The sequence below is a fragment of the Microcaecilia unicolor genome, chromosome 12 (assembly GCF_901765095.1).
Source record: "Microcaecilia unicolor chromosome 12, aMicUni1.1, whole genome shotgun sequence".
In the NCBI taxonomy this organism is placed as follows: domain Eukaryota; kingdom Metazoa; phylum Chordata; class Amphibia; order Gymnophiona; family Siphonopidae; genus Microcaecilia; species Microcaecilia unicolor.
Window position 1 is genome coordinate 26,398,009 of NC_044042.1, and position 71,509 is coordinate 26,469,517.

Genomic DNA, 71,509 nt, shown 5'->3' on the forward strand with positions numbered 1-71,509 from the left:
GATTGTGGCAATCTCGCACATTTCGGGGTTTTTCCAGCCTTTATGTTTATTCAACAGTCTCCACTGCCTCGATTACTTTAAAAGGGAACTGCACACATCTCTAGAAGCTTTAGTGTAGATTTTGCTGCCGGAGTCAGAGGTACATTGTCTGCTCTACAAGTTGTAAGTTCCTCATTTTAATGGTTTTAAAAAATTTTTAATTTGGCTGAGTTACTTTTCATAACAAGAGAGACGCAGTGTCATGTGTAGTCTTCAAGGTGTGACTTGAGGTGTAATCCGATATATAAGAACAGCAGAGCTGGCAGATGATATGAAGTCACAGATATTTGATTGGTTCATTTTAGTCTGTTTTTTTTTTTTTTTAATTTACTTGAAATAATTATCAGTCATTTGGGTTGACCTACGTGCTGATCAACGATCTGCTGATGCTTTTCTGTGGATTCTCCAGCTGGGATCCTTGGCATTTTGCAAGTATGTTTGTGTAACTCCGTCCATGTGTGTTCTCATGCTGGTTTTTTATCTTTTCAATATTTGGTGTGCGTGAGGTGATATTTGGCAGATACATTGTTTACAGTGTACTAGTTTTAACATTGTTTCACTAACTGATAATCATCGTTCTATGTGCTTACATGCTCTTGTTACATATGTAAATAAGCATGTATTCACGCATGTGTACACGTGTGTATGCATTTCTTTAGATAGTTTTCAAATTCTTACATTTTTATAGGGTTCATTCCTCATTTTCAATTCCTTACATCACTGTTTTCGTGGGGATTACTTTTGTAACTTTTTTGAATTCTGGTTTCATTTGCTACAGTTCTTATTTTATTTTATGTGGGGGGGGGGGGGGGGGGGGGTTTAAGCATCACAAAGGTGTTCCTTTCTTCGTGTATTGCAAACCGTACTAGTGATTCCCATGCGACGATGCAGACGAAGCCCATTGAGAGTGGGCTTTGTCAGCATTGCTGCGCCGGGAATCGCTACCGTGGCTTTGTAAAAAGAGCCCTAAATGCACACAGGTAGCCTTTTCTATAAATGTTCGTTGTTATTTCTAGTCCTAATTCTATTTCTAGTCCAACCCGCCGTCACCTACTTTTGCTGGCGGGGGACCCCAGCCCAGGTCTTCTTCCGGCGCAAAGCTTCGTTCTGTTTCTCAGTCTGACGTCCTGCACATATGTGCAGGACATCAGACTCGGAAACAGAACGAAGCCTTGTGCCGGAAGAAGAGGACCTTGGCTGGCAAAGCTAGGCGATGACGGGTTGGCGGCGGGAGGGGTGGGTCGAGAGGGTCGTCAGCGGGGGGGGTTAAGGTTGGTGGTGGCGGCGGTGGCAGCGGGGGGGGGTCATCAGCACCGGGGGGGGCTAAAATGTGCCCCCTTACCTCGGGCTCTGGGCCCCCCTCCCGCCAAAGTCTGGCTACGCCCCTGGTGGCTACCACGCAGTAATGCCGACACACACACACACATCTAGGGTTCTAGAGGCTCATTAGCATTTTAGCTCATGCTAAACATTAGCACACGCTATCCATGTAGACGCCCATAATATTCCTATGGGCGTCTACACAGTTAGCACGCACTAATTTTTAGCACAGGCTAAAAATGCTAGCACACCTTAGTAAATAGGGCCCTTAGTATGCTGTATAGTGGAATATAATATTGTGATTTGGTTTCTCAACCTAAGAGATTGACTTGTCATTCCTTTTTACTTTCTACTATATGACATTGTAACTGTGGATTTTTGGCATTATAGAAACTTTGGACTCTTGGAGCAGGCCATTAGGCCGAAACATGTCCTGCGTCAGGTCCTCCACTGTTTTAATAAAAGATTGTTTTAATCAATTGATTACAAGCCACATTGTTTTTATTTTTATTGCTTTAGCTTTTTCTCCATTGTCCTGTTTTCCCTGGATGGTTCTGTGGAATTTCAGACTTGTTTTCCTTTGTTACTTCTCATTTCTGCATACACACTTTGATACGTTGGTTTGGTAAACCATGTTAGTCCACCTTTAAAGGTAAGATATAGAAACAGAACAAAAGAAGAGAAAAATCATACCTTTTTTTTTAATTAATTTAATACATTTTTTTTATTAGCTTTTGAAAGTGATACCTTCATCTTTGGGTGAGAAACAAACCAATATTTATTCTGCTATTTGTTATCTTGCTCATGTCTTACTTGAAGAAGGTATTGCCTTCAAAAGCTAATCAAAAATGTTATCGAGTCCAATAAAAAAAAGTATCATTTTATTTTCTTCTTTTGTTTTGGTTCATTTCTATTTCTTATCAATACACACTGCCATGGAGTTTAACTCATTCATCCCATCCTACATTTTACGATGGAATCTTACTCAGGCCTTCCATCTCTGACTCGTGTATTTTGCATTTCTTTTTCTCTTTGCACATGAACTGAAACTAAAATGTAGACCTTACTACTATAACTGCAGCTATACTGTGAAACAAGAGTCAAACATTTAAAATTTCTGCTGTGGCTCTGGGCACTGATGACACCAAACTAATAAGCAAACCTTAGATAAAGCTGGAACAGTGGTTCTCAATCCAGGATACCCACAATGAACACGCCTGAGATAAGTTTGCATGTACTGCTTCCACTGTATGCAAATTGATCTCATGCATATTCATTGTGGATATCCTGAAACCCCCTGCCTGGCTGAGTGTGTCCCGGGGACTGGGGTGAGAACTCCTGGTCTAGAATACTCACCATTGTATATGCTCTATTCATGCTCAGCTATTTATTTATTTATAAATGTTTAGATTCTGCCTATGCAATTAAAGACTGATCAAAGTGGATTACAATAAACATAAATAAATAAATAAAAACCCATACAAAAGCATTTAAAACAGATAATAGAAAACAATGTAAAACTACTACTACTTATCATTTCTATAGCGCTACTAGATGTCCACAGCGCTGTACACTGGACATAGAGACAGTCCCTGCTCGCCAGAGCTTACAATCTAATTAGGACAGACAAACAGGACAAACAAGAGATAAGGGAATATTAAAGTGAGGATGATAAAATACCAAAACATGAGAGTGCAAAACCATTACGAGAGAAACTACACTGGCTTCCACTAAAGGAATGCATCACTTTTAAAGTATGCACATTAGTCCACAAAATCATTCACGGTGAAGCCCCAGCCTACATGTCTGAGTTAATAGACCTACCACCCAGAAACGCCAAAAGATCATCCCGAACCTTCTTAAACCTCCACTTCCCCAACTGCAAAGGCGTGAAATACAAAACGCTACATGCATCAACCTTTTCTCACATGAGCACGCAATATTGGAATACACTGCCACGCAACTTAAGAACAATCAATGAGCAAGCTTCCTTCCGCAGATCATTGAAGACCCATCTTTTCGAAAAGATTTACGGAAAGAACCAAAACACATAAAGTCCACACCTACTATTCACGAATGCATCACACATTCACCTCGGAACTCTCATTCCCGTAATATCACATCATTCATACCTTCAATCACAGAAAGATATATATTATATGTCTTTATGCCTCCTTATCGCCCTCTAAGCTCCCATTGTTTCCTTCCAATGTTTCAATGTTTGTGCTCCATTGTTACACTCTCAACGACACTTCAATTGTTTCGCATAATTATGCAAAATGTAATCCATAACCAATCTGTAACAAATTGTATTTCCAACATTTAACTCATATTGTAAGCCACACTGAACCCGCAAAAAGGTGGGAAAATGTGGGATACAAATGCAATAAATAAATAAATACCTTAAAAACAAAAAAACAAAGAAGTAACAGAACTAAAACTGCAACATATTTATGTAACCTACAGTCTGAACAAAAAACCCAGGGCTATGTTTATCTAAAGTGTGCTACCTCATTAGTATGAGCTAATGCCATTAATGTGTGTCCTTAGTAACCAGTTTCCTGTGGTAAATTGCATGCACTCATGCAGGCCCCTGTGCTCTAAAGTGGTAGCGCATGTTAGTGAATTTCTTCAGCTGCTTTCAGAAAGACCAGACTGAAAGTATCTGTAAGAGATAATAGGTTCAACCTGAAAAGGAAATTGACTGAAACCACAAAGGTAACATTGTGTTAGGTTTCCATACTCTGCCCTTGCCTTTAATCGTTTTTTGTGCAAGTGTAATGGTGCTGGATAGTCCTGTTAAGAAAACAAAATTGGATATATATTATTGTTGTCAGCAGTTAAGAATTGATTGCGTTTTATGCTTATGAAATGATAATTGGAAAGCTACATCCTCCTTAGATTATCATTAGAAGCATCAGGCCATCCTAGCTGGCTGGCAAGTTTAACCAGGCGAAAAGATTTCAGGAGGAAGTCGAAAGACTATTAATAGTTAAATTTTCCCATCTGTTCCTTTGCTACAGTTAATTTTTTTATGTCTGCTGACAACCATAAGATATTTGGGTTATGCATCACTTTTTTTTTTGTTGTTGTATACTTTCCTGTGTGCATTCAAGTGGTTACATTATTATTACTCTATACTTTTCTTGAGTAGAGGAGTAGCCTAGTGGTTAGTGCAGTGGACTTTGATCCTGGGGAACTGGGCAAGTCACTTAACCCTCCATTGCTCCTGGTACAAAATAAATACCTGAATATAGGTAAACTGCTTTGAATGTAGTTGCAAAAACCTCAGAAAGGCGGTATATCAAGTCCCATTTCCCTTTTATATATTTAAAACCTAAGGGGTTGCTCTGTGCTGTCCCTCATACTGGCATACGGCAGCTCGGATGTTTTTCAGCCATAATGGAACAAAATGAAAATGTCCAGGACTAAAACTAAGATATTTTGGTCTGGACCTGTTTTAGTAATGACTAAGCCACAAAGAAGTGCCCTAAAAAGCCAGATGACCACTAAAGAACTGACCCCTCCTTACTCCTCCCATTGGTCACTAATCCCCTCCTACTCCCCAAAGATGTGAAAGAACAGTATATACCAGCCTCAGATGTCATAACATAGTAACATAGTAGATGACGGCAGAAAAAGACCTGCACGGTCCATCCAGTCTGCCCAACAAGATAAACTCATATGTGCTACTTTTTGTGTATACCCTACCTTGATTTGTACCTGTCCTCTTCAGGGCATAGACCATATAAGTCTGCCCAGCACTATCCCCGCCTCCCATCCACCAGTCCCGCCTCCCACCACCGGCTCTGGCACAGACCGTATAAGTCTGCCCAGCACTATCCCCGCCTCCCAGTCCTATTACAGCAACAAGCAGGTTCCTGGAGTAGCCTAGTGGCTGGTGCTGTGCACTGTGAAGAAGGGGAATTAGTCCAATAATCCACTCATATATAGGAGCCGACTCTGTGGGTGCTTGAGCACCCCCAATATTGATAAAATTCCTTGTATGTGTCCAGGGAGGGGTTATTTCCACTGGGGTTAGCACCCCCAATAATGTAAAAAAGGTGGCTCCTATGCACTCATACTTCTGGTGGAAAGGGTGAGCCTTCCAAAAATAAAATGTACACATTGAGGTCTATGAGTCCCCCCACATTCTTTATGATGGAGACCACTGACCATTTTAGTAGCTGCCTTTGTGGCCACCACAGTATCTTTGGCTCAGCCTCTGGTCTTCCATGGTGATTCTGCACCCACTGATCAATCTCATGGCAAGGACTGAATTTTTCTGCCCACATCACAGCCACAGAATAGTGGTAGAGTGGGGTCACTTCTTGTAGACTTGTTTTTCTTAGGGAACACAATAGGGAAAGCAGAACTACAAATCCCTGCATGCAATAGAGTAAACTGAGGACTGATTCAATCTGTTGGGCAAACCTGGAGCCAGTTGACAGATCTAGACTAGTGGTAATATAAGAAATCTAGACTCTAGTCTAGATCTGTCAACTGGCTCCAGGTTTGCCCAACAGATTGAATCAGTCCTCAGTTGACTTTATTGCATGCAGCACCATGGGCACTGACCTGTGAGGTACCCTATTCTGTTCGATATTTACCTCAAGCCGCTAGCCGAGCTGATTAGGTCAATGGACACTCAGTTCTACATCTACCCGGATGATGTGCAGCTACTCATACCCATTGAATCTGACATACCTACAGCCCTGAATAAACTGATTACTTGCCCAACATCAATTCAAGAATGGGCTAAAAACAAACTTTGCCTGAACCCAAGTAAAACCGAGCTTCTTTGGTTTCCTAACACAAGTGGACACATACCTGACATCAAAATCTCATTTGGGGAAAACAAGGAATACAGTTAGATTCAACACTTACTCTGATTCCCCAAACCCAAGCAACCTTGAGCTGCTTCTACTATTTGCGACAGCTACGCTGCCTCTCTCCTTACATCGAGAAGGTAAATCTTATCCCAGTTGTGCATGCCATAACAGTATCAAGACTGGATTACTGTAATGCATTCTACACTGGTCTGACTACAAAGGGTCTGAACCAGCTCCGATTGATTCAGAATGCTGCAGCAAGACTAATAGAAGGTTGCAAGTGATGTGACCACATCATACCATTTTTACAAAAACTTCACTGGCTACCAGTACAATACAGAGCTAAATTTAAAACTGTCTGATTTTCAAGACCCTTAAAGGAAATGGCCTCCAGTACTTGAAGACCAGGATCACCCTCTACACACCTCCAAGGACACTAAGGTCCTCCCAAGAAGTATCCCTAACCACACCCTCTCCAAAGGACATTACAGGATACCTGCAAGCAAACCTTCTCCAGAGTAGCCCCCACGCTGTGGAATGCACTCCCTGAAAGGCTCCACTTAACACAAGATTATCTCTACTTCAGGAAGCAGGTGAAAGCTAAACTGTTGGTCTCACACACTCACATACACAACTGGCGGCAAGGGCTACACATACTTTAGCAGGACATGTTTATTCACTGCTATCCTAGGTGAGCTAATATTTAATCACCTCTCTGACCTTATGTACAGCTTTCTTTAAATAAGTCCCCTTATTTCCTAACTCCTCTTACATATCTGTATATTCTATCTTTTGCTTATACCCTACGATGTCTATTAAAATGTTCTATTACATGTTGTGTTGACATTGTAAGTAGCATACTATGCCATACTTTGTATTATGTGAATATTTTTATTGCTGTAATCGTCTATTGTTTATGTTTGATTTATTCTACCTTAAGTGAATTCCTTCAAAAAGGCGGTAACTAAATCCTAATAAAGAAATAAATATAAATAAATAAAATAGTAAAATTCGGAACATGTCTTCACTATTGTCAAGGCCTGTTCAAGGGATTGGGGCACCCTGAGCCACTGTTTGCACTGGCAGCCCCCAATATTGATGACCCCCCCCCCCCAGCATGCCCACATTGCTTCCCTCCCCCCCCCCCCATACCCTGAGTCACCCCAGGGTCCTGGAGCAATGGGCACAGGAATGATCCCCATTCATTTCTGTCCAGGCAGCTGCCTTGGGACCACATTGAATTCAGCAATAAGAGGAAGGGGAGAAGAATGGGGTTGGTAGAGGGACAAAATGAGAGACTGATGGGAGATTACCACAGTATCAATGACAGGATGAGCCAGTCCTGTTTTTACTTCCATTATATTCAGTTGGGGTACAATCAGGGCAGGCTTCACAGGCAGCAGAATTAGGTGGGCCACTTGAGCCATGGTCCCAAGATAGCATCAGCAACTGAAAAGCTTGGAGGAGAGGACAGAGATTGACTTCTTTGGCTCCTCCAACCAAAAAGATGTTTCGCCGCCCTTGACTGGCTCAGTCTATTCCCGATGACCTGCCATCTAGATTAGCAGTTTAACAAGGGACATCAGCCCCCTCTACCATCCCAGTATGTATGTCCCTTTTCTACGCCCCTCTCTCCCTATGACCCAGCACCCTCCCAGTCCAGCATCCCCCCCCTTTTCATCCACCTGTTCAACACCCCTCTTCTCTGTTCCTCCTACCCACCAATAAAGCATCACCATCTCTCTTCCCCCCTCCCCCACTGGCCAGCACAGCATCACATCCTCTACCTCCCCAGCAGTCCAGGATTTCCCCTGAAAACTAAGCCTGCCCACTCCGTTCTTCTTTGGTTGCCGCCACCATTGCTGCCACTGTTCCTCCGACCTGTGGCACCAGTCAAATGACCTCCAATCATAAACACCGGAAAGCCTTGCAGCCCACGTGCTCCCTAAAGCCCTGTCCTCTCTGCAGTGGGCGGAACGCGTCAGACCTTTTGAGCACTGGGGCTGGAGGGAACCTCTCCAATGTTTATCATTACAGCTCATAGGCGCCTGGTAGAAGAGGCTTGGGGAGGCGAAGCCTCCCCAGCCGCAGGATCGGATCATCAGCTGTTTCGGACCGACGCCGACAGGCCATCAGCCCAGTTCCACCCGCCCGGGGCTCGCCGCTCGGGCTCTCACACCGGCGCGCTGCGTCGTCCCTCCTGTTTTCTTCCCAGCGCCGCGGTCCAGCGGACCTGCAGCTCCTGACCTGAGTCCTGCCTGACCACCACAGAAAGCTCACACTCGACTCATCCCTGCTTCACACCGGACACCGCCGCGCCGATCCACCTTAAACCATCAGGTCTGGCTTTACGTCGATCAGAAATTGGAATCGTGTGCTGTCACTGCTGTGCCTGTGCAATGCTTCTTTCTTCGCCTCAGGCAGCCAGTCAGCCTTCCCTACGAGCGCTTGCTCCCGTGACCCCGTCCCGTCATGATGCACTTCCTGTTCCGCATAGGTGGGAACGCACGGGAGGGGCCTCACTGAGTAGGGAAGGCTGGTTAAGAAGAGTGTCTGAGTGAGATGTTCCCTCCCACTTCCTTCCCAGACCCAGAAATTGGCACGCAGCGCACGTACGTTGGATTTCAGGAGAGGTAGGTGCTGACTGCCTGACTCTGAAGGTTTAAGACAAGTCAAAATAAAAAAATTAATATTTTGTTTCATGCAGATCTCTTTTGTTTAAACATAACTAAATGGGATATAAGCCCCTAATGCTTTTGGTTCCTATATTTTGTTTGTGATGACTTATACTGTGCCAAAATTGAAATTTGAAAACTGTTATCTCTATCTGGTCGTTAATAAAAGGAGCTCATTGTGAATTTCCACCCTAAAAGGATGTTTTGTGGCTGTACATGACATGAGAATTGTGATATGCAGTGGCGTAGGAAGGGGGGGGGCGGTGGGGCGGTCCGCCCCGGGTGCACGCCGCTGTGGGGTGTCAGCGCCTCGCTGGTTCCTTGCTCTCTCTGCCCCGGAACAGGTTACTTCCTGTTCCGGGGCAGAGAGAGCAAGGAACCAGCGAGGCGCCGACACCCCCCAGTGGCGTGCACTCGGCGGATTGGCCCTCCCGCCTGCCCCTCACGCCTTCCAGGTATGTTCTCGCGGGGGCTGCGCTACAGAGGGGGGAGGGTGCGCAGCGCCGACCCACCCCGGGTGTCAGCTGCCCTCGCGACGCCACTGGTGATATGATCCCTTGTTTCATATTGTTGACGGTCTGTGATGTTGTCCGTTTGGGTGGTATATGGTGTATTAGGGTATGCCCAGTCACAGTGTAATATTTATGGTACAGTAAGGTTCTGAGTGTGTTTTTGCACAAAGTTGTGCATAGTGTTTTGCAGTTGAGCGATTGTGCTTAGAATATGCTTTGAGCAACCACTTTATTCTTTGACATATGATACATATCTAATATCTAAATTTAATAAAAGGTATTAATTGTGACTTTTTTTTTTCTGTGTGTTAGACAATTATGGATTTAAGCTCCACCCCTGACCCCACCCCCTTTAGTCTCCCCAAACCAGTTGGGCCATCGACCGGCAGGACAGTTTATGTAGCCTTATTGATTCGTGTATTAAAGCCGGCCCTGATGATTGTGTCATTTCCCAGGTTTTGCTTCTGTGGCAGGGATTAAAAGTTACCACAGTGCTGCACAGGGCGGCCTTGAAACGGCTCTGAGGAGGAGTCTGGCTTGCAGCCCAGAGAGCTTCTGAGCATCTTGTCCGCCGCTGGCAGCCTGGGTGGGACGGGGTGCGGGAGGAGGGCCAGGCTGCCTCCCCAGAAACTGATTGCAGGAAGGTAAAGAAGAGACGCCCAGGAATAATAAAGATGATAGGAGGCCTTCTGCAGGGCCCTAGCGACGAGTTTTGTATAGGTAGGACGTCGGCCGAGGCAGAGCAAAGGTTTGATCTTTAAAACTTTTTTGTTTGTTTTTTTTTAATCTTAAATCCTCTGTTTGTTTGTTTGACTGACAGTCTGGCTGTGAGATCGCTGTGTCACTCAAGATTAACAAACAAGATGTACGCGATCCCCGTTTTTTGGGTTAAGAAGGGAGGTTGGTCCCTTGTTTTTAGTCCGATAAACTTGTTTATCACCTGCTGTTTCTCTCCTTCGGGTGTCTGTTGCAACTTTTTGCCGCGGGTATGATTTGGGCAGAATCGGACGGTTGTTGTATTTCGTGCTTGATGGCTTTCTTTCCCCACTGGATCTTGTCTGGGGAGCTCAAAGCGGCTCAAGGGGTTAAGGGTTTTGGGGGGGGGGAGAAACTCTCTCGATCAGTAAAACCCAGTCCCCAAACCCATTATCCTCTATCTCTCCAGAGCTCCCTGGCTCGGATCCCTTTCAAACTTGGGCTCTTTGCTGAAGGATTGTGCGTCACCTTTGCTATTTCCAGCCGGGCACTGGTCGGATTCGGAATCGCTTTTGCAACCCTGCACCGAGTTTCTCGTGCTATTTTTACTGCTTCTCTTCTCAGTTATGTGAACTTACAAATAGAGAGGTTTTCTTGACCTCTCTAACCTGGACCCTCCCAGGCCAGATTTCCTCTGCATGTTCTTTTCAGGCGTTCCTTCTCTGTCAGGCTGTTCCCTCTCATCGCTTTGTATGTGAATCCATAGGTAACAGAAGGTGGTTGTTCACAGGGGTCGGCCCTACATTTTTGTTTAGTCCCACAAAGCATCAGAAACTAGGGAGGAACAGGTGGGTGGGGGTGGGGGGGTAGGAGGTACAGCATAGTGGACTGGAGGAATGGCCTAGTGGTTAGAGCACCGGTCTTGCAATCCAGAGGTGGCTGGTTCAAATCCGGTTGCTGCTCCTTGTGATCTTGGGCAAGTCACTTAACCCTCCATTGCCTCAGGTACAATCTTAGAATGTGAGCCCTCCCGGGACAGAGAAATACCCAGTGTACCTGAATGTAACTCACACTGAAAAAGCAAAATCTAAATGAATAAATATATGGAATGTTGCTACTATTGAAGATTCTACATGGAATGTTGCTAGTGGAGGAGTGGCCTAGTGGTTAGACAACTGGTCTTGTAACCCAGCAGTGGCCAGTTCAAACCCCACTGCTGCTCCTTGTGATCTTGGGCAAGTCACTTAACCCTCCATTGCCTCATGTACAAACTTAGAATGTGAGCCCTCCTGGGACAGAGAAATACCCAGTGTACCTGAATGTAACTCACCTTGAGCGACTACTGAAAAAGGTGTGAGCAAAATTCAAATAAATTATTTGAGATTCTGTTGCTACTATTTGAGATTCTACATGGAATGTTAACGTTGCTATTCCACTAGCAACATTCCATGTAGGATCAGCCACGCAGGCTTCTGTTTCTGTGAGTCTGATGTCCTGCACATACGTGCAGGACGTCAGACTCACAGAAACAGAAGCCTGCGCCATTGCTGATCTGCAAGGGCAAACTTCTACATGGAATGTTGCTAGTGGAGGAGTAGCCTAGTGGTTAGTGCAGTGGAACATGGAATGTTGCTACTATTTGAGATTCTAGATGGAATGTTGCTAGTGGAGGAGTGGCCTAGTGGTTAGAGCACTGGTCTTGCAATCCAGAGGTGGCCAGTTCAAATCCCACTGCTGCTCCTTGTGATCTTGGGCAACTCACTTAACCCTCCATTGCCTCAGGTACAAACTTAGATTGTGATCCCTCCAGGGACAGAGAAATAGCCAGTGAACCTGAATGTAACTCACCTTGAGCTACTACTGAAAAAGATATGAACAAAATCCAAATAAAATAAAAATAGTAGACCACCTCAGGTGAGTTGTGATGGGGGAGGGGGGGGGGGGTAGTATTGCCAGTGTAGTAGCTATATGAAAATGAAATATTACCGTATTGTAAAACTGTCATGCCAATTGGTTAAGTACCTTTTCTTATGTTGTTGAAATAAACATTAAATCCAAAACAAGCAAACATTAAATCCACCCCCCCCCCCCCCAAAAAAAAAAAAAAAAAAGAGAGAGAGAAAACAAGGACAGTCTTAGTTTGGGTCTCCTGGGCAAGAAGATGTTCCATTCCACCTGTGTATGTGTTTTTGACTGATCACAATAGCCATCTCTTCTTGCCCCTCACAATTTGTGCCATCCCAAAATATCTAATCTTTTTCCTGTGTTTACCCTTCCCCTTCTTTCTTCTCTACTTCTCCTTAATCTCTGCTATTCATATCTTTCCTTACCTGCTGGATTTTAAAACCTTTATACAGTACATTAGTCCTCCGGTGTTGATATTTTCTGTGCCTTTTGTCATGTTGTAGATTTGAATTAGTTATTCTTTATTCCAATACTAAGCTCAGGAAATTAGCTCGAAGTTGTAATAAAAGCAGTGAAAGTCAGAGCGACTTCCACAGAGAGCGTCAGTAGGAGACGTGTCTTCCCTGGTTTGCAGACGGTTCCAGGAAGCGTCGTCTTGAGCAACCAAGAGGGTTTGTGTCTCTTCCCCTCTCTCATGTGAAGGAGGCCAAGAACACTCTGTGCCAGGGCTGTGGAGTTGGTACTGGTTGAAAGATAGGAAGCAGAGAGTAGGATTGCGTGGCCAGTATTCTCAGTGGAGGAGGGTAGTTAGTGGAGTCCCGCAGGGGTCTGTGCTGGGTCCGTTGCTTTTTAATGTATTTATAAATGACCTAGAGATGGGAATAACTAGTGAGGTAATTAAATTCGCCGATGACACAAAATTATTCAGGGTCGTCAAGTCGCAGGAGGAATGTGAACGATTACAGGAGGACCTTGCGAGACTGGGAGAATGGGCGTGCAAGTGGCAGATGAAGTTCAATGTTGACAAGTGCAAAGTGATGCATGTGGGTAAGAGGAACCCGAATTATAGCTACGTCTTGCAAGGTTCCGCGTTAGGAGTTACGGATCAAGAAAGGGATCTGGGTGTCGTCGTCGATGATACGCTGAAACCTTCTGCTCAGTGTGCTGCTGCAGCTAGGAAAGCGAATAGAATGTTGGGTGTTATTAGGAAGGGTATGGAGTCCAGGTGTGCGGATGTTATAATGCCGTTGTATCGCTCCATGGTGCGACCGCACCTGGAGTATTGTGTTCAGTACTGGTCTCCGTATCTCAAAAAAGATATAGTAGAATTGGAAAAGGTACAGCGAAGGGCGACGAAAATGATAGTGGGGATGGGACGACTTTCCTATGAAGAGAGGCTGAGAAGGCTAGGGCTTTTCAGCTTGGAGAAGAGACGGCTGAGGGGAGATATGATAGAAGTGTATAAAATAATGAGTGGAATGGATCGGGTGGATGTGAAGCGACTGTTCACGCTATCCAAAAATACTAGGACTAGAGGGCATGAGTTGAAGCTACAGTGTGGTAAATTTAAAATGAATCGGAGAAAATTTTTCTTCACCCAACGTGTAATTAGACTCTGGAATTTGTTGCCGGAGAACGTGGTACGGGCGGTTAGCTTGACGGAGTTTAAAAAGGGGTTAGATAGATTCCTAAAGGACAAGTCCATAGACCGCTATTAAATGGACTTGGAAAAATTCCGCATTTTTAGGTATAACTTGTCTGGAATGTTTTTACGTTTGGGGAGCGTGCCAGGTGCCCTTGACCTGGATTGGCCACTGTCGGTGACAGGATGCTGGGCTAGATGGACCTTTGGTCTTTCCCAGTATGGCACTACTTATGTACTTATGTACTAACTCCTGTTTTTCTAGTCTCCAACCGACTATAGCTCTGACTCCTACCAATATTAGGCTTTACATTTTTTTGATTTGGATCTTAAGTACTGGTAAATGTAATTTATTATGTACTAGTACTATCTGTGAGCTAGATTTGCATGCCCTACCTCCGTGGTATGTAGATCTATTTCATGCATATTCATTGTGGGTATCCTGAAAACCTGACTGGCTAGGTGTCCCGAGGACTGGGTTGAGAACCCCTGTTCTAGAACAATGCTCCTCAACCTGGTCCTTGGGACACATCCAACTACTCAGGTTTTCAGGATGTGCATGAGAGAGATTTGCCCTGAAGGCTGGATTGAGAATCACTGGTCTAAAGGGGAGGCATGCATAACCCATACCCACTTGTTGTATAGTAACTAAGTAATTGTAATTAGTTACTGTACTTAAGTAAAAGTTTTGTCACTTTTACTTGTAAAGACGTACAGGAAACATTTGTTACTTCTACTTTTACCAAAGTAATAATTTCACCAATTTTTACTACTTTTACTCAATTACGTCTGATGCTTGTAGTTAAAAGTAAAAGTGGAAGCGAGATGTAAATGACGGTTAGTAAACCAAATGAAACAACTGAGCCAGGAACAGGATTTTGCTATTGCAAACCTCGTCAGGAGTACATCATCGCATCTTTTTTGTTGTTCAGTGAATATAGCCTATCAGAACAGTAGAGTTGCCTGTGTGTGTTGACCTGGTTACTTGTCTCCAACCAAACAGAACAATATTGAGTTGGGTCACTTTGAAGCGGAGATGAAGCTGAAGCTGCTTACAATGCTTGGTGAACAGGCATATATCTCTACCATGAAAGACTGCTGGTCATCCCAAGGAAAAGTGTACATTGGATTGACTGCCTACTGGATTGATAGCAAGTCGGCTTAGCTGGCCCTAAGACTGAAAGGTTCCCACGCATTTGATATTGTTGCTTCGGTTTGCCATCAGATGAAAACTTGTTAGAACAGATAATGATTCCAACTTGGTGAGAGCATGATGATGATAACGAAGGTGAAGATTAAAATGATGAGTTATACAGCACTACTTCTAATGCCAATGATAATGACAATGACGCTGGTTGACAGCAGGGGTGTAGCCACAGTTCGGCGGGAGGGGGGTCCAGAGCCCAAGGTGAGGGGGCACATTTTAGCCCCCAGACCCGCCACTGCCGACACCCCCCCCCCCCCCGCCGCCACCACCACCAACAACAACTTTGACTCCCCCCCCCCCCCCCCGTCGATGACCCTCTCGACCTTGTTGGAAGGGCAGACCAAAAAGTTTGTAAATAAACAATAATGACGATGAAGCAATCCTGGCTATAAGGAAGTCGAGTGTTTCAGATAGCGATTCCCTTCATCAACGCTTGCAGACCCAGTCAGAACAAATCGGTAGTATTCCAGCCTGGTTTGATTTGAAGGAACTTTTATCAAACTGAACACTTCCTGCCAGTTGTTATTATTATTATTTATTACACTTGTACCCCGCGCTTTCCCACACACAGCAGAATTACAAAGTATTGTAAGGAGACTATTACAAACTGTAATAAACATAGTAATAGCAAGGTATAAGAATATGTGAATTGAACATGGAAAGGTAAACAAGGCAAGGTAGACAAAAGGAAAGTGTAGGGAAGACGGGGGATGAGTATAAGGAGTTGGGAAACAGGGTTTAAGGTATAATCATCTTCAGAGCAGGAGTTGTGTGGGTGGGCTGCAAGGTTAAGTTGGATCGTTAGGGTAAGCTTGCTTGACGAGATGTCTTTTTAGCTGTGCTGGATTAATGACTCAAATTCACTCTCAAGAGCGGCAGTCATTTTCGAAATTTAGTTTTACTGAAAGCAAAGTGAATTGAATTGTAGAGCAGTAAAGTTATTGGGACAGAAACGTTTTGCATTCATTGTAGTTGCTGCAATTTTTGCTCAAAAGTATTGTATTAGGCAATAACGTTTTTTTACTTTCACACATGGGATTGGTAGCATAGAATGTTGCAGCTATTTGAGGTTCTGAATGGAATGTTGTTACTCATTGGGGTTCTACATGGAATGTTGCTGCTATTTGAGATTCTAAATGGAATGTTGCTGCTATTTGAGATTCTACATGGAACGTTGCCACTATTTGGGTTTCTGCCAGGTACTTGTTGCATTTGTACCCCACATTTTCCCACCTATTTGCAGGCTCAGTGTGGCTTACATTGTGCCAGAGTGGCGATCGTGACCTGGATTGGCCACTGTTGGAAACAGGATACTGGGCTAGATGGACCATTGGTCAGGCCCAGTATGGCTATTCTTATGTTAAGCCAAGAGAAATACACATGTGGATTTCAAAACTAAATCCCAGAGTTTTTATCATTACAAATGAATATTCTGAATTAATGTGTTCTTCTCTATATTTTTACTTTAAGTATTAAAATGTACACCTATTTTTACTTAAGTACTTTGACCTACTCTGTACAACACTACCCATACCTGTAACTCATTAGCTCAGGAAAACTTGCATCATATCGTGTAACCTGTAAAGATTAACTGTAGCTGGTGGCAGCCAGGTGTGTTCTAGCTGGGAACACATTATTCTGGAGCTCACTGGGAAGGGAAGGGAAAACGGAACTTGATATACCGCCGTTCTGTGGTATTTTGCAACTACATTCAAAGCAGTTTACATATATACAGGTACTTATTTTGTACCTGGGGCAATGGAGGGAAGACTTTCAGTTACAGTTGGTAGCCATAGTAGGGTATTGATTTTCAGAGGAGAGAATTTTGGATGAAATCTTAAAAGAAAGAAAGGTTGGGCCTGGAAATCGAGGTCTTCAGCATCCCAAACTGCTGTGCCACCTTATCTACCAGCACAACGCTGGCTGTGCTGATGGTTGAGCGTGTCTGTCAAGCAAGAAAATAAACACTGAAAGCTGCCAAATTAATAACAAAGTCTAAGGCTCAGTCTCCAAGACTTCTCCTCCACCTTCCTTCACCATCTGCAGGCTCCTCCCTCCCTTTTCAGGCTTCTGACTTTCAGATTCTATCTCCCACCTATTCCGTTTTAAACCGTTTCTGTTCCTTGTCAATTTCCTTTTGGATTTCTTTACCCGCCTTTTTGAAGGAGTTCTCTCAAGCCGGTGTACAGTAAGACTAGATCAAACATGAGCAATAGGCAATTACAGCAGTAAAAATATTAAAATAACTAGTAAAACAGGCCCGTTTCTGACACAAATGAAACTGGCGCTAGCAAGGTTTTCCTTGAAGTGTGTATGTTTCAGAGAGAGAGAGAGAGAGAGAGAGAGAGTGTGTGTGAGAGCGATGGAGTGAGTGTGTGTTTGTGTCAGAGAGGAGAGAGAGTGTGTGAGAGACAGTGTATGTGTGTGTGAGAGTGTGTGTGTGTGAGAGACAGAGTGAGTGTGGGGGGGGGAGGCTCCGAGTTCCATGACCCCCTCCCTCTCCTCCCCAGCATGTTCCATGCCCCCCCTTTCCTCAGAGTGTGTATGTTTGCGAAAGAGTGTGTGGGTGAGAGATGGAGTGTGTATGTGAGAGAGAATGAGAGAGACAGACAGACAAAGTGTGTGTTTGTGTCAGAGAGAGAGACAGTGTGTGAGAGACAGAATGTGTGTGAGAGAGTATGTGAGAGACAGAGAGTGTGTGTGTGTGTGTGTGTGTGTGTGTGTGTGTGTGTGTGTGTGTGTGTGTGTGTGTGTGTGTGTGTGTGTGTGAGAAAGTGAAGCCTTCAAGCCTTGAAGCATTCGTGCGCTCTGAAAGGCTCCATCTCCATCTGACGACACGTCATTCCGGAACGTTGCAGGAATACTTCAAGGCTTCACTTTCTCGGCTTCAGAATGTTGGAGGTGTGTTTTATTATATAGGCTAATACAAAGTATGGCATGGTAGACTATTTACAATGTCAACACAATACGTAATAGTACATTATAATTGGTAGTAAAGGGTAAAGCAAAGATGTAACATATGGATAAGTAAGAAAGTAGGAAGAGTTAGAAAGTGAGCTGACTGATTTAAAGAAGGTTGCACATGAGGTCAGAGAGATGGTTAAATATTATCTCAGCTAGGGTAGGAGTGGATAAACATGTCCTGCTGCAGTATGTGCAACCCATGTCACTCCTTGTGTGTGTGAGTGAGACTAACAAGTTAGTTTCTTCTTCCATTAAAGGCCTTGTTGAAGAGCCAAGCTTTCACCTGCTTCCTGAAATAGAGATACTCTTGTATTAAGCGGAGCCTTTCAGGCAGTGCATTCCACAGTGTGGGGGCTACTCCGGAGAAGGCTCGCCTGCGGGTATCACATTGTGTAATGTCTTTTGGAGAGGGTGTGGTTAGTGAAAGTCCTTGGGAGGACCTTTGTGTCCTTGGTGATGTGTGGAGAATCAGCCTGTTCTTCAGGTACTTGGGGCCATTTCCTTTCAGGGCCTTGAAGATGAGACAAATAGAGTTTTAAATTTAGCCCTGTATTATACTTGTAGCCAATGAAGTTTTTGCAAAACTGGTGTGATGTGGTCACATCGCTTGCAACCTTCTATGAGTCTTGCTGCTGCATTCTGAATCAACTGGAGCTGGTGCAGGCCCTTTGTAGTCAGACCATTGTAAAGTGCATTGCAGTAATCCAGTCTTAATGTTATCATGGCATGCACAACTGGGATAAGATTTACCTTCTCGATGTAAGGAGAGAGGCAGCGTAGCTGTCGCAAATAGTAGAAGCAGCTCAAGGTTGCTTGGATTTGGGGAATCAGAGTAAGTGTTGACTCGAACTGTATTCCAAGGTTCCTGACTTGTGATTTGAGGAGGGGGTTCGTACTTCCCAAAAGGGATTTTGATGTTAATTTTGTTGGCAAAGTATGCAGCAAAATCATTGCAGTTCAGTTTAGACTGAGCAGGCTGGTTCTGTTGTGGGGGTTGCAGTAGGCTGTTTACTACAGCTGCTTGGTTGAATTGGCAGTCTGTGTGATGCATTGAGAGAAATACTGTTTTTTGGTTGCGGTTAAGGCTTGGCGATACTTTGTCATTTGCTTCCTACAGTTTAGCCTGTCTTCATCCAGGCGGGATTTGCACCATCTCCTTTCCAGTTTTCTTCCTTCACGTTTAAGGTTCCAAAGTTCTGGAGAAAACCAAGGTGAGCGTTTGTGAGTGGGGCATAAGACCTTTTTTTAGTGGTGCTGTTTTCTCTAAGGTCTTGGCTAAGTGTGTATTCCAGATGTCAACTTGTTCTGACACCGTTGTTGTCTTTTCATCTACATGTGGATAGTCCAAGGCCTCTAGGAAATTCTCAGCGGTCAGCTTTTTTTTGTCTCTGATCTCCTTCCAAACTCTGGGACGTGCCATTTGTTTCAGGTAGTTAATTAGAAAATGGTCTGACCGTGATAGGGGTGTTATTTCAATACTGTTATTCCAGAATTCTGGGATATCCACCCCTTTGTAGAGCACCAGGTCAAGTATGTGACCCTTTTCGTGGGTTGGAGAATTGATCACCTGTGTAAATCCTAGTGCTGTCATCATGTCCAGAAAGGCAGCTGTGGTGGTATCTGGGGTTTTGATGTGTAGATTGAAGTCTCCCATGATCACCAGCCTAGGGTCATTCAGGGCTGCCGAGAGGGGGGGGGGCAGGGGGGACAAAACTCCCCGGGCCTCCAAGGGGGGCACAGCGCCACAGTCCCACCCGCCGTCCGTCATTGACCGTCTGAAACCGGGCCGGGCCCCCTGCATTGAAATCACAGTACCTTTCACCTCCGCATGAAAGCACTGCAGGCAGCAGCAGATCGCCTCCCTTCGGGCCTCCTTCCCTCCTTGTGTCCCGCCCTCGTCTGATGTAACTTCCGTGAGGGCGGGACATAGGGAGGGAAGGAGGCCCGAAGGGAGGCGATCTGCTGCTGCCTGCAGAACTTTCACACAGGTGAGAGGCGATGTGATTTCAATGCGGGGGGCCCGGCCTGGTGGCGGACGGAGGGGGACGGCCTTGCCCTGGGCCCGGCCCATTCTCTCGGCGGCCCTGGGGTAATTCAGGGTCACTTGAGTAATCAATTCTAGCAGTTCTTGCACAGATAATGTGTTGTTACGAGGTGCTCTGTATACCATGAGCAGCCAGATTGGTTTCTCCTCTTCAAGTTGGATTAAAAGAGATTCTGATTCATGTAGCTGGGGGATGGATAGGCAAACTGGATAGTCACCTACTGTGACAGCTTCTAGGGGAGAGCAGCTGCTGCAGTCAAAGCAAAATCAATCCTATCAGCCACAGAAATGCAGAACCATCAACAAATACTTGTACCCACAGAGAGACTGGACAGTTTTCGTATAACTCATTAACCTGGATAAATGCTTTTTAGAAATTATCCTAATTATGTAATTGTACTTTGTTCTGTGCGTGTTATTTGTTGTACACAGGATTGTTCTTGGAAGGAAGATGTTGGGAGCAGTCATGCCTGTTGAGAATAATTATCACAATCTCAGGGGGGAGGGGCCGGGGATGTGCCTGTTAATGATGGAGCAAAGCGTAAAGGTCGGCTGACCCCATTGAACGCTCCCTGCACGTCAACATGCCTGGGTACTTTAAAGCGGGGGCGCCTGACCACCCTATTAGTGACACTTCGTGCTGGGTACTGCAGCCTGGGACTCGTATGCCCCCCACCCTCAGAAGTACTCGTGCAGAGCTCTGGTCTTGCTCCATTATTCCCACGGCCATGCTGTGCAAGTGACAGACTGTTAAACGCACTTCCAGTGGAAATATGGCAATTGTTGCTATGCAGCAGTTGCTGAAATAAAGTTGACAAAATGTTGATCTTGGTAAATGTAATAAATATTACAGCTCCAGTTATTCAGCATGCCTTTTTGTATCTCTGTGGCCAAACTAGGAAAGCTTCTTTCCTACTCCTCCCTCCCCAATTGTTTATAGGGCTCAGTGCCACATAGTGGGCTAGATTCAGTAAGTGGCACTCAACGTTCTTCTATAACTAGTAAAAAAAGGCCCGTTTCTTAACGCAATGAAACGGGCGCTAGCAATGTAATGAGTTCCTGCCATTAATGTTTCCGCGGTTGTATTCTGAATATAATTGTTGTTTACATGTGTAAGATTTCTTTATATACAATATTTTTTGTGTAAATTGTGTTACAATGTGGTAAAAGTTTTCCTTGTTCAGGCCCTTCAATCAGTTTAACAATCACATCAGAAGAGCTCCTCACTCGTGAGAATGTGACATACAGTTGCCCATGTGAGAGACTGAGAGTGACAGTGTGTTTTACAGACAGTGTAAGAAAGAGATACACAGAGTGATTGTGTGGTGTGTGTGTGTGTGATGTGTGTGAGTGACATAGAGGGGCATAATTGAACGAAAACGTCTATGTCCATGGGCGTTTATCTCCGAGAACGGGTCCGTGAAGGGGCGGACCAAACCGTATTTTCAAAAAAAAATAGACGTCCATGTTTTATTCGACAATTTGTGAGCTGGACGTTTTTGTTTTTCAGTGATAATGGAAAATGAAAGCGCCCAGCTCAAAAATGAATAAATCCAAGGCATTTGTTCGTGGGAGGGGCCAGGAGTCGTAGTGCACTGGTCTCCCTCACATGCCAGGACACCAACCGGGCACCCTAGGGTGCACTTTTACAAAAAAAAAAAAAAAAAAAAAAAAAGGTAAAAGAGCTCCCAGGTGCATAGCACCCTTCCCTTGTGTGTGTGAGCCCCCCAAATTGCCCTCAAATCCCACTGCCCACAAGTCTACACCATTACTATAGCCCTAAGGGGTGAAGGGGGGCACCTACATGTGGGTACAGTGGGTTTGGGGGGGTTGGACGACTAAGCATTAAGCAGCACAATTGTAACAGGTAGGGGGGGGATGGGCCTGGGTCCACCTGCCTGAAGTCCACTGCACCCCCTAACAACTGCTCCAGGGACCTGCATACTGCTGCCAGGGAGGTGGGTATGACATTTGAGGGTGAAAATAAAAAGTTGTGAAACATCATTTTTTGTGGTGGGAGGGGGTTAGTGACCACTGGGGGAGTCAGGGGAGGTCATCCCCGATTCCCTCTGGTGGTAATCTGGTCATTTAGGGCACTTTTTGGGGCCTTATTCGTGAAAAAACAGGGTCCAGGAAAAGTGCCCTAAATTCTAGCTACAAACGCATACTTTTTTTCCATTATCGGCGAAAGGCGCCCATCTCTCCTCGGCCGATAACCACGCCCCAGTTCCACCTTCGCCACGCCTCCAACACGCCCCTGTCAACTTTGTACGCTTCTGCGATGGAGTGCAGTTGAAAACGTCCAAAATCGGCTTTCCATTATACTGATTTATTCGTTTTTGTGAGATAAACGTCTATCTCCCAATTTGGGTCGAAATCTAGGCGTTTTTCTCTTTCAATTATAAGGTGGATAGTGGGCTAGATTCAGTAAGTGGCACTCAACATTATTCTATAACTAGTAAAAAAAAAGGCCCGTTTCTTAACGCAATGAAACGGGCGCTAGCAATGTAATGAGTTCCTGCCATTAATGTTTCCACGGTTGTATTCTGAATGTAATTGTTGTTTACATGTGTAAGATTTCTTTATATACGATATTTTTTGTGTAAACTGTGTTACAATGTGGTAAAAGTTTTCCTTGTTCAGGCCCTTCAATCAGTTTAACAATCACATCAGTAGAGCTCCTTACTCGTGAGAATGCGACATACAGTTGCCCATGTGAGAGACTGAGAGTGACAGTGTGTTTTACAGACAGTGTAAGAGAGAGATACACAGAGTGATTGTGTGGTGTGTGTGTGTGTGTGTGATGTGTGTGAGTGACAAAGTGATTAAATGTTTGTCTTCCCTTCCGTTCTGTGCACTTGCCTCCACTGATGTTCGTACCGCCCTGTATATGATTGTTTCTTAGAGATTCAATCCACTCCACTTCCCTCCTCCAAGTTCCGTTCTGTCTGATTGGTTAGGGCGGGGACAGTGAGAGCCAATGAAACGCTGAACTACAGACTTACGAACCCTACACTGCCACAGTGCCACGGAGTCAGCTTCAGAACGTTGGAGGTGCTTTTTATTATATAGGATGGGCAGTCAAAGATAAGCGTCCATTATAGAATAGTGTTGAGTACCTGTTTGGGCACCAGGACATATGACTGCTGAAACCAGCTGTAATTCCTAGCGCAAATTACAGGCACACCCCTGACCTGCCCATGCACCTCCCTGGGCCACACCCCCTTCTGGGTTGCGCACTACAGGATTTGGGCACCCAATGTGATAGAATATAGGGGCACTTAGGGTGTGCTTGAAATTTAATATTGTCAGGGGATATCCAATGATTGAGACACTTATCCACCCTCTAGGGTAATACCTTACATTGTGAATCTCCCTGCATGGGCGAGTTGCAACTCTGAGAATTATAAGCGTTAATATCTGGTTTCATATCTGAGTGTTAGTTTTCTCTTGTTACCACCGACAGTATCATATATAATTGAAAAATGTTTTGAATGTTACTGACGTGTGTTCTCCACCTGTTTTTTTCTGGACAACAGTACCCCGGTTATATTTTGTATTGTTAGTGGTTTGAGTACCAGTGGGTTATAGCGGGATTTTTTTTGTACTTACATAGAACAGCGCATAGCATGATGCGCAAGCAAATCCAAATTGGTACCAATTAGCACCCAATTATTGGCACTGATTGGCTCAGCCAATTAAATTGGGCACAAACCTGCCATAAATAGAATCCAAATTACTCACTAGTAACTATTTAACATTTTAAAATATATTTCTTTATTAATAGATCAATACAATTTTCCTAAAATAAAATCCATTCCCTTAACCCATAGTTATTAACCAATCTATACACCAATACATTTAAAATCAAACAATTCTCCACAATACTCTTTCAATACACATTCAAATAGCATATATCTGGCAATCTTTTACATCAATGTGTGGTCATAGCTCTTTAATCATGTGTTAATCCACTGCTCCAGAGTCTCCCACAAGATTCAGCCTTGCTTCAAATCAGACTCATTAAATCACCAACTTGTAAAATAGTTCTGTCCTTTTTTTTCCAACAAACCATTGTAACGTTAGTGATAAATCTTGAACAACCATTGATGATGTCAGTCAGCAACATCCAAAACTGTCCATTTTCACCATTAGCAGTATCATGTGTTCCAGATATATATATTTTTTTGAAAATGTGGTTCTCCGAGGACAAGCAGGCTGCTTGTTCTCACTGATGGGTGACGTCCACGGCAGCCCCTCCAATCGGAATCTTCACTAGCAAAGTCCTTTGCTAGCCCTCGCGCGCCCGCGCGCACCGCGCATGCGCGGCCGTCTTCCCGCCCGAAACCGGCTCGAGCCGGCCAGTCTTCTTTTGTCCGCACTCGGTACGGTCGTGTTTTCGCCGTGTCGAGCCCCGGAAAGTCGACCTCGCGCGTCCTTTGTCTTCGACGTGTTGTTTTTTCTTCGGAAAATCTTTCAAAATTGTTGGGAAGTGCTCCGGAAGCCCCCTCGGGTTTCGTTTTCCCCTTCCCGTATTTTCAGACTTTGCCCCGGTAAGTTTTCTTTCGTCGTCGGGGTAGGCCTCTTTTCGGCCTCGTCGAGATTTTTCTCCCTCAAAGTTTTGGTGCTCATTTTCGTCATTTCGGATTTTGATTTCACCGGCGTGATTTTTCCGCCCATGACATCGAAGCCTTCCAGCGGCTTCAAGAAGTGCACCCAGTGCGCCCGGGTTATCTCGCTCACTGACAGGCACGCGTCGTGTCTTCAGTGTCTGGGGGCCGAGCACCGCCCTCAGGCCTGTAGTCTGTGTTCCCTTTTGCAAAAGCGGACTCAGGTAGCGAGATTGGCCCAGTGGAACGTTTTGTTCTCGGGCTCTTCGTCGGCATCGGCACCGGGGGTATCGAGTGCATCGACGTCTTCAGCGTCCAGAGCTTCATCCTCGGCCGCCAGTGCATCGAGTGCATCGAGGCAAGTTGGTAAATTTTTTAGGTCAATCTCAGTTATGTCCTCGCCGTTGCGAGGCCCAATTGACCATGGTTGTTGTTTTGAGTGAGCCTGGGGGCTAGGGATACCCCATCAGTGAGAACAAGCAGCCTGCTTGTCCTCGGAGAAAGCGAATGCTACATACCTGTAGAAGGTATTCTCCGAGGACAGCAGGCTGATTGTTCTCACAAACCCGCCCGCCTCCCCTTTGGAGTTGTGTCTTCCCTTCTCTTGTTTTGCTACATATGAGACTGGCCGGCTCGAGCCGGTTTCGGGCGGGAAGACGGCCGCGCATGCGCGGTGCGCGCGAGCGCGCGAGGGCTAGCAAAGGACTTTGCTAGTGAAGATTCCGATTGGAGGGGCTGCCGTGGACGTCACCCATCAGTGAGAACAATCAGCCTGCTGTCCTCGGAGAATACCTTCTACAGGTATGTAGCATTCGCTTTACATTTGTATTAGAGTTTCAATCTCTCTTTTTCTTATAGTATTCCACCATACGACCAGGACCCTCAAATAAATAGAATCCAGGGGAGTGTTTGGAGAAAATACGTACTTTCACTATCAGTTTTGTGACCAAGGCATATTTTCAAAGCACTTAGCCTTCCAAAATTCCATAGAAACCTATGGAACTTTGGAAGGCTAAGTGCTTTGAAAATATGCCTCTTGCAAGTGATTTGCATATACCAGGATGGCCAGTTTGAGCTAAACTGCAATAACTGGAATAGCAGGAAGTAAAAACAGCCTGTGGTGTGATTGGTGGGGGAGGGGGATATCCCTTTTCTTTAGTTGCACTCGAGTTCCCTTCCTGCTTGGGTTTGGTAATGACAGGACTTGGGGGGGGGGGGGCCACTTATCTCAAAATTGAATCTACAGTGGAAAAAGGTCTGTGGTTGACAAGAACTGTCTCCCACCGTCCTATCTGATATCATACCTAAGAAATCTTTTGCTTGTTCTCAGAGTGGCTGAAATCTCATCTCTAAAAGGAACGGTGCCATGCGATGCTCCCTGAGGTCCTTTGTAATCCTGGCAACCTCCTTCCTGCTCCTCCTGTTGTTCATCCACTTTCATATGGCTAGGGAAGATGATGCCATGGTTGTAAGTACTGAAGAGCCTGGTGGGAGGGAGCCTCTCTGCTCCTGTGACCCCACTGCTTTGCTTTTGTGACAGTTTTACTCCACATTATGAACAGAAATATATTCACTGCTATACCAAAGGCATTAACGGGTCATGTTACTAAGCCACGTAAGCGTCTGTGCGCGCCCAACACGCGCCAAAATGGAGTTACCACCTGGCTACCATGTGTCTCTTGTGGTAATTTCATTTTTGGCACGTGTCCAATACGTCCGAAAATAATTTTTTATTTTCGGACATGCGTATTGGACGCGCGCAGGTCATTTCCGCCCAGTTACCACGTGAGACTTCACCGCTAGGTCAGTGGCTGGCTGTAAAGTCTCAGACCCAAAATGGACGCGTGCCAATTTTGATTTTGCCGCAAGTCCATTTTCAGTATTAAAAAAAAAATTTTGGAAAGGGCATTTTTTGCAGGTGCGCTGAAAATGGATCTGCACAAAACACACGCCTACACTACCGCAGGCCATTTTTCAGCACACCTTAGTAAAAGGACCCCTAAAGAAACCGAGCCAATATTTAAACTCTGTGATTGGCATTTAAAAATATTCCTGGATATTCAGCATCACTATCTGGACAATGTAGTAGAACAGTTTTGTTTGTTTGTTCTTTTGTCTTAACTTGTCTGAATGGTTATCTGATGGTAATGCTGAATGTCATTGCTATCTAGATCATTTCTCGCTCTTCACTGGGGCCATCTGTAATGGTTTTCAGTGGTGCTCTCTGGATAGTTCTGCTGGAAATCGATGGATGGCCCCAGTCAGCAGCCTTTATCTGGGTAGCAGCTGCAGCTATAAAAAAAAACAAAAAGCTTCTAAATGTGAGGCCGCAAATGTTTGCCCTTAAATTTTGAAAGCTAATGGGATAAGTTAAGTGTCAAAGGGACCCTTTTACTAAGCCGTATAAGAGTCTAAGCACGCCCAACATGCGCCAAAATGGAGTTACCGCACGGCTATTGCATTGCTCTTGTGGCCAAAGACCAAAGGTCCATCGAGCCCAGCATCCTGTCCCCGACAGCGGCCAATCCAGATAATTTCTCACTTAGATGGGCAGTTGAAGATAAGCAATCGTAAGGCACTAAAACTGTGTGATAAGATGGTGACAAAGGGCAGAGAGATACCACAGGTGCAAAGGGAGAGACATGCCCAGTTGAAAAAGGGAGGTTGTAATGCCTCTGTACGGGGAAACTTGATTAAAGGTGTGTGGGTACAAAGGTTCCTGTTATTTGTGCAGACAAGGAAAACATATAGAATTTTAAAATGTAATTGTTTCTAACGCAAACACTCCCTCAGGAATGCCTACATGGTTTCCCATTCTGTTCTCTCTTAGCTCTTGTAGTACCTGGTTTATGTGCTCATTTTTAAAGGATCGAAGTTTTTTATTTTATTGATTTTATTTTTTTTTTAAGCCTACCTTGGGTGACCTATGTGGTTGGGAAAGCTGGTCTATAAATGTTTTAAATAAATAAATAAAATGGCCATCTCATGAAGTTTAAGCAGCTGTGTTAAGCTACTCTGCCTAGGACAGTTTTCAAGCTCAGGCATTCTAAGTTCCTGACCGTATGGTTATCAGATATTACATTAGGCACCTTTTGCCCAAATGATAGTGCCTATTTGGGAGGACCCATCTGGGCATAGCTGTCGCTTGACAGAGACCTCTCCCTTTTAGCTGCCACCACCTGCTCCCCAAAAAACAAGATGTCACTGTAACGGTACTATCTGAATGAATTAAAAGAGCCAGGCTTCAAGTTTAGGGGGCCAATATTCAGTGGGAGATAACCAGGAAGGAGCTGACTGCATGATCCCCAGATTTTGAATGGCACTGACAGGGGTGTAGCCAGACTTCGCCAGGAGGGGGGGCCAGAGCCCGAGGTGGGGGGCACTGTTTAGCCGCCGCCCCCCCCGAGCCGCCGCCGCTGCCACCACATCGGACCCCCCCCCCCCCTGCCGGCCTGCCCACGATCCCCTTCAAACCCACTCTCGTCACCAACTCTCCCCCGCCGTCGCCGCCCGCCCCGTCGCCGCAAATGATACCTTTTTTGAAGAGAGACTTCCTTCTGCGCTCGAGTAGCGCCTTTCTTTATCGAAGTTGCGGCGATCAGCTGTTTCGACGCCAGCAGCGTTGCCGGCGTTGAAACAGCTGATCGCCGGAACTTCGTTGAAGAAAGGCGCTACTCGAGCGCGGAAGGAAGTCTCTCTTCAAAAAAGGTATCATTTGCGGGGGCGGGCGGCAACGGCGGGGGAGAGTTGGTGGCGGGAGGGGGGTTGAAGGGGATCGTGGGGCAGGGGGCCAGGGCCAAATCTACGGGGGCCTGAGCCCCCTCAGGCCCTACGTAGCTACACCACTGGCACAGACAATGCCTCTGAAAATCCAGGAAGACTGTCTGGTTAGTGCTGGGGCGGTCTGGAGGTGGAATCAGAGCAGAGCCAGGAGTTGTCTGGATCCTGTTGTACCTGGTTAGTTACCCACTATGGAGTATTGGCAGGTGCCTGGGTAATGCCTGGCAGGCTCCCGAGTGCCTGGATATTCAAGGTCAGCACCTGGATGGATGCCAGCACTGAATTTCCAAGCATAATTCAGCCAGCAGCCCCCTATGTAAACAAGAGAGAATAAACCACATGTGTGTGGAATTGGAACACTTGCCATCCTTCAAGAAACTCCTTCAATATTACGGGGTATATAAACTGACTGCTTTGAGGACCAATGCAGGTCAGTCAGGTCAATGAGAAGATGTGGATTCACTATAGGGAGTAGAAGTTGGGCTGGGGCAAGGATGCTATTTGAAACTTTTGTGGATATGTTAGGGGAGGTATGAGAGGGGCCAAATTGGGGGGAGTGGGGTGGATGAGACTTTTGGCTTTGTTTTTCTTACTGGTTACGTTATCTATATAAAACCTCCTTAAGTAAAGAATTCAAAAAAGAAAGAAAGTGAATGCATCCTGACCCTCTTCAGGTCCATTGCAATGGTAACTCATGGTCCAGCAAGTAACGCCATCATTCTAGGGTTGAAACCAATGCATGCAGTTTACCGACAGTTATTGCTGCTCCGCTTGGACAGACAGACTGAACAGCCCTCAAGTGCTTTTCTGTCAGAGACTGGGAAGTGCTAACAAAAGGCAGATTGATCTCTGTTCATTTACAACAGTGGACTTCACAAAAATAGTGGGCTGCATTTTTGCTTTAAGGATATAAGGGGCCCTTTTTACTAAGGTGTGCCGAAAAATGGGCTGCACTAGTGTAAGAACATGTTTTGGGTGCACGCAGATCCAATTTTCAGCGTACCTGTAAAAACATTTAACGTTTTTGCCGAAAATGGAAACGTGGCAAAGTAAAAAAAATTGGTGCATGTCCATTTTGGGTCCGAGACCTTACCACCAGCCATTGACTTGGCGGTAAGGTCTCGTGCGTTAACCGTGCGGTAATTGCGTACGTAGAATGATTACCGCCCAATCTCTGCCATGTGCTGGAAAATAAAAATTATTTTCTGGTGCGCGTAGCGGACACGTGTCCGAAATGAAATTACCGCAAGGGCCACGCGGTAGCCAGGCAGTAACTCCAAATTGATGCGCGTAGGCGCCTACGCGGCTTAGTAAAAGGGCCCCTTAGTGCTGTAAAGGACAATGGCGCTGTTTCCATTGTCAGAAGGGAAAAGACCGACAGACCAGGCCTTGTTCTTAGCACACGTCCCATCCATATCTCGCATGGTAAGAGATCACTATTTTTCTGCAGGGTACAAGAGGGTGTAGAAAAAAAGTGAGGATGAACCAAGGAGGAGTACCAAACAACTTTTTTTTTTTTTTTTTTTTTAATTTTTATTTATTGAATTTCAAATTTTACAAATGAATATCAATTTGTAAGGTAATACAGAGAAACAGTTACAAGGCAATTACAAAATAAAAGATATGCATATCTAATCGTAATATTTCTTACTCTTCCTTAGACCACAACAATTATTTGGGGGGAGTGGGTTTAGAAAACTAAAAGGAGAATTCAATAAGGAAAATCAAGTTTTAAACCACAATTGGCATAGTCCTATGTTTTATCCCGTCATACTCTATTCGCTGATTCAGTTGTTCCAGTCTGGCGGCTAGTTGGAATCTTAGAGTCCAGAAATACCTTCAGCTGACTTGGCTCAAAAAAGACATATTTAACACCTAATAAACGTATCACACATTTACAGGGATAAACCAATGTAAAAATTGCACCCAAAGTTTTTACATCTTCTCTCAGGATCAAAAATTGTTTTCTTCTTTGCTGGGTCACCTTTGTAACATCAGGGTATACCCATATTTTTTGACCACAAAAAAGTGCTGTGGAGTTTTTGAAATATAATTTCATAATCATATTTAAGTCCTGCTCAAATACAAAGGATACTATCAGAGTCCCCCGGTTAGTTATTTCAACCATAGAGTCTTCTAATAATGCAGTTAAATTCTGTAAGTCAATATCATTTCTCTGAGGGGCTATGTTCACCATTTTTACTGATTGAGAAGCCTCTCCCCGCTTCTGAATAGCTGGAAGGTAATACACTTTATTGCAAGGGGGAATATCTTTAGGAGAGAGCTTCAAAATCTCTTGTAGATATTTTTTGAAGAAATCATAAGATGAAAGTGCAGGTGATATTGGAAAATTCAATAGTCTGAGTGTAAGACGTCCATTAAAGTTCTCAATTTGCTCTATTTTGCGAGATGTTAGCATTTTATCTTTAACCAAGGTGTCCACAGTCAATTTCACTGTATTTACCTCATCTTTTACCTGAGATACTTGATTTGTTACTTCTGATTTTGTTTTTTCAAAAACTTCCGACATTGTAGACAGTTTACTCACTATTGTAGAAATGTCTTTAGTCGATCTAGCCACCTCAGCCGTTAGTCCCTGGACCGCTTGCCAAATAGCCGTCAGGGTAACTTCCTGTGGGGAGCCTTGCTCCTGAATGTTTCCTTCTGCTTGTCCAGGGGGGGAACCGCCGATCGGGCTCAAACTTTCGGCGTCTTGCGTCTCAGCTTGGCCTGCTAACCCCTCCCTGGAACTTGCAGGACACGGAGGTCGCGTCAGCTCAGGCGGCGATAGCGTGGTATCCGGCCCCAGAATAGACGTCGCTCCTTCGGCGTCACTCAACGCGGGACTCGCCAAACCATATTCCACCGGGAAGCTTGTCATGTAGCGGTCTAGGGTCTGCTGTATCGGAGACGAAGCAAAGGCTATCGGCGGTTGCCTTTTAATCGCCGCTTTCCGCTTAGTATGAGGCATTTCAACACAGGAAAAACAAAAATGAGGTATTTCCAGCAGATTCCCGAGACGCTCACGCAGCAAGCTAGGACGCCATCTTGCCACCGAGTACCAAACAACTTTATTAAGGATTTTCAAAAAAACGACCCGACACAGCCGTGTTTCGGCCCTAGGGCCTGCCTCAGGGGTCTTGATAAATCTCAGGTGTAGAAGTGTGAAAATATTACACTAATGAGAGTTAATGCTCGATTAAATGCAATGTCTCCTTCAATCTATATATTAATAAAAAGGGAAAATTCTCTCCTCCGTAGGAAATGGAGTATTGTCCGTTAAAAGAGGGTGCCAGGAGATATTTTAGCCAATATCTGCCGGATTCTATATATCATGCCAAGATTTCTGAGCGGATATTGAAGCGTATTCCAGTGGCGTAGCTACGTGGGGCCAGGGGGGCCTGGGCCCCCATAAATTTGGCTCTTGACCCCCCCTCCCGCCGTCGCCTGCCTTTGCTGGCAGGGGACCCCAACCTCCGCCAGCCGAGGTCCTCTTCTTCCCGCGCAAGGCTCATTGTACGTGCAGGACGTTAGAAACAGAAGGAAGCCTTGCGCGGGAAGAAGAGGACCTCGGCTGGCAGGGGTTGGGGTCCCCCACCAGCAAAGGTAGGTGATGGTGAGTTGGCAGTGGGAGGGGGGGGTCGAGAGGGTCGTCGGCGGGGGGGGGGCAAAGTTTGTGGTGGCAGCGGCGGGGTCGGCAATGGCAGGGGGGTGGGTGTCGGCAATGGCGGGGGGGGTCGGCGGCCCTGGGGGGGGGACTAAAATGTACCCCCTCACCTTGGGCTCTGGACCCCCCCTCCCGCCGAAGTCTGGCTATGCCCCTGGCGTATTCCATAACAATGCACATAACCTAATTGTTTAACAAGCCAATCGGCGTTGATAATTGCCAATGAAGCAATTATTGACACTAATTGCCATTGATTAGAATTTACATGCAGAAATATCTAGGCATATTCTACAGTGTACTGTGTGTAAATTCTAGGTTGCATAGTTGAAAAAGGGCATGATTTGGGAAAATCCACGGCTTATTTCTGGGATAAGCATCATAAAATGTATTGAGCTTTTCAGGGATCTTGCCAGGTATTTGTGACCTGGATTGGCCACTGTTGGAAACGGGATACTGGGCTTGATGGACCTTTGGTGTGTCCCAGTGTGGCAAGACTTATGTACTTATGGGCGTTTCTAAAATCTGTGCATGTCGTTATAGTATACACTCAGTCCGTGCCTAATTTTAAGTGTCTGCATTTACACCAGGTTTTTCTTGGCGTAACTGCCCGCGACTAAATTTAGTTGTGCGGCACTCGGCATATTCTATAAACCGCATGGAAATTTAGGCTTATCCTATAAAGTACACCTAAATTAAGGGGTGGTTTATAGAATGCCAGTGGCGTACCGGTGGGGGCGGTGCGCCCCGGGTGCACGGCGCTGGGTGGTGCCGCGGCGCGTGCCTGCTGCGAGAGTTCACTAACTTCTCTCGTTCGCTGCAGCTCCCTCTGCCCCGGAACAGGTTACTTCCTGTTCCGGGGCAGAGGGAGCTGCAGCGAACGAGCAAAGTTAGTAAACTTCACAGGAGGCGCGCACTGCGGCACCCCCCCCCCCCCCAGCGGCATGCAGCCAGGGGGGGGGGCTCTTTCACGGGGGGGGGTCTTTCGCCGGGGGGGTCCACGCTGCATCGGGGGGGGGGGCGCGCTGCACCCGGGGGGCGGGGCGCCGACCCAGGTGTCCACCCCCCTAGGAACGTCACTGTAGAATGCGCTTAGGTGAATTTCATTTTAGTGCCAAATTTTTAGAATCTAATCCTATATGTTAAAGAGCTATTGTTTTGTTAGATGTTCTACTACAATGGCACAATTGTTTAATCCCAGACAGGGCTTTCTGGGAATTATTTGTCCTGAAGTGAGAAAGATGACACTGAATCATGACTTAGTTGTTTGTGACTTGTTTGCAGGTAGAGAAGAGGAGGTGGGCCCAGGAGGTGGCAATGCAGGAGCTGCGATCGGAGCTGAATGCACAGAGTTTCCAGGGCTTGCAGAATGCCTTGGCCCCAATTAATATTTCTTACCAATACTTAGTTGGTGCACCCTTACTCAGGAAAAGTAAGATTCTTTATTTCAACTTGATTACACACCTTGAACCTCACCATGAGCAGTTAGATTTTTTTTATTTATTTATTTTTTTATTTTGCTTGCTGCATTTGTATCCCACATTTTTCCACCTATTTGCAGGCTCAATGTGGCTTACATTAAGTTGCAATGGCAATCGCATTAACGGAATAAGAAGTTCAGATTATATTACAAATAAGGTGCATAAGAAAATTAGGCAAAACTAGAAGTAGATAAATAGATAATTCATAACATAGATGAGAGCAGGACAAGATATAATCCTATATAATAATTCTCACCTCCAACGTTCTGTCTTGCTGCCTGTGTTCGTGGCTGAGTTGGTCTGCTAGGCTCCGAAGCCAGGCTGACGTCACACGCAGCACTGACCAACCGCACGACAGCAGCACGAGGCCCCGCCCCTGCCAACCCCCCCCCCCCCCGAGGTCGCCACCCAGGCCCAGTCAGTTTCCCTCCATGCCCGCCCACCCAAACAGACTTGCCAAGTCTCCCACGAAACATGCGGCGCCGGCTCCCATTTCCGGCCACTGCTGCTTCTCCTGTTGAGCAGCAGCGGCCGCTTCAAAAACAAAAACAGCTCATTTTAAAAAGCAAGTGCGGCACCACAGGCAGCCATCAGGCATTGGCTGTCGGCTCTGCAGCCGCTCCTCTCGCCTCTCACGTCACTGCCCCTGGAGGATGACTCCGGAGGAGCGCAGTGACGTGAGAGGCGAGAGGAGCAGCTGCAGAGCCGACAGCCAATGCCTGATGGCTGCCTGTGGTGCCGCGCTTGCTTTTTAAAATGAGCTGTTTTTGTTTTTGAAGCGGCCGTTGCTGATCAACAGGAGAAGCAGCAGGCAGCGATTGGCTGGTAGCGTCGTAGCTTCCCTCTGCAAGTCCCGCCTATGCGTAAAAACAGGAAGTTGTAGGCGGGACTCGCAGAGGGAAGCTACGACGCTGCCAGCCAATCGCTGCCTGCACCGTTCGCCTCTGAGTCCGATGCTGGCTGGCAGGCAGTGAAGGAGGATGGCTGGGGGACGAAGAATCGCTGGATATGGGAGAGGTGAGGGCAGGGGAGAGACGGAGAATCGCTGCACGTCGATGGGAGGGCAGGGGAGAGGCGGAGAATCACTGGATATCATGGGAGGGAAGGGCAGGGGAGAGAGAATTGCTGGACATGGGATGGGTGGGAAGCAGTGGCGTAGCCACAGGTGGGCTGGGGTGGGCCAGGGCCCACCCACATAGGGCTCAGGCCCACCCAACAGTAGTACACATTTAGCAGTAGCTGGTGGGGATCCCAATCTCTGCTAGCTGAAGTCTTCTCCTTGATGGTAATGAAAACGCTACTCTCCACGGTACTGGCACCTGCATATTCTCAGTTTTCAGCGGCTGCCTGCTGCAGACTGCCAAGGTGGAGAGAAGCATTTTTGCACCAGTTGAGATATTTTTTTGGTGGGGTGGAGAACACTTGGTGCCCACCCACTTCTTGCCTAGGCCCACCCAAAATCTGCTGTTTGGCCCCTGGTGGGAAGGGCAGGGGAGAGAGAATTGCTGGACATGGAATGGGAGGGAAGGGCAGGGGAGAGAATTGCTGGACATGGGATGGGAGGGAAGGGCAGGGGAGAGAGAATTGCTGGACATTGATGGGAGGGGAGGGCAGGGAAGAGAATTGCTGGACATTGATGGGAGGGAAGGGCAGGGGAGAGAGAATTGCTGAACATAGGATGGGAGGGAAGGGCAGGGGAGAGAGAATTGCTGAACATGGGATGGGAGGGAAGGGCAGGGGAGAGAGAATTGCTGGACATCAATGGGAGGGCAGGGAAGAGAGAATTGCTGGACATGGATGGGAGGGGAGGGCAGGGAAGAGAATTGCTGGACATTGATGGGAGGGAAGGGCAGGGGAGAGAGAATTGCTGAACATAGGATGGGAGGGAAGGGCAGGGGAGAGAGAATTGCTGGACATCAATGGGAGGGCAGGGAAGAGAGAATTGCTGGACATGGATGGGAGGGAAGGGCAGGGGAGAGAGAATTGTTGGACATTGATGGGAGGGCAGGGATGAGATAATTGCTGGACATGGAGGGGAGAGAGGAGAATCGCTGGACAGGGAAGAGAGAATTGCTGGACATGGATGAGAGGGAGGAGAGGGGAAATGCTAGAAATGGATGGAGAGGAGAGCAGGAGATAGAGGAGAATTGCTGGGCATGGATGGATGGAGGAGTTGGCTAGGAGAGAGGAGAAATGCTGATTTGGATGGAGGAGAGGGGAGAGAGAATTATTGCTTTATATAGATACAGAGGAGGGAAGAGAGATGAGAAATGCTGGACATGGATGGAGGGGAGGAGAGAGGAGAAGTGCTGGACATGAATGGAGGGGAGGAAAGAAAAAAGAAGATGCACATGGATGGAGATGAGGGAAAGGGAAGAGGAGAAAAACTGCACATGGATGGAGAAAATAGGCAAAAGCTGGATCCACGTTATACCTCCTCCAGTCAATTCCATGGAGGAGGACCCAGCTTTTACTTATGGATGTAGGGCAACAAAAGAAGAAGAAAGGAGGAAAGTAAAGAAATAAATGGAAAGGAAGCCCTGGAAACGGAGTTAAGAGAACAGATAGAGAGCAGCAGAATCAGAGACTGGGACCAATATGGATAGAAAAACAGTCACCAGACAACAAAGGTAGAAAAAATCATTTTATTTTCATTTTAGTGTTTGGAATTTGTCGTATTTTGCACTGGGTATACTGGAGCTGTAACAGCTTACAGATGATATTTATAATGAAACAAAATCACATTATTTTTTTCTCTTATACTAGTATAATATTTTCAATGATGTCTGTTTATATGCGCCATGGCTGGTATAAGGGGTGTGGCTACAACAGGGGCGGTGCCATATGTGGTGGCCCCGCCCATAACGAGTACCGGCACCTTTTTTTCTACAAAAAAAGCACTGCTGATCAAGCTCCTGCATCCCCACCACCCCCAACCTCCTTATAGGCCTCCCTGGTCTTACATTTGGGTCCCTGGTGGTCTAGTGAGAAATTGGGGGCAGGAGTGATCCCCACTCACTCCTGCCCATGCTGGCTCTGAGTTCAAAATGGGCTGCCTGACCTCCAGCATCAGTACCATGAGACTACCGCTAGAGGTCATGGCAGCCAGTTTGAACTCAGAGCCAGAATGGGAAGGAATGAGGGGGGATTGCTCCAGCCCCAGCTACTCACTAGACCACCAGAGACCCTGTATAGAGGCTGTTCATGGAGGGGTCAATAGGGAGGGTAAGGTCATGTGGGGAGAGGGCGTTCAAAAGGAGCTAACTGGATATTTAACCCACTAACCAGTGGGCAGCAGGGCTGAATATCACATCATGCCACTTTGTTCTCTAGGCTGCTAGTGCTAAATATTGGGGGCGGAAAGCAGCGGGGAGGTGAGGCAAAATGGCCCCACCCACACTTTGGACTCAGGTACCCCCCACAGTTGAAGTCTGGCTACGCCTCTGGTAGGACCAGAAGAGATGGGTGGCCACCTGAGTGCCACTGTGCCTCTTTGGAGCACAGGGTAGGAGTGCGATGCTGTTCCTGTATTGGTAGCCTTTTTATGCGACTGTGTCATTTGAGGGGGCTCCAGAAATCTAGGTGCGTCGTGAGAGCAGTTTCCCGCTCCCCTGTGCAGCTTTCTCTACCCTCAGACTGTCTGGGGAATTGGCTGGCTTGGCTATAGGCCTTCATTCCAGGGCTTGTTCCTCACTCACTTTCCCTTAGCACAGCATCGCATAGCTTCTCCTTAAGGGGCCCTTTTACTAAGCCACGGTAAAAAGTGGCCTGCGCTAGTTATGGTGCCATGGGGCCATAAATAGCTGTGCACTAATATTAAAATTAGCAGGCGGCTATTTACTGCCTGAGCCTTTACCGCCACGTATTTAGAAGGTGGTAAGGGCTCATGCTTTACTCGTGTGGTAATCAGGCAGCGCGCAGCAATGTGGTCGCGCTGCCGATTACCGCTGGGACCCCCCCCCCGATAGAAAATTGTTTTCTACTGCTGAAAACTGCGCGCGCCAATTTCAGAACTACCACCAGGCGCACACGCTACCCCCACGGTAGGGACAATTTGGCATGGCTTACTAAAAGGGCCTGTAAATTCTTAAAACCTTTGTAACGACTTGCTGAATTTAATTTCTTTTGTTTCCTGCACCAGGTTACCTCACAATTGGGCTATCTTCTGTGAAGAGAACAAAAAAGAATTACCTACTGTACACCCTAACATCCATCTTCTCCCAGTCCAGTGAAGAAGAACTGAAGGAGATGGTGGTGGTAGTCCACTTGGCGGATTTTGACATGGACTGGAATGCCCATATGGCAAAAGAAATCTCCAGTAAATTCGCTTTGCAAATTGCACTGGGTCGCTTGGTCTTGATTCATGCCCCACAAGATATGTACCCACCCCTTGAGGGCCTGAAAAGGAACTACAATGACCCAGAGGAACGCGTTAAGTTCCGCTCCAAGCAGAACGTGGATTACGCCTTCCTGGTGAACTTCTGTGCAAACCTGTCCACCTACTACGTGATGCTGGAGGATGACGTACAGTGTGCTAAATCTTTCTTCACTGTCATCAAGAAAGTTCTGACTGAGCGAGAGAATTCTTACTGGGTGACACTGGAGTTCTCCAAGCTGGGCTACATCGGAAAAGTCTACCATTCCAGTGATCTTCCCCGGTTGGCTCATCTCCTCCTCTTATTTTATCAGGAGATGCCTTGTGATTGGTTGCTGACCTATTTCCATAAGCTGCTTACGCAAAATGATGTGATACGCTTCCGTCCATCACTCTTCCAGCACATAGGCTTCTACTCTTCCTTCAAGGGCACTGCCAATCACCTGCAAGATGATGGCTTTGAGGAGGAGTCTAGTATGCCAGATAACCCTCCTGCAAACTTCGTTACGAGCATCGCCACCTTCGAGAACCATTACGCAAGTCATGCCTACAGCAACATGGAAGGATACTTCTGGGGCATATCTCCTGTTGCTACAGACTACTTCACCATTGTGTTCAATGTAGCAGTTCGAATCACACGAGTCAAGGTTGAGACAGGTTCAAAGGAAAGGCCGACAGATTATCTCCAGAGTGGGCAGCTATCACTGGGCCAGAACTGGAGCAAGACTGACAAAAATTGTACACGATACCTGCACATTGGATCCTTCTCCAACGGGCATTTTGACAAGAAAGAGATTGAGAAACTGGCCAATTTCCCTGTTGAGTGTGTCAAAATAACAGTTACTACGAGCCAAACTGAATGGTTAATCATTCGCTCTATAAATATCTGGACTTCATAAAGTGAATGAGAAGAGACCGAGCTCTGACACTTCTACACGGACATCACTGCTGGCAGGTGAAAACGCCCTGGTTTTTATTTTTGTTCTTCTCATTTTGTACCCCCTTTGTAAGCCACATTGAGCCTGAAAATAGGTGGGAAAATGTGGGATAGAAATGTAATAAATAAAGGCCAGTCATTGCAGGACTAAAGGGAAGAGAGCTTGCTACTCAGGGCCGTGCCAACACAGTAAGTGCGGTAAGCGCCGCAGGGGGGCGACTGCCTTCAAGGGCGCCACACCGTCAAGTTGTATTTTAAAAAAAACCTTACTCCTCCGCTCCATCCCCGATTCCCCGGCGCTTTAAATTTACCTCTCTCCGGCTCCGATGTCTGCGCAGCGTCAGTGAAAGCGCTGCCTGTCTGACGTCTCTCCACCAGCCTTCCCTTTGCTCGTTCGTTCCCTCTGTGTCCCACCCTCAAGGAAATGACATCAGAGGAAGGCGGGACACAGAGGGAATGAACGAGCGAAGGGAAGGCTGGGGGAGAGACGTCAGACAGGCAGCACTTTCACTGACGCTGCGCAGACAGCGGAGGCAGAGAGAGGTAAATTTAAAGTGCGGGGGGGCACGCACATGCATGCGTGCGCACCATCTGATGGTCTGCAGGGGGGCGCCGGAGACCCTAGGCACGGCCCTGTTGCTACTGTCTGGAACATGAAACTAAGGCTGACTCTGGCCAGTCTCTCATGTTCACACTGTGCCGGGGGGTGGGGGGGGGATCCCACTGCCTGATTACCAACACAAAAGTTCTAGAGAGTAGCAGACTGAGGTTCCTGTTATGAACTAGAAGGCCTAATGATAAGGGCAGTTTTGGGGAGGGAACAATGGGGGGGGCAGTGCTTCCCCCAATGATGCTGGTGCTAAATTAGACTCCCTGACCAGACTAAGCAAGCAAATTTATGCTGATTTCTCGCCAGGCCAATGTTGTAGGTTTTTTTTCTTTTCTGAGTGGCGGGTGACTGTCAGCGATGCAGATCAGTATTTTGTTCATTGCATTCGTGTAACAAGGAAAAAAGCTACCAGGAGGTGGGCTTGAACCTCTGCAGACATGTGTCTACTGGATCTTAAGTCCAGTACCTCAACCACTTTAGCTGTCCTGGTGGCATCTGTAGTCTTTGATCTCAAAAGATGCTTTCTGGTGCTGCTTTTCTCCTCTTTCTATTTGTATCATGTGGCCTGTGGGGAGCATTTGAGACATCACAGTTTCACCAGAGGGTTTTAAAAGCTGCATAAAAATTCCAAGAATTTAATGGAAAAAGTAAATTATTTTTAGATGTCTATTTTTAGAGCTTTTTTAATGTAACTTTTAACTTATATTCTTGGTGATGCTTTTGGGTTCTAGTTTTGTACAAAACACAGATTATAGTTCACAGTAAAGTACAGCATGTCCTGATGATACTAAAGCTGTAATAGTAGATGACGGCAGAAAAAGACCTGCACGGTCCATCCAGTCCGTATGTATGGTAGTTATGCATTACCTTTACCCACTGAAGTGGATACAAAAGAGCTACGCCAGATCTTACACAGAGCATTTTTCAACAATAAAAAAAAGATTTTGTGTCTGGATTTATTTATTTGCGATGGTTTACAAAAATAAAATCAGAAAATCAATAAAAATTCAAAATAATTGATGATATTAAGCTGGGGGTGGGTTATGTGCTCTGTGTTTTTTAAAATTCCTATCACTGCTGCAATGATGCCTGGATATTCAGGCCGAGCATTGATAAGTACCAGCAGGGGTGTAGCCAGACCGGCGGGAGGGGGGTCCAGAGCCCGAGGTGAGGGGGCATATTTTAGCCCCCCCAGCCCTGCCGACCCCCTGCCACCACCACCAACAACTTTGACCCCCCCCCCCCGCCACCAACCCTCCCCCACTGCCCACCTTTGCTGGCGGGGGACCCCAACCCCACCAGCCGAGATCCTCTTCTTCCAGCGCAAGGCTTCGTTCTGTTCCTGTGAGTCTGATGACCTGCACGTTGTACATGTAGGACGTCAGACTCACAGAAACAGAACGAAGCCTTGCGCTGGAAGAAGAGGACCTTGGCTGGCGGGGGTTGGGGTCCCCCACCAGCAAAGGTAGGCGCGGGGAGGGTTGGCTGCGGGAGGGGGGGCCGAGCGGGTCATCGGCAGGGGGCTTCAGGGCCCAATCTACGGGGGGCCATGGCCCCATGACCCCAGGTAGCTACGCCACTGAGTACTAGCATCAAAGATTTGAGTATTTGCGTTCAGCTAGAACGTTACCAGATCAATGCCACTATTCAACTCTTAACCAGTTAAGCTATACTGCCTAAAGATTGGGCTGTTATTTATTTATATGGTCCTATTTGACCAGTTACCCTCTCCCCCCCCCCCCCCCCGGATTCTATATAGCGCGCCCAGAGATCACGCTGAAATCGAAGTATATTCTACAGCAACAAGTGTAACTTAATTGGCTTCAAGCTAATCAGCGTTGATAACAGCACTTAACAAGCAATAATGAGCACTAATTGGCAATAATTAACACACACAACTCGCTAAGCAAATTCTATAATGAACTGCGCCTATATTGTAATGGGAAAGTGCGGGGTATAAAAAAAACAACAACAATGCAGTACAAAAGGGGCGTGGCTGTGGGTAGGGAAATATATACATTTCATGGGCATTCCAAAATTTACATGTGTATTTATTGAATATGTGAAGCTGTCATACAGCTGGTTTGTGCTGTCTCTGTCACATCTTTAAAGATGGTGGGGGGGGGGGGCAGTGACCACTTATGCCTTAATTCCTCCAGTGGTCATTTAGGACACCTTTTGGTCACTTAGTCGTAATTGAAGCAGGTCTAGAGAAAAATGTCTTAGTTTTGGCCGTAGATGCTTTCATTTTGTTCCATTAGTGCACAAAAATGTCTGTATTTTGAGGCCACCCAGGTCCTACCCAAACACGTGCCCTTGAAATTTGGGCAGACTGTGGAGCAAAACATCTAACATAGGGCTGTCAAAAATTGCAACTTGGACGTTTTTGAGAGAAAAGTCCTCCTGCCACCTTATGACTTTTTTGGACATTTTTTTTTTTTTGTTTTTGAAAATGAGCCCTAAAATGGTCAATGCTTTATCAAAAAAATTTATCTGAGCCTGACGGAGGCCTTTCATTTCGCGGAATAGCTCTCCCAGGGGCTGCACTTCAAAGCAGTTTCAAATATATTTTGACCATTCACCTCACTGTACTTCTGGTGTGGTATGTTATTGTGTCTGCCTCCTTCATTCATGTCAATCTGGCACAGCAAGTCATTTAACCCTCCATTACCTCAGGTCCAAAGTTAGATTGTGAGCCCTCCAGGGACAGAGAAATACCCAGTGTACCTGTATGTAACTCACCTTGAGCTACCACTGAAAAATTTGTGAGCAAAATCCAAATATATGGAATATTGCAACTATTGAAGATTCCACATGGAATGTTGCTACTATTTGAGATTCTACATGGAATGTTAATGTTGCTATTCCACTAGCAACATGCCATGTAGAAGCCTGCCCTTGCAGATCAGCAACACGTCCTGTACATCAGACTCACAGAAACAGAAGCCTGCGCGGCTGCATTGGTGATCTGCAAGGGTAGGCTTTTAGATGGAATGTTGCTAGTGGAGGAGTGGCCTAGTGGTTAGAGTACCAGTCTTGCAATACAGAGGTGGCCAGTTCAGATCCCATGGCTGCTCCTTGTGATCTTGGGCAAGTCACTTAACCCTCCATTGCCTCAGATACAAATTTAAATTGTGAGCCCTCCTGGAACAGAGAAATATCCAGAGTACCTGAATGTAACTCACCTTGAACTACTTACTGAAAAAGGTGTGAGCAAAATCTAAATAAATATTTGAGATTCTACATGGAATGTTGCCACTTTTTGAGATTCTGGAATGTTGCTACTATTTGAGATTCTACATGGAATGTTGCTAGTGGAGGAGTGACCTAGTGGTTAGAGCACTGGTCTTGCAATCCAGAGGTGGCTGGTTCAAATCCCATTGTTGCTCCCTGTGATCATGGGCAAGTCACTTAACCCTCCATTGCCTCAGGTACAAACTTAGATTGTGGGCCCTCCTGGGACAGAGAAATATCCAGAGTACCTGTATGTAACTCACCTTCAGCTACCACTGAAAAATTTGTGAGCAAAATCCAAATACATGACAGACTTTAAAAGGTAAAGCCCACACTCTTTAAAAAAAATAAGATGCACAGGGCTAGTGGTTATTTTTCATGTACTCTGCTCTCCAAAATAAATGTTACAAAATGTTCATCTTTTCTTTTTATAATTTATTTTTATTTATTTCTGAATGAGTGCCAAAGCCAAATACGAGCCATTGTTGAACAATACAATATAAAGCCCCACCACTCAGCACGAAAATGTTGCATAGCATTTCTATTGTTACTGACAGAACAACCATCAACCTTCCTAATTTATGTCCCCAACCGTACTCCCCCCCCCCCCCCCCACCCCAACCCTGGAAGCCACAGTCCCACAAGTACGTCACAAAAAGAAACTGCCAGGACCTTGGCACAGGTCACTTCAACATTGGTAAAACTACTATCTTGAGTAGAGAGATATGGTAGCCGTGTTAGTCCACTTTTAAAGGTAATCAATAGAAATAAAACATGGAAAAGAAAATAAGATGATACCTTTTTTATTGGACATAACACATTTTTTTATTAGCTTTTGAATGTAGCCCTTCGCAGGGCTGTGCCTAGGGTCTCCGGCGCCCACCTGCAGTTGGCCCCGCCCCCCCGAAAACAATCGCTACACTACCCGCCCTCTTCTCCACAGATCCTTTTCCTTTTTTTTTTGTTTAAATTTACCTCTGTCCGGCGGCAGCGTAGCGTTAGTGAGAAGGAGGCGGTGCTCCCCCGCCCTGACGTGTAATTCTTCCCTTCGCTCAGTGTCCCGCCTTCTTCTGACGTCATTTCTGATGTCAGAAGAAGGCAGAACTGAGCGAAGGGAAGACTGACACGTCGGGGCGGGGGAGCGCCGCCTCTTCACTAACGCTACACTGCTGCCGGACAGAGGTAAATTTAAACAAAAAAAAAAAAGGAAAAGGATCTGGGGAGAAGAGGGCGAGGTAAGCATGGTGCGGCGGGGCACCCCCCAGAGGATGGCGCCCTCCTGCCATGCTTACCTCGCTTACCGTGTTGGCACGGCCCTGCTTCTTCGTCAGATACTAACGAAGAAGGGCTACCTTCGAAAGCTAATCAAAAAATGTATTGTTATATCCAATAAAAAAGGTATCTTATTTTCTTTTCCATGTTTTATTTTGTTTTATTTCTATTGATTACCTTTAAAACTACCAGAGACTCTACACATCTTGCATGACCTTAAATGCTACTTTGTGGTAGAGGGCGAAAATCTGCTTTTTCAAACCAGAAGACTGTCCAGTAGCATCAAAGCTGGCTCATACCTGGATACAGTGTCATAGTGCTCGGGATGTGTGTCTTACCAGCTAGAATAGGGTTTGTAGTTTACATGAGCTATTACCTGTGCGTTTCAGTTGAGCGATCAAGCAGATCCCAGAGGGTTCTACTGTCTGCATTTTAGTAACTCTTCAAATAATAACTGGAAAGTCCTAAAAGCCGATGCATGAAACCAATTTTACAAAACTTGTACTGGCTCCTTGTTGAAAGCAGGGTCAGGGCCGGTCTTAGGCAGGGGCAACAGGGGCGGTCGCTCAGGGCCCCACATCTCTGGCACGTCTGTCCTCCTGTCTTGGAACACCTCCCTGCTCTGTACCTTATAGTGCATCTACATTTCAGTAGAGAGCATCAAGCAGGGGCAGCGATTTTCATATCCCATCAGCTGCTGAACCCAGAGCTTCCTTGCTGCTGCATCCTGCCCCTTTTTGATGTCACTTCCTGCTTCTGCAAGGGCGGGATGCAGCAGTGAGGAAGCTCTGGGTTCAGCAGCTGATGGGATATGAAAATCGCTGCTGCTTTTTACTGAAACGTGGTGGATGCACATCAAGGTGTGGGGTTCCGAGAGCTCTAACTTCCTGTTAAACACTGATAAATTATGGGGGGGGGGGGGGGGCCCTGAAATTGTTAAGACCGTCCCTGAGCAGGGTAATATTCAAAACACTACTCATTGTCTTCAAGCTTAGATTGACGGCCTCCTGAGTACCTGTCCCATCTGCTGCTCCCTTTCATTTCCAATCTTTTGTCCTCCCGGCCACTGGTATCAGCAAGGTTACTGAGCATTCAGCTGCCTTGCACCCAGAAGATGGAACAAAATATCTCTAGACCTGCACATGCAAACACGTTACCTCAGGTTCAGAAAAATAATCAAATGTGTTTGTTGAACCAGGCCTTACCCTGGTGTTGTATTAGTTCATTCCCCATTCTTAGTCTGTGGTATTTGTGACTCATTCTCCAGAGCTGCAAACAGATTGGGGTTACAGAATAACCCTACTGAATATGTATGAGAGAGATCTGCATTCATATTATCTCTGTTCTATGCAAACTTATCGCCTTTATATTCATTAAGGATGTCAGGACTGTATTAAGGCCAACTGATGCTCTTAAGCATAGGCCAGACATGGTGCCCCTTGGCCCTTCCGTTGCTTAACTAGCATTAAGGCTCAATAAGTGGTGAAAAATATCATTATGGTACGAAACAAAACATCACATATTTATAACGAGTAGAAAAACACTGAAATTCATGTTGGATAAAGGAGGAACAGGGGTGATACAATACAGACGTTCAAATATTTGAAAGGTATTAATCCGCAAACGAACCTTTTCCGGAGATGGGAAGGCGGTAGAACGAGAGGGCATGAAATGAGATTGAAGGGGGGCAGACTCAAGAAGAATGTCAGGAAGTATTTTTTCACGGAGAGGGTGGTGGATGCTTGGAATGCCCTCCCGCGGGAGGTGGTGATGAAAATGGTAACGGAATTCAAACATGCGTGGGATAAACATAAAGGAATCCTGTGCAGAAGAAAGGGATCCTCAGGAGCTTAGCCTAGAATGGGTGGCAGAGCTGGTGGTTGGGAGGCGGGGCTAGTGTGGGCAGACATATACGGTCTGTGCTGGGGCTGGTGGTTGGGAGGCGGGACTAGTGCTGGACAGACTTATACGGTCTGTGCCAGAGCCGGTGCTGGGTGGCAGGGATAGTGCTGGGCAGACTTATACAGTCTGTGCCAGAGCTGGTGGTTGGGAGGCGGGGTTGGTGGTTGGGAGGTGGGGATAGGGCTGGCCAGACTTATACGGTCTGTGCACTGAAGAGGACAGTAGAAATAAAAAAAGTAGCACATATGAATTTATCTTCTTGGGCAGACTGGATGGACCGTGCAGGTCTTTTTCTGCCGTCATCTACTATGTTACTCTAATGGGTGTGGCGGACAGCAGTGAAAGAATTAAGGGCATGATAGCTACGGGGAAAAAAACCTCTGTGTTGCCCCCTCCTCCCTCCCTTGGTGTCCTAAGCGTGTGCTTATTTTGCTTAATGGGTAATCCAGGGCTGAAGGATAACCTGAAAACCTGACACATTTGCTGCCCTCAAGTGCTGTCTCTGAATGCCACTGTTCTGGGTATTTCCCCTCTCCCCTTTTGAACTTAATGCATCTTGCATTATTCTTGTACCAATGTACTCCTCATCCTGAGCCCATAATCATTCTACCAAGAATTCTTGCTTCATTCCTGTGTGTATTTATCTCGATTATGCACGCATTATTCTTCTGCACAATGCACTTCGTATCTTTTATGTAATCTGCTTTATGCCTTGTCATAGGAAAAAGTGGTTTATCAAATGAATACAAATGTAAAACCTCTCAACCCAAAGGAAGTCCTGTGCCTGTTCAGGTATGCTGGTTGTATGATGCAATCTGAGGAGGCGGTTATGAAAGAAATGGAAGACAATCCCAATGTCCCCCGGAGGCCCAGACCCTGCAGATCCAAAAGCCAGGTGTCGTCCCAATCACCCCTTGTCAAACCTCACGGATCTTCTAATCAAAGTAGTAGTACAGGCAGAGAGCGAAAAACATGGCAAACATCTGAAAAATAGAAAAAAGGAATCATGAGAGCCTGCCAGTGGAAACCCAAGTCATGTCTGTTGGCACAGCAAGGGCAGCTTCTATCATTTGCAACAACTGTGCTGCCTCTCTCCTTACATTGAGAAGGAAAACCTTGTTTCAGTTGTGCATGCCATGATAACATCAAGACTGGATTACTGTAATACAGACTGACTACAAAGGGTCTGCACCAGCTCCAATTGATTCAGAATGCTGCAGCAAGACTAATAGAAGGTTGTAAGTGACCTGACCACACACCATTTTTGCATAAACTTCACTGGCTACCAGTACAATACAGAGCTAAATTTAAAACTCTGTGTTTGACCTTCAAGCAGGGGCGTAGCCAGACTTCGGCGGGAGGGGGGTCCAGAGCCTGAGGTGATGGGGCACATTTTAGCTCCCCCTCCCCCACCATTGCCGACCACTGCCACCACCACCACCAACATTGACCCCCCCCCTGCCGATGACCCTCTCAACCCCCCCCTGCCGCCGTCACCTACCTTTGCTGGCAGGGGACCCCAATTCCTGCCAGCAGAGGTCCCCTGCTGACTGATCTGCAAGCTTCGTTCTGTTTCTGTGAGTCTGACGTCCTGCACGTACAATGTGCAGGACGTCAGACTCGGAAACAGAGCGAAGCCTTGCGCCGGAAGAAGAGGACCTCGGCTTGCCGGGGTCCCCCGCCAGCAAAGGTAGCCCACGGCGGCGGCGGGGGAGGGTTGGCGGCGGGAGGCGGGTCGAGAGGGTCGTCAGCAGGGGGGTCCAGGGCCAAATCTATGGGGGCCCAGGCTTCCATGGCCCCACGTAGCTACGCCACTGCCTTCGAGGCCCTTAAAGGAAATGGCCCAGAGAACAGGATCTCCCTCTGCACACCTTCAAGGTCACTATGGTCCTCTCAAGGAGTTTCCCTAACCACACCCTCTCCAAAGGACATCACAGGTTTCCCCCCCAAACCCACCTCCCCGCTCCCCCCGTTTTCTATTTCTGTTGATGGCTCTCTCATTCTCCCTGTCTCCTCAGCTCGAAACCTTGGGGTCATCTTTGACTCTTCTCTCTCCTTCTCTGCTCATATCCAGCAGATTGCCAAGACCTGTCGTTTCTTTCTTTACAACATCCGTAAAATCCGCCCCTTTCTTTCCGAGCACTCTACCAAAACCCTCATCCACACCCTTGTCACCTCTCGTTTAGACTACTGCAATCTGCTTCTTGCTGGCCTCCCACTTAGTCACCTCTCCCCTCTCCAGTCGGTTCAAAACTCTGCTGCCCGTCTCATCTTCCGCCAGGGTCGCTTTACTCATACTACCCCTCTCCTCAAGACCCTTCACTGGCTCCCTATCCGTTTTCGCATCCTGTTCAAACTTCTTCTACTAACCTATAAATGTACTCACTCTGCTGCTCCCCAGTATCTCCCCACACTCGTCCTTCCCTACACCCCTTCCCGTGCACTCCGCTCCATGGATAAATCCTCCTTCTCCACTACTGCCAACTCCAGACTTTGCGCCTTCTGTCTCGCTGCACCCTACGCCTGGAATAAACTTCCTGAGCCCCTACGTCTTGCCCCATCCTTGGCCACCTTTAAATCTAGACTGAAAGCCCACCTCTTTAACATTGCTTTTGACTCGTAACCACTTGTAACCATTCGCCTCCACCTACCCTCCTCTCCTCCTTCCTATACACATTAATTGATTTGATTTGCTTAGTTTATTTTTTGTCTATTAGATTGTAAGCTCTTTGAGCAGGGACTGTCTTTCTACTATGTTTGTGCAGCGCTGCGTATGCCTTGTAGCGCTATAGAAATACTAAATAGTAGTAGTAGTAGTAGTAATGTCTCCAGAGTAGCCCCCACACTCTGAAAGGCTTCACTTAAGACTATCTCTACTTCAGGAAGCAGGTGAAAGCTTGACTTTTCAACCAGGCCTTTAATGGAAGAAGTAAACGACACCATCTGCACATACTACAGCAGGATATGCTTATCAACTCATACCCTAGCAAAGACAATGTTCAAGCCACTTTCTTTAAACTAGTCCCTTATTTTCTTATTCCTGTTACTCATCTATCTATAGATTCCATCTTTGCTTATACCCTGTGCTGTCTATTAAAATGTTTGATTACGTATTGTGTTGACATTGTAAGCAGTATACTATGCCATACTCTGTTTTGTTGTTTGAATATTTTTACTGCTGTAATTGTCTATTGCTTAGGTTTGACTTATTCTTGTTGTACACCGCCTTGACTGAATTCCTCCAAAAAGGCAGTAAATAAATCTTAGTAAATAAATAAAATAATAAATTGCGAGAGTTTGGCACCAAGAATTTGATAGAACATCCAGGATCATTTCTCACTAGCCCTGATTTTGGAAATCAGGATGCTGGCAAATTTTGGAAAGGGTGGGAGGGTGGTCATTCTGGTAGTCATTGTAAGCTCTTTTGAGCAGGGACTGCCTTTTCTCCATGTTCAATTGTGAAGCGCTGCGTACGACTGGTAGCGCTACAGAAATGATTTGTAGTAGTAGTCGTCATGGACCTGACTACTGTACCAACGGAGGGACTACAACTAAGCAGTGTGACGATTGGAAATGTCCCAGCGGACATAGTCGTAGGCACTAACATTTCAAAATCATTGGAGCTGCCGAATGCAATATAAAACGCTCCTCTCAGAACACTGTGAAGGCACTTACACAGTGTTGTGGGGGGGGGGGGGGGGTGTTCAGCACCCACAGAGCTGGCTCCAATGGACACAGTGTCACAATGCTCACGATGTGCTTTTGATTGATAATGATATGACAAATTCAACAAATAAGCTTGCTTCATTTCCAAATGAACTAAAATATCACCCCCACCCCAGCCTGCTGTGAATTTCTTTTTTATTGTTGTTTATGTTTTCGGGGAGACAAAATAAAGGGCTACTAACAGCCTTCTTCCCCCCCCCCCCCCCCCACCAGCTTTTCATATGGCCCCCCCACCCCCTGGCCTTCACTTACCCTATTCTAATCTTCGATAGAAGCCGTCACTCCCGCCCCGCTGGATCCCATTTACAAATGACTCCAGTGACATTTTGTTCCATGGCTGTATAGAGGTTTATAAAAAAATGAGCGGGATAGAGCGGACGGATGTGAAGCGTTTGTTTACGCTTTCTAACAATAATAGAACCAGGGGACACAAGATAAAATTAGAATGTGCTAGGTTTAAAACAAATCGGAGAAAGTTTTTCTTTACTCAGCGCGTAGTTAGACTCTGGAACTCATTGCCGGAGGAGGTAGTGACGGCAGCTGGCCTTGCCGAGTTTAAAGAGGGGCTGGACAGATTCCTGAAGGAAAAGTCCATTGATCGTTATTAAATTTGGGGGGTTTTGCCAGGTTCTTGGGGCCTGGATTGGCCGCTGTCGGAGACAGAGTGCTGGGCTTGATGGACCTTTGGTCTTTTCCCAGCGTGGCAGTGCTTATGTGCTTATGTAAGATGACCAAACAACAAAATGACACCAGCTTCAAGGCCAGTCGGCTCCATTTTGAAAATGGGACCCAGTGGGGGGAGGAGCAAATGGTGATCACTCCTGCCCTTTTTCAAAGATTATAGCGAGATTAGTTGGGGGAGGGGAATGGTTTTGTTTTTTATTTCCCAAACGAAACGAGGGGAATAAGGAGAAGTATTTTGATTCAAGCTTTTTTGTTGCATTCTTCTGATAGGTGTAAAATGGGATGTACTTGTGAATATTTCTGGTACATTGTGTTGGGGAAAAGAAGACCCCGGTGTTGGAGAATCAAATGATAGTTTGATCATCAAATTTGGTTTATTCAAAGAATATGTGGGGGTCTTAATTTTCCTACTTCTGCTGGCTTAAATACAGTCTCCCCGATATTCAAAACCATTTAACTGGCCTGCAATGGCACCTGGCCGGTTAAATGTTATATAGTTGGCTATCCAGTGATATTCAATCGGAGACAGCAAGCTAGCTCCTGTTGAATATCGCCAGTCAGCGGATATCCGGTTATGTCGTGCAATATAACCAGGTATCCGCTGATTTTTAGTGTGTGTTTGGCAGCTATCTGTTACTGCATAGATAGGTGGCACATTTTTGGCCAGTTTGAACTTAACCAGCCAATCCCAAATATCGGCTTGGCCGGTTAAGTTCAAACCAGCCAAAAATAAATCAGATATTCAATGCTGGTCAACGTAAACCACCCGGCATTGAATATCTGGCATTAGTGCTGACCGCGCTAACTCCCCCCTCTGAATATCGGCTCCAGTGTTTCTGTCAACTCTATATCACGATTCTCCGAGAATGGTGATCTATCAGGGTGTAACAGGGCTGCCGAGAGACTGAGCCAGGCCCAGAGCAAGGCCGCCGCCCCCCAATCGCTACCACTGTCGCCTCCCTCTCCTGCTCTCAGGCCACTGGCACCGCAGTCCCCAGTCTCCACCCGCCCACCCCCAGCCCTGTCAACAGCCCCCCTCCGTCCACCACCGTGACCGGGCCCCCTGCATTCAAATCAGCAGCGCCTCACCTCTGTGTGAAAGCAACAGATCGCCTCCCTTTGGCCCTTCCCTCACTGTGTCCCACCCTCATCTGATGTAACTTCCTGTTTCCACAAGGGCTGGGCACAGTGAGGGAGGGCCCAAAGGGAGGCGATCTGCTGCTTTCACACTGAGGTGAGGCGCTGCCGATTTGAATGCAGGGGGCCTGGTCACAGTGGCGGATGGAGAGGGGCTGTCGACGGAGCCGAAGGTAGGCAGGTGAGACCAGGGACTGCAGTGCCGGCAGCCTGGGAGCAGGAGAAGGAGATTGACCTCGGGCCTGGGGAATTTTGTCCCCCCTGCCCCCCCTCTCTTGGCGGCCATGTGGTGTAATGGAAAAGTTTGTGCTTGATATTAAGTTCTGCCTAAGTATTGATATCATATTTAATATTTCCTTGAAAGTACATGAGTTCTGCCTAAGTGTTATCATAGTTAATTTTAATTATTTATTTATTTTATTTATTTATTGCATTTCTATCCCACATTTTCCCACCTATTTGCAGGCTCAATGTGGCTTACAGAGTTTGTTATGACATAGTCATTACATAATATCAGATATACATATTATTGAATAGAGATTAAGTAAGGGAAGAGAGTAGGAAGGTATTAGGCAGGATAGTATGGAAGGTGGACTTTGATAATTGGAAGGATTGGTGAGGTAGTTTTGTGAGGTTATGGGTTCTCTTTGTAGGCCTTGTTGAAGAGATGTGTCTCTTGAAAGTACATAATGGACTCTCAGAACAGGAATTGATAGCATTATCATACTAAATGATGAAGTAATTTGTACTAAATGGAATGACAACATGCTTAGGGCTAGGGATGATGTTTCACATGAATCTCTGGAAACCTGGCCAGTTCCTGGGGATGCATTAAGAAACTGTCACATCCTTAACTACACGTCAGCCTTATTCAAATAAGGGCGGACAGACAGAGGTTAACTTTCAGAACAGGAGCAAACGTGCTACCCAGGCCCCTTGTGCCCGCTGAGATTCTCTGCCTGGCTGCAACCCCAAAACCTCCCAGTCACTGGCGGACGATGTCATCTGCAACTCAAGCGGTGATGTATGATTTATGATTTACTTATTTGAAAAAAGTTTATGTAATAACATTTGACCGCCTCTATAGTCTATGTCTGACAGAGATATACTCGAAAGAACCTAAAGCAGAACACAGGGTGGGTCACGGTAGACACTGCTACTCTCCCACACATGCAATTTCACCTAATGTATAATGTAGACACTCTGTACGATGTCATTGGTAGGAGAGTCTACAGCTCTCAGATTTTCCATCATCCCATATCTAGTGCTGCCATCCTCACCCAATGATAGAGCCGCTGCTACCAAGGCTTAGCCCACTCATTACCCAGGACTCTTACCTCGATGCCCAAGACAACCAGGCCCACAGCAGCTGTGACAGAGATATATTTCTTTAAGGTTTTGGCAATGGTTGAGAAACAGCCCTGAATAAAAAGGAAGACAAGGAAGCTGTGAGAAACCTGACAGGGTGATGCTACCACTCCTGACTGATCATTCTATCTTTATGTGTGCAGTGTATGCAGGCTAGCTACACTGCACCAGATCTAACACTGTTTCCTGGTGAAAATAAACAGGGGCAAAATGCTTGAGATTTGCTGAGCCAAAAGAGCACATTTTGGATTTGAAAGCTGGATATAATTTTAGTGACATTAAAAAAAGAAAACTATTTAACTTGACAGGCAACACACAGCATCCAAGTACACTGTAGACAATACAATTTCTCCTCAGAGAACAAATCTGATTAATTTATTTGGATGACCAGAGAGTTGTATTGAGGGACAGCTCTAGATGTGGTGTATTTAGATTTTAGCAAAGCCTTTGACATTTATATAGATGACTAATAAATAAACTGAGTGCCCTAAAGTGAAAGGGAGATAGAACTTGATATGCCCAGAATTGGCCTAGTGGTTAGAGTGGTGGACATTGGTCCTGGGGAACTGGGTTTGATTCCCACTGCAGGCACAGGCAGCTCCTTGTGACTCTGGGCAAGTCACTTAACCCTCCATTGCCCCTGGTACAAAATAAGTACCTGAATATATGTAAACTGCTTTGAATGTAATTGCAAAAACCTCAGAAAGATGGTATATCAAATCCCATTTCCCTTTCCCTATTTGAGATTCTACATGGAATGTTGCTACTATTGAGATTCTGTTGCTACTATTTGAGATTCTACATGGAATGTTAATATTGCTATTCCACTAGCAACATTCCATGTAGAAGCCTCCCCTTGCAGATCAGCAACATGGCTGCGCAGGCTTCTGTTTCTGTGAGTCTGACGTCCTGCACGTACTCACAGAAACAGAAGCCTGCGCGGCCACATTGCTGATCTGCAAGGGCAGGCCTCTATATGGAGTGTTGCTAGTGGAGGAGTAGCCTAGTGGTTAGTGCAGTGGACTTTGATCCTGGGGAACTGAGTTCAATTCCCACTGCAGCTCCTTGTGACTCTGGGCAAGTCACTTAACCCTCCATTGCCCCAGGTACAAATAAGTACCTGTATATAATATGTAAGCCGCATTGAACCTACTATGAGTGGGAAAGCGCGGGGTACAAATGTAATAAAAATAAAAAATATATATACTGCCTTTCTGTAGTTTTTGCAACTGCATTCACAGCAATGGGGCAATAGAGGGTTAAGTGACTTATCCAGACTCACAAGGAACTGCAGTGAGAACTGAACCCAGTTCCTCAGGATAAAAGTCCACTGCACTAACCACTAGGCTACTCTTCCAGTGACTGACCAGGTTAGGAACCGGTTGAGTGGAAGGTGACAGAGGGTAGTGGTAAATGGTGCTCATTCTGAGGAAAAGGATGTTTAACCAGTGGTGTGCCAGAAGGTTCCGTTCTTGGGCTGGTTCTTTTTAACATTTTTGTAAGCGATACTGCTAAAGAGCTGCCTGGTAACATTTGCTTCTTTGTGGATGATACCAAAATCTGCATTAGTGTAGATATCCCCAATTGTGGCGTTCCGACGCTGGCTGACACCCGGGGCAGATCGCCGATGCACCCCCCCCCCGGGTGCAGCGCGAACCCCCCGGTGAAATGACCCCCCCCCGGGTGCACGCCGCTGGGGGGGGGGTGCCGCGGCGCGCGCCTGTCGCCCTGTCGGCTCCGAGTTCGCATGTGTTCACTGCTCCCTCTACCCTGGAACAGGAAGTAACCTGTTCCTGGGCAGAGGGAGCAGTGAACACATGCGAACTCGGAGACAGGGCGACAGGCACGCGCCACGGCACCCCCCCAGCGGCGTACACCCGGGGCAGACCACCCCCACCCCCCACCCCCCTTGGTACGCCACTGAGTGTGAATAACATGAGAAAGGACTTAGCAAAGCTAGAGGAATGGTCTGGAATTTGGCAGCTTAGTTTTAATGCTAAAAAATGTGGAATCATGTGTTTGAGCTGCAAAAACCGAAGGGAACAGTACAGTTTAGAGGGTGAAGAACGTTTGTGCATGAAAGAGGAGCAGGACTTGGATTTGATTGTATGTGATGATCTTAAGGTGGCCAAACCAGGGGCATAGCCAGACACCCAATTTTGGGTGGGCCTGGGCCCAAGATGGGTGGGCAAAAGAACCTCGCCCCGTCCCACAGGTGATTTGGAGGGGCATAATCGAACGATAACGCCTATCTCCATGGGCGTTTATCTCCGAGAACGGGTCCGTGAAGGGGCGGAGCCAACCGTATTTTCGAAAAAAATAGACGCCCATATGTTATTCGCTACTTTGTGAGCTGGGCGTTTTTGTTATTCAGTGATAATGGAAAATGAAAGCGCCCAGCTCAAAAACGAATACATCCAAGGCATTTGTTCGTGGGAGGGGCCATGATTCGTAGTGCACTAGTCCCCCTCACATGCCAGAACACCAACCGGGCACCCTAGGGGGCACTTTTACAAAACAAAAAAAAAAGGTAAAAGAGCTCCCCGGTGCATAGCACCCTTCCCTTGTGTGTTGAGCCTCCCAAATCCCCCTCAAAACCCACTGCCCACAAGTCTACACCATTACTATAGCCCTAAGGGGTGAAGGGGGGGCACCTACATGTGGGTACAGTGGGTTTGGGGGGGTTGGACGACTAACGCATTAAGCAGCACAATTGTAACAGGTAGGGGGGGGATGGGCCTGGGTCCACCTGCCTGAAGTCCACTGCACCCCCTAATAAGTGCTCCAGTAACCTGCATACTGCTGCCAGGGAGGTGGGTATGACATTTGAGGGTGAAAAGAAAAAGTTGTGAAACGTCATATTTTGTGCTGGGAGGGGGTTTGTGACCACTGGGGAAGTCAGGGGAGGTCATCCCCGATTCCCTCCAGTGGTCATCTGGTCATTTAGGGCACTTTTTGGGGCCTTATTCGTGGAAAAACAGGGTCCAGGAAAAGTGCCCTAAATTCTCGCTAAAATCGCATATTTTTCTTCCATTATCGGCGAAAGGGCGCCCATCTCTGTTCGCCCGATAACCACGCCCCAGTTCCGCCTTCGACACGCCTTCGACACGCCCCCGTCAACTTTGTCCGCATCCGCGACGGAGTGCAGTTGAAAGCGTCCCAAATTCGGCTTTTGATTATACCGCGTTATTCGTTTTTGTGAGATAAACGCCCATCTCCCGATTTAGGTCGGAACTTGGGCGTTTTTCTCGTTCGATTATAAGCTGGTTGGTCTCTCCTCTCACCTGCATGCCATATGGTCTCTCAAAACATCCCCCCTCTCCCTTATACCTTTTAAATAGCAGATTTTCACCAGCAGCGAGCAGCAACTAATACACACTGCTCATGTTGGCCCCACACCCTTCCCTCTGATGCAACTTCCTGTTTCCGCCTAGGCAGAAATACATCAGAGGGACGGCTGTGGGGCCGGTGCGAGCAGTATGCATGTCACTGCTCACTGCAGGCGAAGATCTGCTACTTACAAGGTATGCAGGAGGGACACTTGTTGGGAGTTTTCAGCTGGTGGGGCTTGGGGATCCCTGCCAGCCACATCATAAGTATGCTGCTACTGGGTGGGCCCGGACCCAAAGTGGGTGGGTCTGGGCCCACCCAAGCCCACCCTTGGCTAAGCCACTGGGCCAAACAGGTAGAAAAGGTGATGATGAAAGCTGGAAGGATGCTTGGATGAACAGGGAGAGGAATGGCCAGTAGGAAAAAAAAAAAAAATATGATGATGCCCCTGTATAAGACTCTAGTGAGATCTAATTTAGAAGATTGTGGACAATTCTGGAGACCACACTTTCCTAAAGATATAAACAGGATGGAGTCGATCCAGAAGTCGGCTACTAAAATGGTCAGTGGTATTCATCATAAAGCTTATGGGGACAGACTTAAAGATCTCAATATGTGTTCTTTGGAAGAAAGGCGAGAGAAGGGAGATATGATAGAGACATTTAAATACCTATGCGGCATAAATGCACTGGAGGTGAGTCTCAATTGAAAGGAAGCTTTGAAACGACAAGGCATAGCATGACGGTGAAAGGGGACAAACTCAGAAGTAACCTGAGGAAATGCTTCTTCACAGAAAGGGTGGTGAATTTGTGTAACAGCTTCCCGGTGGAAGTGGTGGAGATGAAAACAGTATCTGAATTCAAGAGAACTAGGGACAAGTGCATAGTATCCCTAAGAGAGTGATAAGGAAAATGGGCAGACTGGATAGGCCATATGGTCTTTATCTGCCTACATTTTACTGTGTTTCTATGTTTACTGTGTGTCTTGTAGGGAAAATGTATATCACTGTTGCTGAGGTGACACCAGAATTTAATTTTTTTTGTTGTTTTTTGCATGATGAGTAGTAAGGAGAAGTTTCCTAATTCTGCTCTGTACTCATTCATGGAAGAATTTCTGTAAATACAGGCTATGTTTACAGAATTGGCTTTGCAGGGTAAAGCTGTAAGAAATCCCTCTTCCTGCCCACCATCGTAGTGCGCATAGGAGCCAACTCTGTGGATGCTTGAGCACCCCCAATATTGAGCAAACTCCTTGACTATGTCCAGGGAGGGGTCATTTCTATTGAGTTTAGCACCCTCAACCACCCAATGGCGGTCAGGAAAACACTGAGCACCATCGGCTGAATATGGCCTCCACTCAATTCACCATTATCTGTCCCTGCGTACTGAGTTATCATTCTATATAGTGCGACTTGAGTAGCATGTGCAAATCCAGTCATATTCTGGATTTGCACATGCAACTTAATTAGTTTAACCAGCCAATCAGTGCTGTTAACTGAATTTAACAAGCAATTAATGACACTAATTGGCATTAATTCAAATTTATGTGCACAAATGTCTAAATGTATTCAATAAAATGATGCATGTAAATTCTAAGATGGGGATCTGAAAAGGGGTGTGGCTATGGGAGGGGCATGGGCGGCTCATAGGCTGTCCTAGAATTTACATTCACTGTTATAGAATAGGCCCATTCCACACATAATTTAGGTAATGGAGAAGTGGCCTAGTGGTTAGCGCACTGGTCTTAATACCCAGAGGTGGCTGGTTCAAATCCCACTGCTACTCCTTGTGATCTTGAGCAAGTCACTTAACCCTCCATTGCCTCAGGTGCAAACTTAGAGCTACCACTGAAAAGGTGTGAGCAAAATATAAATAAATAAAGATATCAGCATTTACACCAGGTTTTCATTGGCATAAATGGCCACAACTAAATATAGTCACAGACAACAGGTGTTGGGTGTATTCTGTAAACTACAGCTAGATTTAGGCGTATTCTATAAACCATGCCTAAATTTAGGAGCAGTTTATAGTATATGCCTAGGCGTATTGTCTTTCAGTGCTGATTTCGTAGCATCTAGCCCTTGATGCATTGCTGTCTGTTCTTAACTTCCTCATCACTGAGGTATCTACTTCTCCCAAGATACAGCCCTCTCTGTACTTCATTACCTGGTTATTGAGGTACCCAGCTTCACCATGGATACATCGTTCTCTGTCCAGGATTTTTCTTGAGAGCATCGAGTAGTCCCTTCGGCAGCAGGCATCCGGCCATGGTGTTGAGGGATATATCTCGTGAAAAGAAGAAGCATTCCCAAAATCTTCAGCTCCGGATACACCGCAGCATGAGAACTGGGACCAGAGAAATGGAACAAACCTCTATATTTCAAAACTCACATTTTCTGAAATTTCACGGACATGGAAATAAATTCGCAAGCTGTTACATCTGAAAGCTCAACTCAAGACAAGAAAATAAGGATCTTTAATCAGAGAACAATCAGTCACTTCTGTTATTTTTGTTTTCATATTTTGAATCCCTGCCCTGGGCACCATGCCAAAGAAGACTTGTGATTTCCTCACTGGCCGAGGACTGGAGAGCACGCCTCATAGTAATTTAGTAGCACAGTAGATGACAGCAGCAAAAGATCAACTAAGCCAGTCAGTCTACCCCAGGTATTTGGTCCACAGTAATAAAGATATATCCCAGCTGTCAGTTGTATAAGTGTGATCATTCATAGACTATCACTTCTTAACAATATTGCTTTCTCTACTGATAACTCTTCTTTAATAGATAAATTGACTCCCCTTACCCACTACCAGACCATCAGATTATTGTTAGTCAAAATTCACCCCATCCCTCTTAATCAAATCTTAGTGTCTGTCTGTCCATATGCATGTTTCATGGAATCTCTCCATGGATGGATTTCAATGCAGTTTGGAAGACATGCTGGAACCTCAGCAAGAGATCTACTAAATTTCAGTCAAATGCAGGGCTTTTTTTGAGGGGATACTTGGGGGTACTGAATACCGGCAACTTTTCCATTGTCTGCTAAAATTGACACATGGTCCCCAAGTTTTAATGAAAGAGTTCAGGCTCTACACACCAATTCTGCCGTCATAGATTCTGTGACTGGTTGCAGGGGGCCTGGCTATTGTGAGGTGGGTCCCTTAATGATCACCCCACCACTGAAGGGTAGCCTGGCATTTGAGTACCGGCACCTTTTTTGCTAGAAAAAATTCACTGGCCAAATGTATCTATGATAAGAGACCCTATGCATGTAACATAGTAGGTGACGGCAGAAAAAGGCTTGTATGGTCCATCCAGTCTGCCCAACAAGATAAACTCATATGCGCTACTTTATATGTATACCTGACTTGGATTTGTATCTACCATTTTCAGGGCACAGACCGTAGAAGTCTGCCCAGTACTAGCCCCGCCTCCTAACCACTAGCCCCGCCTCCCAACCACCGGTGCTGCCACCCAGTCTCTGCTAAGCTTCTGAGGATCCATATGCATATGGACAGACAGATGCAATGACAACAATCAATGTGTTGTACTAAAGACATGTGCCTACAAAGTGTGCAAAGGAATGGTTCTAATGAGGATGGAATGAGGAGGAATAGGGTGGTCTTTGGAGTGTTTGACTTGTAGTGGGGTGAGGAAAGCAGATTTAGCTGAGGGAGAACCGTTAACTGTGAAAGTGTGGGAAAAGCAAGGAGAAAGCAAGAAGGCAGATGTGGTAGTACACATAAAGAGAAGAGGAAAGCACCTACCAGGAGGCAGATCAGGAGAAAATGTCCGCCATCTTGCACATTTGGAAGCCTGACAGATATCTGAGTACAGAAGAATGTAGTATCCCCTGTGCTCATCCCTTGAGCCATCCAGTCGTAGGAGTGACAGGCTCCGTATCTCTGCACCATTCCTTTGAGTTATCCAGTCCTAGAAGTGAGAGGCTAAACACTCCTGATCCCATCCCCAAAGCCCTCCAGCTCTAGAAGTGACAGGCCCTGTACACCTGCATCTGTCCCTTGTGTCATTCAGTCCTAAATATTGGATCCATAATGCCTTGCCCATCCCTTGAACTCTATAGTCCTAGAGGTGTCAGGCTTTGTATCCCTATCACCATCCTATGAGCCTTCCAATTCCCAGCCTCACACTCTGGTAAGCTTCTCCGGTTTAATAAAAGTTTAGTTAGAGGTTGGCTTCAGGACCAGTGCTATGCACCAGGATGAGAAAGGTCTAACTTATTTCTGCTGGGTAAGGCCTCCTCTTTCCCAGTTAGCAGTAACTGGAAATGCTGTGGAGGCGAGAGATCTCAGTCACTGTGCAATGGTGATATATAGTGGTCAGACGGGTTCATGTCAGCTGGGTTCCAAAGCTTGTGGCTCTTGACTGAGGACTGTTGATGCTGGGCTCATATGGAGGAGGGGGTACTTAAAATATCTGGGGAAATCCCTCCCCCAGGTAACTGCAAATGACAGCTGATGACACTGTTGTCCATTAGAAACTAGTCCTGACTGAGCTGTAATCCCAAAACAAGCAGGAGAAATCTGCTAGGCCAAGAAGAAAAAGGAGCTGAAAGTTACAGAGAGAGGCATTTTCGAAAGAAACGTCTAAGTTGGGATTTGGACATCTTTGTAAAACGTCCAAATCTGGAGGCGGGGAAAAGCGTATTATCAAAAAAAGATGGACCTCCATCTTTCGTTTCAAAAATACCGTCAAAGACGTCCAAATCACCCCTCCAAAGGGACACCACCTTGTTGGGGTGGAGGGGCTTCAGTGTTTCAATGACTCAGAGGGCTATGCTGTAGGGTTACCCATATCAGACAGGCCTCTGAGGAGAAACCAGACAAAGAGTATCCCAAACTGGAGGATCCAAGATGGCGTTCAGGGAGGACGTACGTTAGTTGAATTCCCATTTTACGCCAGAATACCTGAAGAAGTAGGCGCGCTCCCCAGAGATTGGGGAAGAGAAAAGGTAAAGCCGTGGTGTTGTCCTCCTCGAACACGGCTGGGGTTCCCACCACTTCTCAGCCTACTTTGGAGAGATTTGGGGTCATAATGTCGGGGATATCGGTTCCTGCTTCGGGGAACAGCAAGGCTTTATTGCCGAATCTCAGTGGAGAGGGAGTGACTTTGAGTCCCCCTGTTGGCACGACCCCTCCAAGACCCGGAAACAGTAATGCTTCGCTATGGAGGTCGACAGTGGAAATGCCCAAAGTGGGTTAGGATTTTCACGCGACCCGAGGAGGTCCTGGCGCAGCATCGACTCCGGATAATAAACCGACTGGGGAATTGGAGAGTGAGTTCTCCCCCCCCACCCCCCCCCACCCCTCCGAAGATATCTGGATCGGTTTTTGTGGCGAAATTGGACCTGGTGAAGCCAAAAAATGTCACAATGGACACATTATGAGAAGCACTGCAGAGTGTGAATAACTTTCTTCTTCAGATGTTTAAACTTTTTCAGGAATAAACATGTGAATTAAAGAATTTATATCAATACTTATCTAACAAAGTGGAAATCCAAGACATAAAAATAGTGACTTTGACTATGGAATTTTTTCTTTTATTGAACTGTTGAAGAAATATTTCTCTGATAATTTGCAAACATTTTCTGATAGCCACCCTCCGGTGTCTAAAGCGATTTATATTTCCCCTAAAGAGTTTTCTTTATCAGAGAAAAGAGATGTGAACTTAATTGATATTTTGGAAAAGCTATATTATTAGTGACTTTCGCCTTTGATTTAGATAGGAACAATGTTTTGAAATTGTATTTCCGACACATGGCTGATAGTTTTTTGGGTTCAAAGATAAATATATTTCCTGACTTATCAGGGGAATTGCAGACTAGGAGGTGTGAACTCTTGGCTTTTAAGCCAAAGATCATTGCCCTAAGTGGGACCTTCCTAGTCCGATTCCCTTGTAAGTGTTCTATTTCTTTGAATTTTAATAATTACTTATTTGTTGAACCTAAGAAATTACAAGAGTTTGTGGAGTTGAAAGAACAGATGAAGCACCCTCTGCAGCAACTTCCATTAAGTTACCACTATACCGGCTGCAATTACCGATTAACCTTCCTCCCTCAGAAAATATGAATTGTAAGATTAACCATTTTGAGTTTTTCTCATTTCCTTTGAGATTGTTTTCCTGATCTTGGATCTCCCAGTTGTGGACGATTATATAATATATATTGGTGGGAGAAAATGTTTTCTTTTTTAATATTAATTTCTGTTTTCCCTTACATTTATGTGATAAATGTGAATGTAATTAAGCAAAATGATTAAAAAAAAAAAGACGTCCAAATCAAAGAACGTCCAAATCCAAGGACGAACTAGGATTTGGACGTCTTTGACTTTCAGCGATTTTCGAAACCAAAGATGTCCAAGTCAAAATCGTCCAAATACAAGCCATTTGGATGTGGGAGGAGCCAGCATTTGTAGTGCACTAGTCCCCCTGACATGCCAGGACAGCAATTGGGCACCCTAGGGGGCACTGCAGTGGACTTCATAAAATGCTCCCAGGTACATAGCACCCTTACCTTGTGTGCTGAGCCCCCCAAACCCCCCAAAAACCCACTACCCCCAACTGTACACCACTACCATAGCCCTTACGGGTGAAGGGGGAGCACCTAGATGTGGGTACAGAGGTTTCTGGTGGGTTTTGGAGGGCTCACTGTTTCCTCCACAATTGTAACAGGTAGGGGGGTATGGACCTGGGTCCACCTGTCTGAAGTGCACTGCACGTACTAAAACTGCTCCAGGGACCTGCATGTGCTGTCATGGACCTGAGTATGACATCTGAGGCTGGCACAGAGGTTGGCAGGTAATATTTTTAATAATGTTTTTTGAGGGTGGAAGGGGGTTAGTGACCACTGGGGGAGTAAGAGGGGGTCATCCCCGATTCCTTCCAGTGGTCATCTGGTCATTTCCGGCACCTTTTTGTGCGTTATTCGTAATAAAAAAACGTCCGGGTGAAAACGTCCAAGTTTTAGTGATGGACGTCTCTGCCTTTTTCCATTATGGCTCATAGTCTTAGGCACGCCCAAGTCCCGCCTTGACCACGCCTCCGATACGCCCCCTTGAGATTTGGACGTCCTTGTGACGGACTTCAGCTAGAGACGTCCAAAATCGGGTTTCAATTATACCGATTTGGACGTCTCTAGGAGATGGACATCCACGTGCCGACTTATGTCACTTTTTGGATGTCCATCTCTTTGGAAAATGAGCCTGAGAGTGACATAAGCAAAGTTGAACGTGAGGGGAAACGGAGAATACGGTGACCTTACTGCGATCATTATGGTGTTCCAGGATTTGGAGAAGGCGTCCGATGCATTGTCCCCTTTGTAATGCATCTGCAGCTCAGACAGATAGAATTCTCTATTAATCTGCATCAAAAGGAAGAAAATGAACCAGTTATTTCAGCTAGAAAACGCCGTAACAGTCTGAAATGTTAACAAATCGGTGGATACAGCCAAACCCACAAAGCCCTGATACACACCAAAGCGTGTGGAGCAAAGGTGTCAATTTTTCAAAATGATTGGAGTTGCCAAACGCAATACAAATTACCCCAGGACACAGTAAAGGAGCTTGCTCAATATTGGGGGTACTCAGCACCCGCTGGTACCCGCAGAGCTAGCTCCTATAGTGTGGAACATTAACTTGTGAAAGAAAGGAGTCCTTCAATGAAGGGTAGGATCGCTTGATAGACTCTGTACCTTTTTGTTGTAGGTGAGGGCTAAAATGGCTCCTACAAGTTCTGCCATGAACAGAATCAAAATCAACACAAAGAACTGGGAAAAGAAAAAAGAGACCGTGTTAAAAACTCACAATTATCATAAGATTTTTCAGTAAAGCTAAGGCCAAGATTGAAGATTTGTGACTCTGAAGTATCCACCATTACTCACCCGTGGGCCCCTCTTCCTTCTCCTCCCCCTCTGAGATCTGTAACATGTACCCATAATTTCTCTTTTCCGGCCACATTCTTAACCACTGATCTAGATTGTACCTTGTGAGTTATTTTGTATTTTTACATGACAAATGTGCATAGACTACAGATTCACACGTTCGCCCAGGAAACAGGATATGATAGATACCTTTAATATGATGCCAGCAGAATAATCAGCTCACAAAGCTTCTGGTTACAGGCGGACAGTATTCATGTCCGTCTTTAACCTCCCATGCATGAGAAGGGGGCAATGAAGGGTCTGGCCTGCAGAGAGTTGCAGCTGTATCTCCACAGTGCACAGAGATGGAATATCAGGGCAAGAAGCCAAAGAAAAGGGGGAAAAAAAAGCTCCAAAGAAATTCCCCTGTAAAATTCCAGTGCATGGTGCAGTTATACTCCTGCTCTGCCCAGCTCAGGTGGGGCAGGACCTGACCAGGATGACCAATCAAATATTCACACGTGAGTAGAGCCTGGCCAGGGTAGCATGCATGTCCACAGAAAAAAAGGAATATTTCTCTTCCTCATGGGCTGATGCTCAGAACTCCAATGCTATACCACAGGAACAGCGCAGAAAAAAAAAAAACTTCCCAATGCTCAACACTAATAGCATGCAAATGATATGTGCACTGTTCGCGTTGAGCATTGGGAAGTTATGGGGGAGGAGCATGCCTTGTGCATGTGCACAAGAACTGTACAGTAAGCACAGCTCTTGTGCACGTGCCCAGTCAGACTGGGGAGCAAGGAGCCTGTGCTATATGTTTTCAGGTTAAACGGGGACTTTGAACTGTGCAGCACAAGAGACAGGATTTAGGAAAATGTTTCCACTCTCATTTTGTGCCTGTGCCTCCCTCCCATGATCCTGTATTGATCGCCCCAGTCTAAGTGCTCACTACTGAGGTCCGTCTGAGCAGCTCCTCCGCCACCTACTGTAATAATGTGCCCATTCTCAGGATGTATAAAGAGGGAGGGGGGCCCAGTACAGTACAAGGTGCTTATGACAGCACATCCACCCTCCCCCCCTGCTGCTCATAGAACTGTGAGGCCAATACCCAGACCTTTGTTTAATCTCTCTTCAGACACCCTAATGCTAGCTCTGGGCAGAGTTTGGTTTGTGCACTGTTGGAATTGCTGTGGACCTCGTTTATATAGAATTGCCTACATTTTAATGCTGTTTGCAGCCATCTTTGGCACACACATTGCCCCCAACATTACTGAACATTCTGCGCACCCTAATGCCGGCGCTATTCTGGTGCTAAACACCTCTAGCACCGGTGTTAGTTTCTGAGCATCAGCTCATCAGTCACTAACCCATAGGGGAGGGTGACGGTCTCTGGCTGTGGCAAGGGGATTCAGAGACAAAACAGTGTAAACATGGGCATATCAGATAATGAGGCCAGAAGGTGAAGTCTTGGATACCTAGGGTGAGGTCTCTAGAAAGCTCAGATCACAGCTATGAAATTAGAATGTGCTAGGTTTAAAACAAATCGGAGAAAGTTTTTCTTTACTTAGACTCTGGAACTCATTGCCGGAGAAGGTAGTGACGGCAGCTGGCCTTGCTGAGTTTAAAGGGGGGTATGGATAGATTCCTGAAGGAAAAGTCCATTGATTGTTATTAAATTTTGGGTTTTTGCCAGGTTCTTGGGGCATGGATTGGCCGCTGTCGGAGACAGAGTGTTGGGCTTGATGGACCTTGGGTCTTTTCCCAGCGTGGCGGTACTTATGTGCTTATGACCCAATTTCCACTGACAAAAAATGGGTTTGTACCATTATGCATCACCTGCTAACTGCAAAATCCAAAGATCTAATTGTACTGCTTCTCACTGAAATAGTAATGGTGATAGGGATCCTCAGACATGGAGCAAATGATGTATATAACATGCAATGTTTTTTTTATAGCTACACCATTATCAATCACGGGACTGAAATGAAACAATGTCTGTTATAATCACTGTGCATGCAAAATGTGAATAGTATCAAAACTAAAAAGCTGGATGGGAAGAGGGATCATGGGAATCTCATGGAATCTGCGAGATTCCTGCAGGGATGGAAGAAGTTGCCATGGGATTCCCACAGGAGTGCAATCAAATTCGCTGGTGACACTAGAATGAGGCTTGGCAGCCAGAACACCAGACTGAGGCTTGGAACACTCATTGTTTGAATAGTTTTGATGGTTATCTTTTCCATTACCTTCTCTATTGTGCTCTATGAGATCCTCATAAGCTTCTCCACATGTTTTCTGTACCAGCTTTGGTTGATAGTATTTAAATGTAATAATATTCTTTCAAAACTCATTGGAGGTGAGGAGTGGCTCAGGAGGTGAGGAGTGACCTAGTGGTTAGGGTGGTGGACTCTGATCCTGAGGAGCTGAGTTCAATTCCCACTTCAGTCACAGGCAGCTCCTTGTGACTCTGGGCAAGTCACTTAACCCTCCATTGCCCCATGTAAACCGCATTGAGCCTGCCATGAGTGGGAAAGCGCTGGGTACAAATGTAACAAAAATAAAATAGATACTATTGGAGATTCTACATGGAATGTTGCTACTATTGAAGATTCTGTTGCTACTATTGGAGATTCTACATGGAATGTTGCTATTCCACTAGCAACATTCCATGTAGAAGGCTGCGCAGGCTTCTGTTTCTGTGAATCTGATGTCCCGCACGTACGTGCAGGAAGTCAGACTCACAGAAGCAGAAGCCTGCGTGGCCACATTGGTGATCTGCAAGGGCCGACTTCTACATGGAATGTTGCTAGTGGAATAGCAACATTAAAATTCCATGTAGAATCTCAATAGTAGCAACAGTGGAGGAGTGGCCTAGTGGTTAGTGTGGTGGACTTTGGTCCTGAGGAACTGAGTTTGATTCCCATTTCAGGCACAGGCAGCTCCTTGTGACTCTGGGCAAGTCACTCAACCCTCCATTGCCCCAAGTACAAATAAGTACCTGTATATAATATGTAAGCTGCATTGAACTTGCTATGAGTGGGAAAGCGTGGGGTACAAATGTAACAAAAGAAAAAAACACCAGACAGGCTTGGGAAACTCATTGTTTGAATAGTTTTGATGGTTATCTTTTCCATTACCTTCTCTATTGTGCTCTATGAGATCTTCATATAAGCTTCTCCACATGTTTCCTGTACCAGCTTTGGTTGATAGTATTTAAATGTAATAATATTCTTTCAAAACTCATTGGAGAATTGCTTTGCATTCCGTGTCTCATTTCTGATTTCTTCGTATCTCTACAACTTTTAAGCTTCTCCTGTTACTTTCCATTTCCTATTGAAAGATATGAATTTAAGGTGTCTCCTGTTGGCGTAGTGTTCTTCAACTTCAGGTTTGGATCTTTCTAATTTGTTGCTTTGCTTTGTGGGTTCTGCTGTTGGAGACACATACCAGGCAGCCTCTCCTTAAAGCCTAAATGGTCTCCATCAGCATTGTGAATGGCTACCAGGGGTGTATATTCTGCTCAAGCAGCCCCTGCAGTGCCATGAGATCCAAGGAAGAAGGGGGTCTGCTTCTGAAGTAGATCTCCAGCTCTGGGGCCCTTAATTTTAATTTATGCCATTGAAGGCCTCTGTTCTAGCAAATAGGCTGGAAGACAGTGGATGCTTGTTATATAAAGGTATTATAGCAAGTGTATGACCTCCTTCTTTTAGAACATTTATTACCCTCCACAGGACCCTTACTCACAGCCATCAGCAGCATCTTATTCTCTCGTAATGCTCCATAGCAGCCAAGGAATCCCAGCAGAGACAGAAATATGCCAGCAATCAGCAGGATGAAAGCGCCTGTGTTCAGTAAGGGATTGGAGGTCACAATACTTTGAAATCCATCAGGGTCTACAACAACCCAAACCCCAACTCCAAGGAGACAAAGACCTCCCACCTGTGAACAGGAAACAATTTGTACAGTGAACACAGAGATACTGCAAACCAAAGACAAGAGCACAAATTACTTTTAGCTGGTAACAGGAAATGCTGTATCTGGCCATTATCACTTCTAATGTGAGGTGGGGAAACATTTACTTCCGAGAATTGTAGTGAACAGGTGCGTAGCCAGCCTTCCGTGGGAGAGGGGTCCGAGCCCGGGGGGAGGGGGCACATTTTAGCCGCCCCCCCTCCCGCCGCGAACCCGCCGCCGCTGCAGCCTACCTTTACTTTTGCTGGCGGGGGATCCCACTCCCCGCCAGCCGACGTCTTCTTCTTAGTCGCTTCCCGCTCTTCAATTTGTTTGCTGACGTCCTGCACGTTGTACGTGCAGGACGTCAGACTCAGAGAACAGAACTGTTCTCTGAGTCTGACGTCCTGCACGTATAATTACGTGCAGGACGTCAGCAAACAAATTGAAGTGCAGGAAGGACTGAGAAGACGTCGGCTGGCGGGGAGTGGGATCCCCCGCCAGCAAAAGTAAAGGTAGGCGGCGGCGGGGGCGGGTTCGCCGGGAGGGGGGGCCCGGGCCCCCTCAGGCCCCACGTAGCTACGCCACTGGTAGTGATATTCATTTTTTTTCCAGTTCAATCTTTTTATTGAAATGTTTTAGAAATTATTGAATTACTTGCTTCAACAAACACATTCGAAGCAAGGTACAATAAAACAGTGTAAGCCACAACTATGGCAGTTTGTGGGTAATCATGATTTCACTTCCTTGCAGTTTTGACAGCCAAAATGTTTTTCTACTTTGGCAGGCAGGGTGTCAGGGCCAGTCCATGTCAGCCAAATCACAGAGAAATCAGCTGAGACAGATGAGCACAACATAATATAAATATTAAGTTAGAAAAGACTTTTTTTTTTCCTTGTTCATCCAACTCAGAAATTGATTGCAGGTTTTAAACCAGTTTTTAATCATATTACCCTCCTCTCACCTACCAACACCCATCCTGTTAGAATATCAATGAAATGCTTTGATGTCCCCATGCATCTCTCCTACCCACCCCCACCCCCCACCCTGCCAGACTGTCAAAGTAATGCTTTGATGTTTCTCTTATATATACTTTCTGCTACCACATTTGCTTATTTCCGATCTGATGAAGAAGGGCAACCTTCGAAAGCTAATCAAGAAATGTATTAAGTTATGTCCAATAAAAAAGGTATCATCTTATTTTCTTTTCCATGTTCTATTTTGTTTGATTTCTATTGATAACCTTTAAGAGTGGACTAACAGGGCTACCACACCTCTCTACTTAATCATATCATTAAATGCTATGGTCTGACTAGCATCTTCAAGTATTTTCAAACATCTAAGCCTTGGAATTTGAGGAATTTGGCTGTACTTTTGTGGACACAGTGTGGCTGTGCATACCGGTTTCTAGGATATGTTATCACCACAGAGAGCAGCACAAGCAGGTTCTTAACCTTGAGCTTCCCGGACTCAGTTTTCCAAGGTAAAAGGGATACAGCTGAGGTTTGTACAGCAAACTACTAATGCTCACAGCCTCCACTACCTTGGGCTCATTCAGTTACATTAAGGAGCTGATTTTCAAAACCAGTTAATCAGGTAAGAGAGCCTCTTGCCCGTCTAACTGGCACTGAGTGAGCCTCAAGGGAATATTCACTTGAATATCGCCTTTAAACTGCTAAAGCTGAAATTGACTATTCTGTGAACAGTCCAAGGACAGAGTTGGCACTTAACCAGATAAGTACCGATATTCAGCCCTTAACGGGTTAAATTAACTGGCCAAATAGGGCCACATAAATAGCAGTCCTATCTTTAGCCAGTTTAACTTAATTGGTTAAGGCTGGCTGTTCGCACATTCCCAGACATGGCCCTGTATTGAATATCTGGGCATAATTTTGGTGACTGGCCACCACTGGCTAAATATTACCCCCTAAGTATTTTCCCTGTCCATGGAGGGTTTTCAATCTAACTTTGTACCTGAGGCAATGGAAGGTTATGTGATTCACCCAAGATTGCAAAGAACAGCAGTGGAATTTGAACCAGGCTTCCCTAGTTGTCAGTCCAGTGCTGTAACCATTAGGCTAGTCCTCCGCTCCCCAGTCCTCATTTTGAACTTTCATCACAAAGCCCCTGATTCTACCCATTTAAATCAGTTCTGCAGGTTCCATAATGCATCAACATTGGGTTGTCAGAAATCCAGGACTGGCCCAAAATTTCCCACTTGAACCTGGGTAACTTGGCGGCAGTGCAAGTCAGTGATATTCAGCCTGCAGTACCTCAGGTTCAACTCAGAAATGTCTGAAACTTACAGCCTGCAATGTCTCCGGCGTGGCCTAGCAGGTTACTGATGTACATGATTTGCAGGCTCTCTGGCTAAGCCCGATACATCCAGTGGCGTTCCTAGCGTCGACGACACCCGGGGCGGATTGCCGATGCGCCCCCCCCTGGCAAAATGACACCCCCCCGGGTGCACGCCGCTAGGGGGGGGTGCCGCGGCACGCGCCTGTCGGCTGCAACTTCGAATCGCTACGCTAAATTCTCTCATTCGCTGCAGCTCCCTCCCTCTGCCATGGAACAGGTTACTTCCTGTTCCAGGGCAGAGGGAGGGAGCTGCAGCGAACGAGAGAATTTAGCGTAGCGATTCGAAGTCGCAGCCGACAGGCGCGTGCCGCGGCACCCCCCAGCGGTGTGCACCCGGGGCGGACCGCCCCCACCGCCCCCCCCTTGGTACGCCACTGGATACATCACTGGTGCTCCCAGTCCACAATATCTCAGGCTGAGTTCAACAAGCCATTGGGAGAAGGGGAGAGGGAGTGTTCCAGGTTCAGATTTGAATTTCCAGGAACGGAAAATAGAAGATCCATTTCTTCACCAGCTCAACAGAACTTCCATTAAAAAAAAGGACTTCTCTTCCTAAAGAATAAGATGGCTTCATTGGTCATGTAAGCCCTCCACTTGTAGATGAAACCCTTAGAAGATAAACTTCTCCACAATTAAGTTTCTTCCAGTCAAGACAGAGAATGCTGCGGGAAAAGAACATTAAGTATAGATGGCGGTATCCATTCGCATTGGCCTTCTATAAGGATGGGAAACAACATCAGGTGCGCTCTATAGCGGAGGCGAGAGCGATATGCCCGGATGTCGAGCCAGAGAAAGACTTAACGGATGCCACTAGTACTCAAAGAAGGAACCTACAAACCGTCCCGCCGAAATGGAAACGAGTGGGGACGGGGCCGAAGCGCCTGAAGCGGCAGCAGTCAGCAGTGAAGGTCCCCTGAAAAGACTCTCATAGGGGAGTATCCTTTGATTCTACAAGTCGGGGGGGCCGTGACTACAGATGCAGAAGCAGAGCCCGTGAGGACATTTGAGACAGTTTGACTGGTTTGGTTCACTATGTTGATGTATGGGTTGAGGGGAAGCAGTAAGCGTTCCATATTTCACTTTCTCTTATCAAGGGGCCCAGGGGGTTTTCCACTGGTTCCCATAAAAGTGCGGGGAAATCGGGTGAGGGGGGGAGGGAGAGGGGGAGGTTTAATGAGGGAGGAGAAGCATACATAGGGGTAACTGGCTTGTGGGTTAGACACATAGGGGACCATATTAGTGGGCAAACAGGATACCAGAGTTGCAGGAAAGAAAGAATTCCAGTCAAGACAGGAAGATGAATTTGGGGAACCGAGGGAAGATTTCAGAGACAAACACATTTGTTTCAGAAAGCTGATACTCACAAATATGAGTG

General features: G+C 46.2%; 2 protein-coding genes across 3 annotated transcripts in view; one reads left to right on the forward strand and one right to left on the reverse strand.

Annotated features, from left to right (window-relative positions):
- Positions 1-449: 449 nt before the first annotated feature.
- LOC115481455 (alpha-1,3-mannosyl-glycoprotein 4-beta-N-acetylglucosaminyltransferase C-like) lies at positions 450-38,924 on the forward strand. 2 transcript variants are annotated; one of them, XM_030220587.1, is made up of 4 exons: positions 450-471; positions 25,777-25,914; positions 33,175-33,322; positions 37,513-38,924. In XM_030220587.1, exons 2-4 carry the CDS (start codon positions 25,813-25,815, stop codon positions 38,643-38,645), a joined length of 1,383 nt encoding a protein of 460 aa, XP_030076447.1. In that variant the 5' UTR covers positions 450-471; positions 25,777-25,812; the 3' UTR covers positions 38,646-38,924. The 2 variants fall into 2 exon arrangements, with proteins under 2 accessions (XP_030076447.1, XP_030076446.1); XM_030220586.1 differs by lacking the exon at positions 450-471 and adding an exon at positions 10,020-10,126.
- A 7,055-nt stretch (positions 38,925-45,979) lies between these two features.
- Positions 45,980-71,509, reverse strand: part of LOC115481456 (tetraspanin-18-like) — a 25,576-nt gene continuing 46 nt past the window's right edge. The window contains exons 1-7 of the mRNA XM_030220589.1: positions 71,499-71,509; positions 67,570-67,764; positions 63,655-63,729; positions 63,226-63,324; positions 58,112-58,291; positions 52,586-52,669; positions 45,980-46,684 (exon numbers count right to left, since the gene is read on the reverse strand). The exon at positions 71,499-71,509 is cut by the window's right edge and continues 46 nt beyond it. Coding sequence (XP_030076449.1) covers positions 46,637-46,684; positions 52,586-52,669; positions 58,112-58,291; positions 63,226-63,324; positions 63,655-63,729; positions 67,570-67,764; positions 71,499-71,509 — 692 coding nt within the window. The 3' untranslated portion in view covers positions 45,980-46,636. The remainder of the gene's footprint in view (positions 46,685-52,585; positions 52,670-58,111; positions 58,292-63,225; positions 63,325-63,654; positions 63,730-67,569; positions 67,765-71,498) is intronic.

What these genes read in the sequence shown, in the direction of transcription:
- LOC115481455 (XM_030220587.1), top strand. Translation starts at nt 25,813, where the DNA reads ATGCGATGCTCCCTGAGGTCCTTTGTAATCCTGGCAACCTCCTTCCTG. An exon ending in GGGAAGATGATGCCATGGTT is followed by an intron (nt 25,915 to 33,174) that starts GTAAGTACTGAA and finishes ACTTGTTTGCAG; the next exon opens with GTAGAGAAGAGGAGGTGGGC. An exon ending in TGCACCCTTACTCAGGAAAA is followed by an intron (nt 33,323 to 37,512) that starts GTAAGATTCTTT and finishes TTCCTGCACCAG; the next exon opens with GTTACCTCACAATTGGGCTA.